Raw genomic sequence first — 72,089 nt, 5'->3', positions numbered from 1 at the left:
TTTGTTGTTGGACCACTTCATGAAGAGCAATGAAGGATTGTCTCAGATTCTTGACATATTTTTCCATAGTGGTCAAATCTAATCTTTTCATTTGGTCAATAAAGTGTTGAAACTTTGAGGTGATCTTGACCTGGGAAGGTATAATCTCATCCATCTTCTCATTTACCAGCTTTCTGAATTTGTCTTCATGAACTGTCATTTTAACTTCTAGAACTTTACCAAAAAGGTGAAAGCCTTAAGTTGAGCTTTGTAAAATTCTGTGACTACATCATAAACATCCTGTGGAGTCAAGGCTTTGGCATTGCTTCCAAGAATAGTTACATATTCATCCCTAAAACTAGCCAAGACTTGATATATCTCCAAAACAAAATCCTTGGATAGCCATGCATCTACATTCCCATCCTGTTCTGCATCATTTACAATTTTCTTCTATTTTTTAACTTCTTCATTGTATGTTAGCATGATGGCTTGATAATCCTAATTGCTCATATCTGAAGTAAGTAGATGTTGTGAAATGTTTGTTAATCCAGAAATCTGCTCAACAAGAAGATCATCCACAGATGTAGGTTGAGAGTCAGATGCTTGCAGCCATTGAGAGAGAAGATTTGGTTGTTGAGGTTGTGAGGTTGATGGTTGTTGTGAGGGATCAGAATCACCTATGACAGAAGTCACAGTTTTATTCACAGATTGCTCTGTGATTATGACAGGTTGTTGTTCCATACTAGTTGTGGGAACCTCCAATTGAATTGGAGGGGATTTGACTGGGTTACTGTCATGTGCACCAGTCTCAAACCCTTGTGTGTCTTGCACCACACTGTCACCTAAATGTGCTATTCTTACCTCCTCTATGACAGGATCATTGGTAATTGTACTCCTAGTATCAACTGCTAATGCAATTTCTGCTAGGGTTTTGAGGGGAGTTATTCCTTGAACAGGAACCTCCAATTGAATTGGAGAGAATTTAGATAGCTCCCCCTCAGGAGTACTACCCTAAAACCTAATAGCCCGTGAAGGCTGATTTGCACATGAAGGTGCATTTGTGACGTCCATAGGGTCTTTAGTAAAAACTGATGAATCCTCTATGTTTGTGTTGGTATCATCAAGGTCTACCCCAACATGTAGCCTCTCACCAAATAAATATGGTTTTTGGATGGTGAGCAAGGTTTCTTGAACCAAGTCACTTAAATGAGCTTGCACTTGAGAAATTGATTCAAGTGCTGTATGTGAAGAAGAAATTTGTGAGATTAAGAGTTGTTGTTCAATAGTGAGTATTGGCAGCTCCCCCTGAATAGATGAGGGAGTTTCAATAGATGTGCTCTCACTGTGTGTGCCATCCTTATTTCTTCTACCATACACTTGAATTTGTTCAAGTATTGCCTGTGTAGACTCTTTACAAGATGCATTGGGGAGAATGTTCTTTTCAATGGACACACCCTGTTGAGAGGATGTATCTAGAGTATGTTTAATCCCTATTTTTACAACTGCATCCTTTTGGGAGGATACAAAGGTGGTTTGAGTGGTCAGCTCAGATTTCTTAACCTTCTTTGGCTTTTTGACCAAGGGTGACTCAGTTTGTGTTTGATTCTCACCACTCTCATCTATTACCGTGAGGGTTATCTCCTTTCTCTTCTTTTGACTCACTTTTCACCCTTTTGAAAGGATGAAGTGGTTGGTTTCCTAGCTGCTAATGGTTGTAAAGAAATAGGCTCAACATGGGTAGGAACCTGTGGGTGTGCCTGTGTTTGTGCTTCCACAGGCTCAGGAACCATTGTTGCACTAGGTTAGCTTGCACTAGTTCTCATGTCTAGCATATGATAAGGGTAGGTCTTAAATCTTTCAATCATGAAAGGTGTTAACTTAAGACCCACTGGAACCTTGTTCTTATTAGTAAGTGATCCAAATAAAATTTTGGACACTTGCTTACAGTTGCCAATTAATGAACTATTTACTCCTTCAAGCATATGTATGTCATTGACTTTATGGTTTAAAGCAGACATAATGAATCTAGGAAGAAAATTTTCCTTACCTCTTGACTCCAATGACATTGTTAGCCTGGTGCTCAATTCCTCCCGTATGTAGTGTCCTACATTGAGCTGTTTGTTGTGAACCATTGAGTAAACCAGCTTTTGGATAATACTAGAGATATTGTCAAACCCTAACTTCCTGCAAGTGAAAGCCCTTATCACTGAATCAAACATGAAGGACCATTCTCTCCTCAGGTACTTCTTGTTCATGCTTGACAGATTGATCTTCTCAGTATAGTTAATGAAGTCCATAAATTCATAGAGTTCATCCTGAGTTGGAGCCTCCAACAGCTTATCAGTAGGTATTCCCAATGCCATATTGACATCATCCTCAAATATCTCCACCTGTTAGCCCTTGATCATGCAGTTTATCACAATTGATACATCCTGGTTCTCATGCATAATTGTCCTTGTCATTGCTGTGTTCCAAAATCCCCTAACACATCCAAGTAAAGCACGTGATTAGCAGTAAGAGCCCCTACAAAGTAGGTCTCATACAAGAACTTGACAAAACATTTGAAAGTTTCAGGTGCTTGGTTTGCATCTAAGATTGTAAGAAAATTAGTCTCTTTTGGGATGAAAAGTACAATATTGTTTGCTACCATTGTTATGAGTGTGTAGTTTAGTGGGTAAGAAAAATTAGTGCGAAAGGAGTGAAAATGAGAGAGAAATCGGTTTTGGATTGAAAAAGCTAGGTCACTTGAGTTCTTGAAAGTGTAAGTATGTATATGTATCGAGATGTCTTGGTATTAATAGTAAAAGCAGATGACATATCGAGAAGTCAAAAATATATGTTTGGAGTTTACTTATCGAGAAGTCATTTTGAAATAAGAAAAATATATCGATAAGTCGTTTTATTTATTCTTGTAGAGAACTGAAAAATAAGCTTATCGAGATGTCAAATAAATACCCAATTTGTCCAAAATGGACTGAATTTGATTCCAATTTTTACTTGAATAAATCAAAGTAAAATCAGAATAATTTTACCAAAAGTATTTTACCAAAATAATTTATTAAATTAAATTATTCTAGTTCTGAGTTATTCATAAGTCATAATAGACTTGTAGAGAAATCTACAATGACTTATCGATAAGTCATAATAGAGCTTATCGAGAAGTCACTCGAGAAGTCTCAAAATGACTTATCGATAAGTCAGTTAGCCTTATCGAGAACTCAGTTCTCTATATATACTTTTGATCACTATGATTATGCCTTGTGTTAATTTTACATATTAAGGATGTAAATTAACAATTGAGCAGATTACTTAGAACTTGAAAAATTCAAAACTAAATCTTGAATTTGAAAAATAAATATGCAGAGATTTCTGAAATATTTATAATTTATATTTCAGTTAATTTCCAATTAAATTAAATAAATGTTGATTTACTAGAAATTAATCTGCTACAAAACATTAGCTGAGTTTTTGCCTTAGGATGAAGAATTAAGCATTCCAATTTCACTATAAGTCTGGTGAAAGTTGCTTCATCCAAAGGTTTAGTAAAAATGTCAGCTAATTGTTTTTCAATGGGAACAAAAATGAGCCTGATGGTACCATTTGCAACATGTTCTCTAATAAAATGATACCTTACATCAATGTGCTTTGTCCTAGAATGATTAACTGGATTAACCACAATAGATATAGCACTAGTATTGTCACACATAATTGAAATTTTGTGTAACACTAGGCCATAGTCCATTAGCTAATTTCTAATCCAAAGCACTTGAGCACAACAACTTCCAGCAGCTATGTATTCAGCTTCAGTTGTGGAAGTTGACACAGATTATTATTTCTTGCTATACCAGGATACAAGTCTTTGTCCAAGAAATTGACAGCTTCCACTAGTACTCTTTCTGTCAACCCTGCATCCAGCAAAATCTGCATTTGTGTAGCCAACAGCTTCAAAACCAATTCCCTTAGGATACCATAATCCCAAGTTTGGAGTCCCCTTCAAATATCTGAAAATCCTCTTCACAGCCATCAAATGTGATTTTTTTGGATTGACTTGAAATCTTGCACACAGACATGTAGCAAACATGATATCTGGTCTACTTGCAGTTAAATAAAGCAATAATCCAATCATCCCTCTATAGCTTGAAATATCTACATTTTTGCCCTTTTTACCTTCATCCAGCTTTATTGTTATAGACATAGGTGTAGATGCAGGTGAATAATCAACCATACCAAACTTTTTTAATAAATCTTTGACATACTTAGTTTGGCTGATGAAGATTCCATCATTTCTTTGACTGACTTGAAGTCCAAGAAAATAACTTAGTTCCCCATCATACTCATTTCATATTTACTCTGCATAAGCTTGGAGAATCTTTGGCAAAGCTTTTCATTTGTAGAACCAAAGATGATATCATCCACATAAATCTGAACTAGGATCATATCATCACCATGCTTCTTGTAGAAGAGAGTTTTGTCTATAGTGCCTCTAGTAAAACCATGTTTAAGTAAGAATACTGACAATGTGTCATACCAAGCTCTAGGTGCCTGCTTTAGTCCATATAGAGCCTTGAGTAACTTGTACACAAAATCTGGAAATTTTAGATCCTCAAAGCCAGGTGGCTGTTACACATAGACCTCTTCCTCTAGCTCACCATTTAGGAAGACACTCTTGACATGCATTTGATACACTTTGAAATTTGAGTGTGCAGCAAATTTCAGGAAAATTCTTATTATTTTAAGTCTTACAACTGGAGAAAAAGTTTCATCATAATCAATTCCTTCTTCCTGTGAGTAGCCTTTTGCAACCAATCTTGCCTTGTTCTTGGTAACTATACCATTTTCATCCATATTATTTCTGAACACCCATTTTATTCCAATTACACTTCTGTTCTTTGGTGCAGGAACTAACTCCCAAACTTTGTTTCTTTCAAACTGATTCAGTTCTTCCTGCATGACAGATATCCAATCAGGATCCATTAGAGCTTCTTCAATTTTCTTGGGCTCTACTTGAGACAGAAAGCATGCATGTAGGCACTCATTAGCAGTTGCACTTCTAGTTCTCACACCAGCAGTTAGATCACTAATAATTGCTTCTCTAGTGTGACTTCTATCCCACTTTCTTGTGTGAGTTTGTTGACTTTTGCCTTCATCATTTTCTTCATTATTGGTATTACTAGTAGATTCTTCTTCTCTTTCTCCCCTTGAGTTTGAGCTATCAAATTCAGGTGTATCAGTTGAATTTCTATTTATATGATTTTCATGTTCATTAGTCTCTTCATTCATAATCTGTTGTGTATTGACTTCATCTTATTCATCAGAATCACCATTAATGTTGAGGTTTTAAAATGCAAGGGCTTCAGCTTCATTTTCATCAAGGCATTTCAAGCCTGGACACTTGTCACCATCAAAGGTCACATCTGTGTTTTCCATAATTTTCTTTTGATCAATTACATAGACCTTGTAGGCAGTTCTCTCCAATGAATATCCCATAAAATTGCTTGAAAAACCTTTGAGTCAAATTTTCCCACATATTCAGAGTTGTCTTTTAAAATGTAGCACTTGCTTCCAAACACATGAAGATGCTTTACAATAGGCTTTCTATTAGACATGATAGAGTAAGGTGATTTTCCATGAATCTTGTTAATGAGATATCTGTTTTGAGTATAACATGCAGTTTTAACAACTTCTTCCTAAAAACTTGTTGGCAAATTGGCATCTTGTAGCATTGTTCTTGCAGCTTCAACTAATGTTCAGTTCTTTCTTTCAACTACTCTGTTAGATATATTTGATAATGTCATGGCTAATATGATTTATGTTTAGATTTCAGATCTTACTTAACAGGACAAGTCAGTACTTAACCATTAATCAGTACTTATACTGGAAGTCAGGACTTAAGGATATCAGTACTTATATTATCAGGAGATAATCATCAGAAGTTAGATATCAAAACTTAAGTGTTGAAGGACGTTCAGATAAGGACAGTAGCTGATTAAAGGAAAGAAGATCGAGATAAACATAAGAAGAGATATGCATGAAGAAGGAGTTCCGTGAAGAATGGAATACTTGGAAGAAGTTGGTTGATAAAGAGTATGATCTTGAAGATTCAAACCTTAAATTCCTGTTAGCTCTTCCTGAATGCTGGGATTTGAAGGCAACAACAATAAGAGACAACTACAATCTTGATAAAACAACTCTTGATGAAATCTATGGAATGCTCAAGACTCATGAACTTGAGATGGAACAAAGAAGCAAGAGGAAAGGAGGAAAGTCAAGGACAGTTGCTCTTAAGGCTGAAGAAGAATTCCCCAAAGCAACTTTCTCAAGGAAAGACAAGGGTAAAGCTCTTTTCATAAAGTCTGATACTGAGTCATCAAGTTCTGAAAGTGATTATGACTCAGATTCTGAAAGCTTGCCTGAGACTGATGCTGATGAGGAGATGATGAAGCTGTGTGCTCTTATGGTGAAAGAAATCACAAAGATTGCATACAGGAAGTTCAGGAAGGGAAAGAAGTTTTCCAGGAAAGGCATAAGTTCTGATAAGAAGAATTTCAGAAGATCTGAAGGCAGAGGAGGAAAGTCTGACAGAGGAGATTATACCAATGTTAAATGCTATAACTGTGGTGAGAAAGGCCACATATCTCCCGATTGCAAGAAGGTAAAGGGTGACAAAGGCAAGGCTCTTGTCACAAAGCAGAAAAGCTGGACAGACACCTCAAACTCTGAAAGTGAGGAGAACTATGCATTGATGGCAAATGCTGATAAAGAAAGTGCTGAGAGCAGTTCTGAAGCTGCTGAAACAAAGGTACCTCAGACTACTTATGCTTTTCATACTGATGATATTAATGAGTTGAGAAGATATCTTAAAACCATGTTTGTTAGTTATAGAGATCAAACTTTAACATGTGAAAGATTAACATCTGAAAATCTTGCTTTTAAGAAAAGAAATGATTTCTTAGAAAAAGAGTTAGTCATGTTCCATCAAACTCAGAAAGATAGAGATGATGCTTTTTATGTTAGGGATGAAGTGCTAAAAATGAATGAATCTCTAAAAACTGAGTTAGAAAAGGAAAAAGAGATTATCAGGACTTGGACTAACTCTGGCAAAACAACTCAAAATTTGCTAAGTAGTGGAAACTGGAAAGAGGGCTTAGGTTATGGAGAGGATAAGAATGATAAAGGAACTGAAGAAATTAAGCCTGTTGTTAAGCAAAAGCCAAAGTTAAAACCTGTTAAGTTTGTAACTGTAAAGTCTGAAAATGAGAAATCAGAAGTTAAAGAGGAATTAACTTCTGACAAACTAAAACAGGAAAAGACAGCTGAAGTAAACATAGGCTTAATGACAAAGAAGCAGCTTAAGCATAAGCTAAAAGATGTTAAGAATGCAAACAAGGTAAAATCACCTAGGAAAAATAGGAATGGAAAGGAAGGTGTGAATAAAAGCAATGATTATAAACCTGTTCCTGATGCTCCTAGGAAAACATGTCATAACTGTGAAAGTTCTAACCATCTGGCTTCTTTTTGCAGGAAGAATAATAATATTAACTCCTTACCTTCAAAATCAGGAGTTAATAGTCAGTCTGTTAGATACAAACCACAAAATCCTTGTTTTCATTGTGGTAGTTTATGGCATTCCATTTATACTTGTAAGGAATATCATAGTTTGTACTATAATTATTATCAAATAAAACCTTCTTTGAAGAAAGTTTCCATTGTTCCTTCTAGTGTAAATTCTGATTCAAAGTCTGATAGTGTAAGTTCTGATAAGAAAAATGTTAACATAAACTCTGATGCCAAATCCGCTGCAAATGTTAACAAACTTAATAAGACCAAAGGATTCAAGCAAGTCTGGGTCCTTAAAACTAATAATTAGTGGTCTTTGTGATTGCAGGGCAACAGGAAAAATATTCTAGTTCTGGACAGTGGATGTTCAGGACATATGACTGGAAATAAGGCCCTGTTATCAGACTTTGTGGAGAAAGCTGGCCCAAGTATTTCTTATGGAGATGGCAACATTGGAAAAATATTGGGATATGGCAATATCAATCTTGGGAATGTCATAATTAAAGAAGTAGCTCTGGTCTCAGGACTTAAACACAATCTGCTGAGTATAAGTCAAATATGTGACAGAGGTTATCATGTTGATTTCTTTGAAGAACACTGTGAAATTGTGAGTAAATCTAAAGGAAAAGTTGTTCTGAAAGGATACAGGCGTGGTAACATTTATGAAGCTAAGCTTTCAACAAGTATTGGTGGTTCTGCAATTTGTCTGATGAGTAGAGCATCAATTGAAGAAAGCTGGAATTGGCACAAGAAACTCTCTCATTTAAATTTCAACAATATAAATGAACTGGTCAAGAAAGATCTTGTGAGAGGACTGCCAAAGTCAGTATTTGCTCCTGATGGCCTTTGTGATTCTTGTCAGAAAGCCAAACAAAGAAAATTTTCATTTAAGAGCAAAACTGAATCATCAATTCTTGAGCCTTATCATCTACTACATGTTGATCTATTTGGTCCAGTGAATGTCATGTCTATTGCAAAGAAGAAATATGCGTTGGTCATAGTGGATGAGTTCACCAGATACACATGGGTGTATTTCTTGCACACAAAAAGTGAAACTGCATCTATCTTGATTGATCATGTCAAACATCTGGATAAATTGGTCAAAGATTCTGTGAAAATCTTAAGGAGTGATAATGGCACTGAGTTCAAGAATTTGATAATGGAAGAGTTCTGCAAAAACCATGGAATGAAGCAGGAATTTTCTGCTCCTGGAACTCCACAGCAAAATGGAGTTGTTGAAAGGAAGAATAGAACTCTCATTGAAGCTGCACGTACAATGCTTGAAGAAGCAAAGCTTCCAACCTATTTCTGGGCTGAAGCTGTGCAGACTGCTTGTTTTACTCAAAATGCAACACTCATTAACAAGCATGGAAAAACACCATATGAGATGGTGAAGAAAAAGAAGCTAAATCTGAAATACTTTCATGTATTTGGATGCAAGTGTTTTGTTCTCAAGACTCATCCTGAACAGTTATCCAAGTTTGATCTAAAAGCTGATGAAGGAATCTTTGTTGGATATCCACTTTCCACAAAAGCCTTCAGAGTCTATAATTTGAGAACAAAAGTGGTCATGGAATCTATCAATGTCTCTTTTGATGACAAGAAGATTACTGGTCTTGAAGATTTCATTGACCATGATCAGCTGAGATTTGAAAATGAAGACTCAAATTCTGATACTGAAAATCCTGACAGTCTAAGTCCTGATACTGTAAATTCTGATGGATTAAACTCTGATGTTATTGAAACTGTGGTGACTACGTCAAAGGAAGATGCACCTATGCAGGGTGAGCATACTCAAGATCTTACCACATCTCAAGAAACATCAGAACATACATCTGGCTCTTCAAGTTCTGATTCGTCAAGTTCTGATAAGCCAAGTTCTGATAGTGCTGAAAATCTAAATTCTGAAGAATCCAACTCAGAGAGCATAGTTTCAGGGGGAGCACCAGAAAATGAAATTGAAGACAGCATGGATCATGGGGGAGCATCCAGTTCTAGAGAAAACCTTCCATCTGCACGGAAGTGGACAAAATCACATACACCTGATTTGATAATTGGAAATCCTGAGACTGAGCCAAAGAAAGTGGAAGAAGCTCTTCAAGATGCTGATTGGGTGCAAGCAATGCAGGAAGAGTTGAATGAATTTGAAAGAAACAAAGTCTGGACCCTAGTGCCAAGACCAAAGAATAGATCTGTTGTTGGTACAAAGTGGGTATTCAGAAACAAAACTGACAGTGATGGCATAATTACAAGGAATAAGGCAAGGCTGGTTGCAAAAGGATATTCTCAACATGAGGGAATTGATTATGATGAAACATTTGCACCAGTTGCTAGGTTAGAAGCCATAAGGATATTTTTGGCTTATGCTGCTCACAAAAAGTTTACAGTCTTTCAAATGGATGTGAAAAGTGCTTTTCTCAATGGAGAATTGGAGGAGGAAGTATATGTTGAACAACCTCCAGGCTTTGTAGATTCCAAACATCCAAATTATGTTTACAGGCTTGATAAAACACTTTATGGACTTAAGCAAGCTCCTAGAGCATGGTATGAGACTTTAGCTCAGTTTCTTCTGGAAAGTGGATTTAACAGAGGAACAATAGACAAAACACTGTTCTACCTCAACCATGGAAAGGACTTACTTCTGGTTCAGATTTATGTTGATGATATCATTTTTGGGTCTACAAATGACAGACTTTGCAAGAAGTTTGCCAAACTGATGCAGTCAAGATATCAGATGAGTATGATGGGGGAACTTAGCTATTTTATGGGCCTTCAAGTCAAGCAAAATGAAGAAGGCACTTTTATTTGTCAAACTAAGTACACCAGAAACTTGCTGAAGAAATTTGGAATGCAAGATTGTTCAAGTGCATCCACTCCCATGGCCACTGTAACAAAACTAGATAAGGATACTGGTAAATTAGTAGATATTACTGATTACAGAGGTATGATTGGCTCTCTACTCTATCTAACTGCTAGTAGACCTGATATCATGTATGCTACCTGTCTTTGTGCAAGATTTCAAGCAGATCCAAGAGAACCTCACTTAACAGCTGTGAAAAGAATTTTTAAGTATCTTAAAGGAACAGCTGATATGGGATTGTGGTATCCTAGAGAATCAGATTTTAAACTAATAGGTTACTCAGATGCAGATTTTACAGGTTGCAAAATTGACAGGAAAAGCACAAGTGGAAGTTGCCAATTCCTTGGAGGCAGATTGGTTTCTTGGTTCAGCAAGAAACAGAAGTCAACTTCCACATCAACTGCAGAAGCAAAGTATATTGCTGCAGGAAGCTGTTGTGCACAGATTCTTTGGATGAAGAATCAGTTACTGGATTATGGGTTAACATATTTCAAAATCCCTATTTACTGTGATAATCAAAGTGCTATTGCTATGACAAGTAATCCAGTTCAACACTCTATGACAAAGCACATCAGCATCAGGTACCACTTCATAAGGGAACATGTGGATGAAGGTATAGTGGAATTGCACTTTGTTCCAACAGATCAACAACTAGCAGATATCTTCACAAAAGCACTGTGTGAAGCCACTTTTACAAGATTGGTAAATGAACTTGGAATGGTTTCAGGTTCTTTTTCTAAATCTGCCTAGTTTTGTTCTGATGCATCAGACTTTATGATCAGTATTTACAGAATGTAATCTCTTTGTGTATTCTGTGATTAATTGAAATATGTGTTTAAGTACTGATTGTTGTCTGATATATGTTTCTAAACTCTGATAAGTGATATGTCTGTTTAAGTAAATATTCAATCCTATGAGGATAACTGTGCTAGATACTGACCTAGTAGTCTTCAATAAACAAATGATCCCATGTAAGAAGTAATTATTTCTGTGGAAATTTTATGACACAAGCAAATTCTGATAATTGAGTTTAGTTGAGTTTACTTTGTTTATCTTATTACTAAGTCACAAATTAGAATAATGCTACTCATCTGTTAAGTTCTGATACTAGTAAAACTGCTGAATGTACTAAGTGCTGATAAACCTCACTTATCAAAAGAAAAACCAAAAGGATCAAAGAATAAAATCAGGTACTCCTTTGAGATCTAGAGTAAAAATGTGGAAGGGACGACCCAAGTGCATTGCTGGTATTAAGTAAATATGCATTAGAAAAGCAAAATATTTTCTTGGTGACTTTTCACACTCTATGATTACTAGAGAAATACTTTAATAATAGCATAAATTCTGATAAGCAGTCGTGACTCACTTACACTGAGAAGCCACTGTAAAATAGAATTTAAAAAGATGCATAAAATTAGTACAAAACAGTTGAGGTGGACTCAAGCATGAACTCATTCATCAGTAGGTTTCAGGATAATGACAGCTCTTTAGCAAAATTTTAGTTATGCCTTATTTCTAAGATGTACTGAAGTAAATCAGACTTTACTCTTTGTCTGCTATTTAGCTTGATGCACACACTAATCACTCCATCTGAATGATGAAAATTACTGTGGTGGTCTATGTTATTTAAGATAAACAGTCATTGTGTCACCTTGCACTAATTCTGAGGACAAGTTCTGGTTGCATATTCTGAAGATTAAGTTCTGAAGAGTATAACTCAGAACTTGTATGAGGATTTACTCAGATAGGCATTCCTTTTTCGAGTTAAGAAATTATGTTCTGATGACTGTTAAGTTCTGATATAAGTCTAAGTTCTGATATTACAGTCTAAATTATTTACTTGACTTATCTGTGGATAAAATTTGATAACAGTCTCGGTTCAAACTAGAATATGTTGAAGTGGAAGATTAATAGTCACTATGGTTAGGGTTAATGGTAGTCGTACTTGAACAGTCCACTTTTACTTGTTTCTTGTGCGCATTAAACCATGTTTTCTCTTTCCAATGAATGTTATTCTTTTTCCAAGTCTGGGGAGACGAGGTAGAATTAATTCTACCTGTCAGCATTAAATTCCTTTGCGTCTCCTGGCATTCACTTGCCTATATAAGCAACCACTTCACATCAGCCTTCCCATCAAATTCTCTCACAAACTTACCTTCATACTTTTTCTTTCAAAAACACAATGGCCAGATACAACATGTTTTTGAATTACCAAACATTTAATATGGAGCTAAGCTGTGCTGAATGGCAGCAGGAATGACACGTCAAGGCCATTCCTGAGGAGATATGGGACTCTGTCCCACAGGAGGTACTGACCCACCTCCTGTTCTTCTATATGGATTACCATCGCCATCTGGAGCGATTGGAGGAGGAAAGGCTGGAAGCTCTCCGCCAGCAAGAGCGAATCATCCGACTCGCCATTCTGTTTGTCGAGAGTAGGAAGAAGAAATGATTTATTTTCTTCTTCCTGTTTTTCTTCATCATCAGCCTTGCCCTGCTTCTTGAGCTAGGACTAAGGCTGTTGATGTTAAGTTTAGTAGCTTAGGGAAATCTTGTATAAGTACTGATGTAATTTCAATTTCATGAATGTATTCTCTTGATATATTAATGAAATTTGTTTTTGTTTCAAGATTTTGTCTCTAAGTTATTTTGTAATGCATTGATAAATCCTGATAATTATTCATATTCTGATGACCATATAAATTCTGTTTTAATTTAAGTTCTGATTTTTCTTTATCAGCACTTACTCATCTGATTTATCTTGGTCATTTTCACTTGATTTATTTTCAGAATATTAATGATGCAGTGAAAAATAATTAAATCAGTGGGAATGGTTTCAATTTTGAATTAAAACTGTTTCACCTTGATTCATGGAATATCTGGGTAAGTGGAACGATTTTTCCTTGAAAACAGGCAAGTGGGCAAGTAATGATTACTGTTTTCTCGCACCCAGTAACTATCCGTTATTACTGCATGTCTGACAGGTGTCCAACGGTAACATTTTTTTCCAGAGTATAAGTACGACAAAGAGAGGATTTCTTTAATCTTTTATTTCCTTCATACTTTTCTCTCTACTTGCTTTTACTCTCTCTTTCTCTCTTCTTCTCACGTTGGTTTTTCATACAGACATTTTATCAAACACCTAACAGGCACTTTTAAATCTCAATTTTTCACATGGCACCTAAGGATTTAATCATTGATGGAGCTAAGTTTGTTCCAAACAACTATGTTGCAATTCTTGATCATGCTGAAGCTCCATCTGAATTGCATTTTGTGCAAGATCTTCTTGCACACAGTGAGATTGGGTATGCATTAACCCAGCCTTCAGTCTTTTCGAGCCAACAAGTTCTGACGTTTTGGCGGACTGGGCACTTTGATGATGGTGGTAGACATTGCACTCCTAATATTGTTTTCGAAGTGGGTGATTCTTCTTATGCAGTCACTCCTGGTACAATACGCAAGGCTCTACATCTCCTAGAAGGTTGTACCTTTTCAATTCCAGAAGAATCAGCTCTTCAGGAGTTAATGGCAAATTTGGGGTATGAAAAGAGTTTGGCAAAACTTGGGCAGTTGAAACGGGCTCATATCAGAAGAGAATGGAGCTTCTTCTTCAACTGCATCACTAAAGCTTTTGGGAACAAATGTTCGAATTTTGATGCTATCCCAATTCTGAGTCAGCACATCGGGTATGCTATTATAAATCAAACTCATTTTGATTTTGCAACTGGTATAATTGGTTTTATTGGGGATAGGATGACAGAGGATAGGAATGTTGTCTATTTTGCTAGATTCTGTCAACTTATTTATACTTTTTGTACTGATGAACCTCAATTAGTCAGTTCCTCAACCCCACCTTTTAAAGTTGCAAAACGCTACTTTAATGACCTGGTACATGCTGACACTAAGAAATCAGTGGTTAGACCATTACAAGTTCCTCAGTCTGTAAAACAGATCCTAGTAAATGCTGATCCTGATACTTATAGATCTGTTTACTCTGATGTCCAACCAACAACAAACACTCAAAAACCATCATCCTCAGCACCTACCATTCATTCTACTCAACCTACCCTCAGGAAATATCTCAAATTTTATCTCTCCACTTCACAGACTGTTCAACCCTCATCCTCAGCACCTACTGTGAAGCCTTCATCCTCAAAGCCAAAGAGGACAAAGACTGTTCCTCAAACACCTCAAAAGAGAAGGAGGATTGCCTTGAGAGATGCATCTGATACTGAGGACCAGGTTCCTTCTTCAGAACCTGTTGTAGGTGAAGCTGAGAAAGAGACTACTCATAAGGATTCTGGAATTGGGGGATCTAGGCTTCTCAAAAGGCTTAGAAGAATGACAGTTCCTGAAACTCCCAAGGAATCCAAATCAACAAAGAGATACAAGAAACAGAGGGCAAAAAGGCCAGTTTCAGATGATGAAGAGGAAGCAGCTAAGGAAGGGGATCAGGAATCTCTGATCTCACAAGACAAGGAATTTGCTACAGTCACTTCTTCTCCATCAACTCCATCTAAGGAAGCTGTTTCTGAAAAGGCTGCCACACCATATGTGTCTCATGTTGATCCAGGCACAAGTGCTGATATTGATGTTCAAAACTTGGTTGTGCCTGAAGTAATTCTCTTAGAAGCTCCAACATCAACTAATCCTTCAACAACACCTGTTACTGATGCTGTTCAAACTCCAGAGTTATCTACAACACCTTCTCTGCATCATGATGCTGATGATCAGACTTTAGGTGAGCATCAGGATATGGCTGTTGATCAGATTTTAGAACCAAATCAGCAATTAGAGGATGTTGAAGCCTCCATTGCTACACACACTGTTGTCTTATCAGAAGATACTGATTCTTTAAGTTCTGATGCTGCAAATGCTGGAGATACTGGTGATGCTGCTCCAACTGCAGATGCTGATGCAGCAGGTCCTTCAGGACATGCTCCTCAACAAACTATTCTTAAGTCTGAACTTATTAAGAAGTTTGTTACCCGAGAAGCACCAGTGCCTTGGAGTGAAACTCCTGCAGGACGGGAGTGGACTAAGGAATGGAACTCAGTTTCATGTGTTCCAAATGATATTCATCTTGCTGAGCACTTGACTAAAGCTGATGAAATGTTAAATTCTGATGATTTCAAAACCCAGCTTAGAGTCACTGCATTGAGTACTAAACATCTACAAGGTCTTCATTCAACTACTCGTGCAGAGCTACACAAGATTCAGGAAGAACTTATTAAGCAAGGAGAAGTTTGGAAAATTGATAAGAAAAAGTTCTTCCAACCTACCTTTGACAGGATTGCTTCTATTGAGAAGACTCAAGATCATCAACAAGCTCAGATTGGTGATATTCTGAAAAATCAAGCTTCTCAGCAATCACAACTTAATTAAATCCAATCTTCAGTGGAATTGCTTGTCTCTCTTCTATTACCTGCTGATGCCAAAAAGGGGGAGAAAGTAATTAAGTCCAAATGCAAGACTGACAAGACACTGAAAGGGATGGAAAAGATGATCGAGGAAGCTCTGGAATTGGTATAGGTCATAGTCAAGGTAGAGGATTCACATCAAGACAAGCTGAAATCACAAGTCACAGGACAAGTTCTGATACTGGGAAAAGAATAAGTTCTGCTACTGGTAAAAGGATAAGTTCTGATGAACTTTTAGATCTTGATGAGGAAATGTCAAGATAGTTATTTCTTCAGGAAAATCCAGAAATGGACTTGGAGAGTTTAATGGAAGAAGAAGCCAGACTTAAATCAGAGAAAGTTGCATCTAAATCTGAAGCTTCTGGTAAAAAGCCACTTCCAAAACTCAAAGGCATTGTGATCAAAGAAAGGACACATACTGAAGCAATATTGGCTAAATCACAACCGCAGATAGATCCAAGATCCAAGGGTAAAGAAAAGGTTGGTGAACCTATCAAGGTTTATGTGCCTCCTGGGAATGAAGAAATTACTGATGAAAAGGATGATCTTGCTCTGACTTCAAGAAAAGTTCTTAAAACAACCTCTGACATGGCTCAAGTTGTTCAGAGTCAAGAAATTGTAAGTTCTGATATTCAGAAGAAGCAAGTAACCTCTGACATAGCTCAAGTTAACTTGATATCAGAAGATAGAACAAAGACACTCCTACCAGGATTCACTAAAGCAAAACAGACTCAACCTTTGAAGACTACTGCAAGTGATTTTGAAGCTAGAGTAGTTACTGGAAAGGAAGCAAGAGATAAAACTGGATTGGGAAGTGCTAATGAAAGAAGAATACATAACACTACTAATGATCCAACTTCCTTGAGTGAACCAGGTATTGGAGCAACTCCTGAGAGATTGAATCAACTAGAATCTATACAAATAGTTTACCATACCTACTTGAAAGAAGACATCTTGTTGTATTTCATGACAGATGGTAGGGTTTATCATATAAGACAAAATGCCATTCCATTGAAGTATTTTGAAGAATTGGAGCATGTACTATTCTTACTTCAAGTGGATGACAGATTGACAGGGACTGCTGCAAACTATTTGAAGGATCAGATTCAGAGAAAGAAAAGGCTTTATTCTGTTAAGTCTGACATCACATACGTTCTAAAGTACAGAGATCACAAGGGTGATATAGTTGAAATGAAGCCCAATTCTGCTCAAATTATAACTACCTTTCTAGGGTACAGGGCTGTGGAATTCAATCTTGAGTCTGATAAAGCTTATTTGATCAGACTGGATCGGGATATAAGAAAAGCAAAAATCAATGATCTCAGAGCTGCAATCTTTCAAATTGGTGAAGATACTGCAAAGCTTAAAGATGCCAAAAGGAGAATGATTGATGAACTTAGATATGCTGAGAGATGTTTGTTGAAGAACTATCTTAGAACAACTCCTGACATCAGAGAGATCAGATAATGAAGCCAAGTCAAAGATCTACAACTTCTTAAATTCTGATATTTGTACAGACTGAAGTTGTTATCAGAAGTTAAATATTGGTAAAGCTTTAAGGACTGTAAGTTGTAGTTATCTAGTCTAATTCTCATGCTTTTGTACTTAATGTTTTTGACATCATCAAATATCTGTTAAACTTGTATATTATGCTATTTACAAGTTGGGGGAGATTGTTAGATATATTTGATAATGTCATGGCTAATATGATTTATGTTTAGATTTCAGATCTTACTTAACAGGACAAGTCAGTACTTAACCATTAATCAGTACTTAAGGATATCAGTACTTATATTATCAGGAGATAATCATCAGAAGTTAGCTATCAGAACTTAAGTGCTGAAGGACGTTCAGATAAGGATAGTAGCTGATTAAAGGAAAGAAGATCGAGATAAACATAAGAAGAGATATGCATGAAGTGAAGAATGGAATACTTGGAAGAAAAGATATCTGATTGATATATTTTAGGAAGCAAAATTATATTCTATATCAATTAGTGATTATCTTGTAACTATGTAGTATATAAACACGGACATAGGGTTTACACTATAAGTGTTGTTATATTCAAGAAGATTATTCATTGTAACCCTAGCAGCTCTCGTGATATTTGTTCATCACTGAGAGGTAACAGTTCCATACTGTAACAGAGTTTATTGTTTCAATAAAGTTTGTTTTCTGTTACTTAAGATATTAAAGTTCGATTTGATTGTATTATACACTGTATTCACCCCCTCTACAGTGTGTGTGACCTAACATACTCCATTTTGTTGAGGTGTTCTAGCAGCAGAGAATTCTTGAACAATGCCTTTATTTTTGCAGAATTCACTCAGTATTGCAATTCTGAATTCTGTTTCATTACTTCTCAATTTCTTCACACAATTTTGATCTTCAGCCTATTTCTCTATCTTCTTTATGTGCTCAATTATGATATATGGAGTTTCATCGTTAGAGTGCATGAACTCTACCCAAGTGTATCTTGAGAAATCATCCACCATCACAAGTGCATATTTGTTCCTTGAAATTGATAAAACATTTACTGGTCTAAACAGATCCATGTGAATAAGTTGCAATGGTGCACTTATGGAATCACAGTTTTTGACTTGTGACTTGATCTTTTCATTTTTCCTTTCTGACAAGCTTCACAAACTTCAATTTGAGCAAACTCTAATTTTAGCATGTCCCTTACTAACTCTTTCTTGACTAAGGTGTTTATTGCCTTGATGTTTAGATGTGAGAGTTTCTTATGCCATAAGTTGCTTTGCTCTATAGATGTCTTGGTGTAGACGCAACAAATACCATCTTCATTTTTTGAGTCCAAGTCTGCAACAAACAAGCTTTCTTTCCTTGCTCCTTTCAGAGCAACCTCGTTGGTTTTCTTGCTGATGAAAATATATTTTTCTTTGTCAAATAAAACTTTAAAACCTTTGTCTGCAAACTGGATGACACTGAGAAGATTTACTTCAAGACCAGCTACCAATGCTACATCATCAATGACAATATTTCCAGAAATAATCTTGTCATATCCCATTGTGAATCCTTTGCTGTTGTCTCCAAAGGTCACCAAAGGGCCAACCTTCTCCTCAAATTGTGATAGCAGGGCCTTATCACCTATCATATTCCTGGAGCATCCACTGTCTATGATCCATATGACCTTCTTCATTTTTCCATGCACACAATAAGTTTTAAGTGTGTTTAGCAACCCAAGCAGTGTTGGGCATTTTCTTCTTGTTAACTGATTTAGCAGAGGTAGAATGAGTTATCTCAGATAAAATAGAATTCATTGACTGTTGTGCATTTTTCCTATTTGTTGTAGACCCAATTTTTGTTCTTTGAGGTCTACTCTTAGCATGTGGCAACTTTTCATCACTTTCAAGCTGCAAGGGATGCAATCAAACTTGTCACAAAATGAGTAAGGATCATTTGCATCAGCTTCATTGTATTTACAGGCTCCTTCAACTGGCTTGCTAACAATCTTTTTACAAAGGTGAGTTAGGTGATTCACAGAGCCACATTTCTCATATTTATTTCTTGGAGCATCTACAACATAAGCAAAATTATTGCTTTTGTTTATTCTAATCTTCCCATTTCTATTTTTCTTCTTCTTACTTGCATCTTCAATTTTTGTTTCATTGACAGGTGTCTTGGAATCTTGGTTATCCATGAGCTTCTATTTATTTTTAGAAGATTGAGTTGTTTCTGCATTTTTATTTTCATATTCTTCATCAGCAATCTCTTACTTTATAATCAACTCTTCCTCACTGAAGTTTACTTCACATGCTTTAAACACAGGTGAACCAACCTTTTTCAGAATAACCGGAACATCATCATTTTCATTAGCTTTCCCTTTTTCACCAACAGCTTTCTTCTTGTTGTTCAAGGCATCATAGTCAAGACCAATAACAATATTAGCACATGGCTTATTCTTCTCATGATATTGTCCAACCAACTCAGATGCATTCCTAAAAGATTTTAACTTGACTTCATTCTTTTCCAGCTTTTCCCTTAGCACTGCTTCAATTTCACTTGCACACTTGAGCTTATTCTTCAGATATGCATTTTCTTATTTCACAGCTTCAAGCTCTACCAGCAATAATTCAGTTTCTTGTTTCTCATTTTCAAATTTTTTATTTATCTATGTCAGTCTGCTAACTTCTTCATTAGCAGCAACCATACTTGTGTGAATGTAAAACATTTCTGTGCCCATCCTTTCAACAGTTTCCTTATACTGACTCACATTTAAATCAATGATGGTAAGAGTTGGTACCTGTGTTTTTTATAAGGATGACTCTCCTTGCTCCAAAGCCATAAGTGCATAATTTCCAACTTCCTCATCTTCATCATTATCAAAATCATCCCAACTCTTTCCCTCTGCAATGTAAGCTTTGTTTTGCTGTTTCTTCAGAAGAGCTTCATACTTTGCTTCTAGTTCAAGATAAACTTTGTCTTTCTTTGATTTCTTGGGTTTCCTGCATTCTGTAGCAAAATGGCCTAGCTCATCACAATTATAGCAACTTATTTTTGATCTGTCAACAGATCCAGTTTTTTAACCATTTTTGCTATCAGATGTGTACTTCCCTTTTCATTTCCAGTTGTTGTCTTTGTTAAATGATTGTCCTTTACCCTTGAAGAATCTTGGCTTCTTTACTCTAATGTTAGAGAACTTTCTTGTCAGATAGGTCATTGACTAATCAAGCTCATTAAGTTCATCTAGGGTGTAGAACTCATCTTCTTCCAATTCCAGAATGACTTGTTCCTCTGAATCATTATTTCTTTGCTTACTTGCTGAAGCAACTGGAGTCTGGGATCTTAGCTCATCATTAGAGGTCTGGCTTTCATTGATAATTAGAGCACTTGAACCATCTACAACATGCCCTTGACTAGCTCTTAATGATTTCCTTTGAATCATTTCTAATTCATATATTTTTAAAATTCCATACAGAACTTCCAGAGTTATTCTACTCAGGTCTCTCCCTTCTCTGATTGCTGAAATTTTTTGTTCCAAATGGTCAGGGAGTGTGAGCAAAAACTTCAAATTCACTTCTTCAGCTTTATAGTATTTGTCATGCAGCTGCAAGTCATTAATCAGCTTGTTAAACCTTTCAAACACATTAGTAATACTTTCTTTTATCTTAACCATGAAACCCTCATACTGTGAAATCAATATCCTTCTTTAATTTGACCTAACTTCCTCAGTTCCTTCACACAATATCTCTATCTTTTCCCAGATCTCCTTAGCAGTGTCATGGTTGACAATATTATTGTACATTACATTGTCAAGTGACTCTATTAGGATCAACTGCAAGCCACTATCCAGGAAAACTTTTTCTTTCTCAGGCTCAGTGTACTCTGAAGGATCTTTAGGAGCATAATGAGCTGGGATGACCGTGTCTCCATCTCTAGGTTCCTCAACTCTAACCATAGGAGTGAAGGGCCCATTTTTGAGAATCTGAATGTATAGTGGATTGGCCATCCTGATAAACAACAATATTTTCTTCTTCCGAAGAGTGTAGTTAATTTTATAAAAAGTAGGGATTTTAATGCTACTAATTTTCTGTGTATTCATTCTTCCAAGATCTTGAATCTATTTACTTTCAGATTTTGCTCTGATACCACTTGTTAGATAATGAATTACACACAAAGGGGGGGGGTGAATGTGTTTTTGTGTATTTATGTTTTTCTTGAAGTGTTTATGGTTATGAATAAAGTAAATTAAATCTTGTAGTGAGATGTGTTAATACTGAGATTAAACAAGCAATATCAGTGAACAAAAATCTTTCAAAACTCACTTAATTTTATATTAAAATTAAGAATGTTTTGCTACAAAATTTCCAGGCTCTTTGTTGCTAAAGAGCTTAGTTTATTCTTTAAGAAAATACAAGATTTTTTTGATCTAAATTGTTACAACTTACAAAACATCCAATATTTACTTTATAGAATAGTATACACTGGTTATTACAAAACATGCAACAACATGTACTAAACCCTATTTATAGATAATCAAATCTTTCTATTTCTGACTTAGTGTATCTTGCTAATCTTGCACGCATGTGACTTTACTCGGCTAGTTAATCTCGGCCTTTGAGCTTGTAGTCTTCAAGCTGCTTTTGTAGACTTGTCAATCCAACTTGATTAGATTGTTTGTTGATTGTTAATCTTGGATATGAACTGGTCTGCACTTTGTACTTTGAGTTTTACCTCGAGATCTCCGCTTTGGTATATAGAGAATTTGACATCTCGATAAGTATAATGACTTATCGAGATCTCTCATTACTCTAATATTATTTTGACTTATAGAGGTCTTTAAATTCTCTACAAGAGAATTTAGCTTGTCGAGGTCTCTCATCTTCATGTCTTCACTTTGCCTTATCGATATCTCTGAGTTCTCTAGTGACTAATGGACTTGTTGATAACTCAGAGTTCTCTAGTAAAATTTGACTTGTCGATATCTCTGAGTTCTCGAGTGAAGAAATGACTTGTCGATATCTCCAATTTTCATGTCTTCAATTTGACTTGTCGATATTTCTGAGTTCTCTAATAGCTTTCGTGACTAATCTATAAGTCATCCTAGAGTTCTCGAATGACTTTTCTATAACACTAAATCTGTGACGTGTAGAAATCTTGACTTAAAATATTTTTCTCAAAACAGATTTATTCAACTCCAAACTTCTTCATAATTCTTCTGAGGCATGATCTTCTTGATTTTCTTTCAGATAGAATTTTTAGGCTTGATACTGTTTACAGAAAAAGACTCCAGTCTGTTATTTGACATTTTTACAGACTTCAAATGTTACAATACAAAATGCAAATTAAGATTACAATACAACTTATTTAAGGTTGTTAATTTGACTTAGTCTTGTTATAGTACATGCATGTCTTGCACGCCATTTATTATAAGAGATTATTATATAGTTTTACTTATGAATAATTACTTTAATAATTAACCCTATATTTTTTTAATATTATAAAAATGTCACGTTAACACAAACCACCGTCTCGGAGATTACTATTGAGTGTTATTTTAAGAGGAATTAAGGGGTTGTTTACTTACATAAAACTTTTCTAGTTTTCTTTTTTTCAATTTTTAAAATTTTCTCACTTTTTTATTTTTAAGAAAACTATTGAAAAATGAGAAATATGTTCCTAATTAACTTAAACAAAAAAGTAAAAAATATATATGAACACTTCTCAATTTAGAATATATAATTTTTTGATGTAATTAATGAACAATTGTAAATAATGTTATTGTCAATAAAAAATATATTATAAAAACTTGTTTTAAAATTATTTAATTATATTTATATAGTTTTCAATATTTGTATTATATATAATATTTTATGTATTATTATATTAACAATTTATTTATGACTATTTCATTAATATAATTTTTTTAAATTTTATGCGAGTTTTTTTGTCTTTATTTTAAAACAAATGTATTAATATTAATTGTATTACTATTAATAATATTCATGTATTCATGTATGATTCATAAAAAATATTATATTGATATATTATACATATCTTACATAATATTAGGGTTAGAATTGGGTGAGAGTTTAAGATGTTTTGTATTTTTTTAATTAGAAAACAATAAAAAAAACTGTTTTCCACAATTTTCTTATTTTTAGTTATAAATCATAAAACCTTATTTTCCATCTTTCTAATTTTCATTTTAGAAAATATGCAGTAAACAGCGAGCGACTACCATCCCAATTCTTTGTAGAAAAATCCTACTAATTGTTTAACATTCCTGGAGAATACAGAAACATAATGATGGTCCAGTGAATTCCAACCTCTCAACAAACCAATACAACAAACAACAGGCTACCAGCCTCAACCAAAATCAAACCATAAGAATTAGTTCCCATCGTATTGTCTTATGTCTCAGATATCTCCAAGAGGGGTCTGCGTGAGCCATATGCAACTAGACCTGAGGATTCCATAAGTTAAACCATTCTCCTGTCCGGCACCATACCCACTTTTGAACGCGGCGCAGAGGTAAATGTCCGTTATTGGCTGGAAAATTGTCAAAAGAATGTAAATTGAGACGAATCTAAAGTACAAGATGTAATGACACATATTTCAATTTCCTAAATTTAAATCAATTGTAAGTTTAAGGTAAGATACAACATGCCATATAATTGCAAAGTATCTCTACCCAACTCCACCTATAAATCATCTACCAAGTTCTTCACATGTGCATACATATAAAAGATAGTTTACTGTACTCTTGTATCAGATGACAGACAACAAATAGCTCTAGTTTTCTCATCAACCAGCACCAAATTAAGAGCATGGCTTAATCAAGAAACCGGGTGGTTATAACTCCTATTAGAAATCACTCCAAACTGCCCAACATATTATTATCTTGTTCTTCATAAACATTTAGGTCTTCTATTTAAGTATCAAAACTTGCACACTGAACACACACATAAAAACAAACAATGGCTGCAGAAAGTGGAGAGAAAACCGAAGTTGAGTGCAAAAGCAATGAAGAAATTGCAGTGACCAGAAAGCCAATGCGATATGTGATTCCTGTGTTAAGACTCCTTGCTTTTGCTGCCACACTCTCAGCAACTCTTGTCATGGCACTTAACAAACAAACCAATACCTTTGTAGTTGCAACTGTCGGAACCACCCCCATCAAAGCTACTTTCACTGCTAAGTTCAACCACGCTCCAGCATTCGTGTAAGTTCACTTTGTTTGTATCCTTTTCATATTTTTCAAGTAAAAATAATTGTTATGTCCTGGTAGGATGTCTGATATTGCAATAAATTTTGACATTTGCACACTTTCTCGTCCGATAGTGTATTTCCATATCATTGTTGTAAATATACTGATCCTTACTCAATGAAGATAAGGAAGGATTAATAATTAGCAATTACAAACATTACATCGTGAAGATTCACAGAAACAGTTACACGATAAAACTTTACATCAATTGGTGGTACATCAATATCAGGCTTTCAACTGAAATTTCTGTTTTGATTCGAAAAATGTATTCATTAACTCTCAAATTACCTTGATTAGCATCCAGTATTTCAGGAAGTTCAATCTGATGCTCGGCTACAAAGTTATTTAAGAATCTTGTTTCAGTCAACCGAAGTACAGTTGGTGCATATAGCTTTTTGTGATTGCTAATAAACAACTTAAGAATTTGCAGAACCAACACCTTGGAATAATTTCCTTCTCCAAGCTAAGTAACCAAGATAAAGCTGCCATATTCGACGACCTAGATGAACTCCACTGTAATCTATTTACAAAAAATTTATCGGTTCCTTGATTCTCATCTCAGTATCCCTTCTGATTCAATTCACTAATATAACATGAGCTAAATTGCTAGACCACATTGCTGGCTCCTGCTCCCTCCCAATTCATTCAAGAAAAAGAGATTCCATCCTTTCCTTAGTACTCATACGACTCCTCTGTATAGACTATGGTAGCATAAACTTTAGAAACGAAAGGAACTTACAAATTTTAAAAGAACTGCAAAATGCTCCAGTTACTACAGGAGTCTGAACTATCTGACCTGAAATATTTGAATTGGTTTTTAATATTCGATACTGCAGGTTTTTTGTGATAGCTAATGCAATAGCCAGCTGTCACAGCATCTTGATGCTGGTTGTCGAATTATTTGGGTACAAGTATGACTTGAAAGGACTGCGCTTCGCCATCATTCCTATTTTAGATATTGTAAGTGTCAAGAATTAAAAGTTTATTCATTCCTAATAGAACTAGATTGCTACATATACAATAAAATCAGGGCAACGTAGATTCATACATAAAGATAATGAATTCTTGATATTTCATAGCTACATCATTTGTCTGCGCACACATCATTTCCTTCCTTGTATTATTTGCTTAAACAGTTCACAGTAGCTTTAATATCTGGAGGAGCAAATGCAGCAGCATTCATGGGCGAAGTAGGCAGGAATGGTAACTCACACGCAAGGTGGAACAAGACATGCGACAAGTTTAAAAAATACTGTGACCATGGATCTGCCGCGATGCTTCTCTCTTTCATTGGCGTTCTTATACTCATCACTATCACCAGCATCTCCATCCTCAAGCTTCGAAAACGAAACTCTACCAATTATTCTACACTTCATTGATGTGTTTTCACTGTATATGTAGCATTTTATGTATTCTCCTTTATGTCATGTGTTTAAATTGGTCATGTCAGTGTGAGAATCAAACATTTTCGTTTCAGTATACACATATATGAAAAAGATTGAAGTACAGCTTGAGTAAACATACAATGTGTGTAATATGAAAAATCATAGTATAGGAAATGTAAATCTACAGTCATCTCATTTATAAGCATCATATCATTTTATAAATCTTACAAAAACGCATTTCTTAAATACAATTATAAAGTTGCATATAGCATTGCATGGGTACCATCTATTAACACAAGCAATGGCGCAACGCACTAGTCACATGCGATATGAACAAATGGAAAAAGTTAAAATTTATAATTGGCTTTAGGTACACAATTTTTGAAATTGAAATGTGATTCTTAAAATGAGGTGAATTTGTTAAACGTGCCATTTTCACCCAAATTATAACTTATTGGGTAAATTGGGTAAAAGAAAAGAAGTGATCCAATAAGAAGAAAAACAAAAATGGCGCGTACGAAGGAAGAAGCTGTTGGCTGATTCAGCAAGTTCAGTTAAGTCTATGTAAACGGTCTTCTACGTGGCTTAACACGCTTCTTATTTTTCTCAGCGTTTTTTTGACAAAATCTCTCTCTCTCTCTCTCTAAGTACTTTTCCTACTTTCTCCCTCCAGATCCAACTAACGTTTCAGTTATTTTAGTATACTACTTCCTGATGTCTCAGAACTTCGATCATTGTATTTTAACTTTTAAGTAAATTGATCGGTATCAAAGTACTTGCCCAATTGAAATACCCAGTTTTTTATTTAACAAAAAAAATAATTTAGTTTTTTGTTATTACCAAATAAAATGAAATTGCCTGACAAAAAGATATATAAATAAAATAAAATGAAACCCATATTCAACGTGGACTTTTTAAGCATAAGGTAAATTTCTACCTTTTTTTAATCAAGAACGTTGAATCGAATTGAAGAATAAAATAATATATTTTTAGACAGTAATAAAAATATATTATTTCAGATACTAGTTGCATCGACAATAAAGATATTCCTATAATTAATCAGGAAGAAAATCAAACTTTTTGCTAATTAATTTTCCAAAATTGTGTTTTGATGACTTGGGCCCGCCTGGTTTTTTCATAATCCAGTCTTTATTGTCCCTTAATTAATTATCCCAAAATCAAATTTTGAAGGGGTTAATTTTGTTTTTCATTCTTTCCTTAAAAAGTGATCTTTCGTGGGCATTTATGGGTTTTTACTAGCACAGATTAGGTTCAATTTGTCAGTTATAGTCATACATGAATACATAGATACATATATAAGATTCTCAAATTTACTTAATTCAGATTTTTTATTTTCTTTTTTATACTCTGGTATTTCAGGAATTGTTACATGAACCTTTTTTGAATAAGGGTTTGTTCTTGAATTGGATGGTGCAGTGAAAAAGAATTGATTTTGCAGATTATATTATATAATAATCTCTATGTTCTTCATATAAAACAGTTCAAAGTGGCAGCAGATTGTATCATGTAAAAGGTTAGATATCAATTCATTCTTTTATTCACTCTCTTATTCATTTTTGTGGTAATCAATTCTTGCATGTTTTACATGTTGTTTGTCTATCAATTTATGTTAATGTAAATGTTTATGCATTTGTTTTATGATATTGTTTGTTCTTAAGTGGCTCTGTAGATTATACTGTGTTATGTAGTAACACAAATTTGATTTATTTCTTTCTTTCTCTGCTTATGTTTAAGGCAAAGAATTGATCCATGTGAATTGGTTTTTTTAGAATGTACATGGTTTTTCTATAATAGCTTTGTGTTAAAGGAGGATAATGAATGTATAACAAATTACAATTGAATCTCCTTGTGTGTAGCTGCCTTTTTTTCTTCTTTGATGTTATTACCTTGCCTGTACAAAACAGATAATTAATATTTAGAGGAATCTTGGATACAAGTTGGTACTGTTGATAACGCGGGGTGGAATGGAAGTATGACTGCCCTAGGTAATCCTTCCAAGATAGGGGAATTCCATAATCGCATTAACCGATAAGTTACCCTGCAGATTACTTATTCCTGGTTACAGATAATATGACCATTTATTAAAATTTAATGAGGTGTTGAGAGGGGAAATGCAGATTGTTGTCTTACATGCTAGCTTAGTTTTATCTATTAAATTATTGAAATTCTTTGCATATGGTATAGATGGAGTTTGTGAACAATCTCTGTGCACCTTAACATGAGTTAAAGGCCTATACAGGTATTAAAAGATTTAATTGAAATTGCAACAACAGCTAACCAACAGAGAAGAGCGAATAGTAGCTTAAAATATTTAGAAAAACAAAATAATTAATTGATATTGTTACACTGTGATGGCCAATTTTTGCCACATAAGTTGAGCTTTTATTACCTTCTAACTTATAAGCAAGTTGTCTTTCCTCGATTTGAAACATGATCTAGGTGAGTATTATATGTTGCAATGGGGCCCAATAGCATCAAATTATGCGTTATAGCTGTATCCCTATATCGATATTCGATACCAAATATCCATATCAAAATTAATGTGGCATTTGCTCGATAAGCCAGCTGTTAGGACTTTGGCGTATCTTGAAATTCTGTTTTAAATTATTTACTATATTTTTATTTCGCATTTTTACTTCTTTTCCAAGGATGGTCTGAGGGTATATTTTAACGGTATCAGTGATGTCCTGACATGAAATGTTCAAGGTTTTTTTTGTTAATGATCAATTGATCATATACAGATTATTCGATGCGAGAACCTTAATTAAGGGTGGGTCATTAATTACTACTGAATAAAATATGTCTTAACTGAAACGATCATCAATTTGCCCCATTTTACGTGTCTCTTATTTGAAGGGAGGTCTCCGGCTTATCATTTGAAGAAATCTACATGACTTCTTTTTACGAAATGTGTGCTTTTATTTTGATGTTCTTGATTCCTCAAGCATATATTTTCAGACATTAGGCTTTTTGCTAGTTTCTCTGTATGAATTATAATTTGATAGTTAAATGTTGTTGTCTTAGTCTTTATTAAAGAGGGTAAATTCTAAGGGAAGCTCAGGTTTTTTTCTGTAGCTCTCTAGACTTGAGGTCTGTTCTTATTAATAAGGATTTTGGTTTTGCAGATTAGAACTCACAGTATTCTTTAGCTAAAAGCAATCCGTATTCTGCCGATTTCCCTCAATAAAGATGTTAGAACTCTGAATATAAATTATTTTTGTTCGTACTTACAGATTTTATTTTCTTTTTAAACCTTGATTGTCTATCAGATATATATGTCAATTCATTTGCCTGTCAAATCAGGTGATTTCTCTGTCTCTGACGTTCAGTTATAGAAATTGAATACTCGCCCGCCCCTACCACCACTGAGATTTAAACCCTCAATTCTTGTTACTAAGAGTAGAGGGGTATTGATTATCAATTAGGCTACAATGCTAGGGACGCGCTGTCTATTATATACTGCCATAAAATGCAGAAAAAAAGGATAATAAGGATGTAATGTTGATGATATTAGCTTGGTTAGAAGCTATTAAACACGAAGAATGCGCAGAAGGAACTTTTATGTAGGTGATGTTTTGCAGTCATGAACTAAAACTTTCACAGTTTTAGAATTTCTTACTTTACCATTTGACATGTGAAGAGCACCATTGTCTTAAATTAAATATTTATGTGATTATTGTTCGCTGCAACGGGTCCTAGCAGGTTTTTCGGGTTCCTAGGCTCCTCATAATATAATTCGTTACAGGCTAACAACTGCTCCCTTTCTCTGTTTTTTTAAAGTAAATTTTTTAAAATATTATTAATTTTGTAAGTAGTTGTTAGTATACTTATTCTCCAATATAAAGTAATACTATAACATTATATCACCTATCATATCATTTTTCAATGATGGCATAAGTGGTAACTTTCTTCGGTTCCCGGGGTGTCAGTAGAGTGATATCCTAATCTCATATATTATTTTAAGATTGCATCAGTTAAAAGTTACAACCTTTATTAAATATAGATCCTTTATAATAGGAAATAACGTATTTCTATCCCTGGGAAATGTGATATAAATTATACTCGATCTCCATTCCACGTGTTATATACGGGTGACGTCTCTGGCTTATCTTTTTCCACAAAACTTTATGAAGTTGGTATAGAGATATTGTCAACTACCATCCGTTTGATCTTATCTCTGATGCTAATTCTTTTTGGGAAAAAGAATTTCTCTACATTCCGGCAGAGCATCCACATGTATGTTCAAATTATATTTCTAAGCAGAATGTGTTGTGAAGTGTAATATATCTATATAGATATTATTGTTCTATGCATTTAAAGTCAGTATCTGCGACTCAATCAAAAAAATGTTCCACATAATTGCACATTGAAATTGAATTGTATGAATCAGAGACCTTGGCCATCTGATATATTTTGTGCTTCAAATAGAAAATTACAAGTCTTTTGTTTCTCATTATAATTTGTTTACTGCAGTTGCTCATGGATACAACCATCAATCAGAACCTTGAACCAGAACTTGACTGGGAAAAGAACATTAAGGTTTTATTTGCTTAACACTTTCTTTTTTTTTCTTTCTATTTTTTTTCTTTTATCATCGTAAGTGGGAAGTGCTCCAGTAATTGCTCCACTATCTCACATAGATGCTCTTTTACTTCTAATTTGTGTTTAAATGAATTTTATGTCTTCAGCATACTCTCGTTCAGAAGTTGCGTCTATAGAAAGAATGACTACATCTATTTGTGAACTATGTACAAATTACCAACAAGTGCAGAACTTTTTGTTGTACAATATATAAATATTTTGAACTGTGTGGGAAGCCCAGGAAATTTCTTAGTAGCAGATTCTTTGTGCATGTTTTTATTTGTTGTACATCTAAGTGAGATAGTGGGAAGTGCTCCGGTTATTTATAAACTGTTGCAAAGTCTATGTTTTAACAGTCAATTATTTACTCAGGAACAGACCTTTGCATATATACATCATCTGATTTTACACATTTCTGAATCTATATAAGATGCTTACATACTTCATACTTTCTCATGATAGCAGGTAACAGCTAGATGGAACCCTGCTGACTCTTGTAGGCCAACTGTAAATGATGCACCTGTATTTTTTCCATCTCATGAGGTATCATACTATAGGCCAAATCCTTTATATATGTATGTAACGAATTTGGCATAACTTAAATGTTCATTCTATCCTAATTGTTTACTCAGGAATTTCAAGATACCCTTGGTTACATAGCTAAGATACGGACGATTGCTGAAGGATTTGGTATATGTAAAATAGTACCTCCTCCTTCCTGGAAACCACCATGCCCTCTTAAAGAGAAGAAAATATGGGAAAATGCTAAATTCTCAACGCGAATTCAGCAAGTGGATTTGCTTCAAAATAGGGAGCCCATGAGGAAGAAAAGAAGTCGTAAACGTAAAAGAAGAAGAAATTTAAAGCTCGGTAACAAAAGGAAATGTCCTGGAACTGAGGATGCTGAAATAAGCATTTCGCCTGACACAGAGGAGAAATTTGGGTTTCAAACTGGACCAGATTTCACTTTTCAGGACTTTCAGAAATTTACGTGTAACTATAAAGAGTGTTATTTTGGGGTCAGGGATGCAATGATGGAAGATATATCTGGTCAGAGTGCCGACGGGCAAAAGAAAAGATGGGAACCCTCAGTTGAAGATATCGAAGGCGAATACTGGCGAATCATTGAGAAGCCAACGGATGAAGTTGAGGTATGGGTAGATAATCTTTTAGTTGTTTTTTCTCCAATTCTTCTAATAGCCTAACATGTCTCATTGTTGTGTATCTAAGGTGTACTATGGAGCTGATTTAGAAACTGCAGTATTTGGGAGTGGTTTTCCTAAAATGTCACCATCGCTACCTGAAAACAAATCAGATACATACATGTCTTCAGATTGGAACTTGAATAACTCTCCTCGCCTCCCAGGTTCAATTCTTTGCTTTGAAGAAAGTGATATCTCCGGGGTTCTGGTGCCATGGCTTTATGTAGGAATGTGCTTTTCATCATTTTGCTGGGTAAATCATATCAACTCCAAACCAGTTACTTATTAAAAGAATGAACTATGGCTGTTAGATATTAATATTTAGAAGCTACTTCTAAGTAGTGAATGCACTAGATGAATTGAAGAAGTGTAAGATAATATCCATTTTGGGAATGTGTATCAATGGTTTGAGGCGTGGGCTAGTTAGGTATCAGTTGTTTTAAACTCTCCTTCTATTTATACGGGACTCTAGATATTATGTGTATCTCTCAAACAGAAATAAATCATTACTAGTCCTTCGAAGCTTGTGTTTAACATCTGTGTCTCTCTCCTACCCCGTCCCCTCTTTCTTATTGTTAGCATGTGGAGGACCACCATCTTTATTCACTGAACTATCTGCATTGGGGAGATCCAAAAATTTGGTATGGTGTCCCAGGAACCCATGCTTCTGCTTTGGAGGCTGCAATGAGAAAGCATCTTCCAGATTTGTTTGATGAACAACCTGGTTTGCTTCACGAACTGGTATGTAATTACCATTATTATTATTATTGTTGTTGTTGTTGATGTTTGTGTTGTTGGTGTTGGTGCTGGTGCTGTTGGTTATTGTTATTACGATCATCATTAAACACTAAGTTACACTAGTGCAGTATGTATTACTGTGAGTCTGTGATATGTACATATAGTTATCTTTTTCCTCTCTTTGTTTGAGAATTGGGGAATTTTTGATATGTAAATTTTTGTTATGCCTTTGTGGTATCTGCTAGAAACAAAAGTAAAATTTTCTTGGTCACAGTTCACGATTTCATTGTCATTTCTATTGGCTATGGAATTTACGTGTATCTCTAGCCTACCTCCCTTGGTTTGTACAACATTTTTTTTTTCTTTTGACTTGTTCATAAATGACCCATGTTTGCTATATACTTTGTGGAAGACCGGCTGGATATAACTTATACTTTGAGGGACTTATAGCGGTGCTGTGTGCTCTAACTTATCATCAACGCCTTTATATATTTATATGATGAGGTCGTCTTGTGACAGGTTACTCAGATGTCTCCATCAATCCTAATGTCCGAGGGTGTGCCAGTGCATCGAGTTGTACAGCATTCTGGGGAGTTTGTTCTTACATTCCCAAGGGCGTATCATTCAGGATTTAATTGTGGCTTTAACTGTGCTGAAGCTGTGAATGTTGCTCCAATTGATTGGCTACAACATGGGCAAAATGCAGTGGAGACCTACAGCGAGCAACACCGAAGAACATCTCTGTCTCATGACAAATTGCTACTTAAATTATCCAGGGAGGCTGTCCGAGCACTACGGGAACTGTCATTTATGAATATTGAGAATCCAAAGAATATCAGGTGGAAAAGCGTATGCGGGAAAGATGGAATGCTTACCAAGGCTGTCAAGGTAACTGACATGCATATGTATACATATGTGTATACATGTGTGCTTATATATGTTAATTTACACAAACAACATTATATGCATAGATTGTTACATACATAAATTGTCAATGCATGCATATAAGCATTTATGAAAATGGCTGTACCAAGTGGCTCATATAAGGTACCACTATGCACAGTCTTTCCCTTATTTCTCATGAAGAGAATGTTTCGTACATAGTGTACATCAAGTAGACACTTGACCCTCGCGCAAAGCACTACCTAATATGTATATGGGTTGTATGCATGTTTAGAATATATTTACTTTACATGTACAGAAAATGTATGTGAACCCCCCCCCCCTTTCCTTGAGTATATCATGGAAAGAGAATTTTCACTTTTCAAAGTATAGTTAAGCCTAAATTCACTGAATTTCATTTTTCATTCAGGCAAGGGTTGAGGAAGAAAAGAAAAAGATTGAAAATCTCCCGCTCCACTTAAAGCCTCAAAAGATGGAAAAAGACTTAGATTTAACAAGTGAGAGAGAATGTTTTTCATGCTTCTATGATTTGCACATGTCTGCTGCTTGCTGCAAATGCTCACCGGATCGGTTTGCTTGTCTTAAACATGCTAGCAGTTTATGCTCTTGTGAGAATGATTATAGATTTGTCCTTGTTCGATATACAATGGAGGAATTAAGCACATTGATTGAAGCATTGGAAGTGGAATTAGGTGCCTTAGAAGCATGGGCATCAGTAGATAAAGGATTGGTTTCCACAGATTCTGCAGACAATATTTCTGGAATTGGCTGTCCCAGGCAAAATGAAGGTCCAGATTTTTTTCCTAAAACAGAAGAAACTTTGCAAGAAGAGGCTGCTAATCGATGTATGTCTCAGGTAGTAACAAATGGATACAAAAAGGATACTGTTGGCAAGAGCACTGATACTACGCCACCCGATCGATGTTTTATTGATTTAAATCTTGATTGCATGTCTGTTGCACAAGAAAACTTGCTGAAGAAAACATCGGATATCCATAATGATAATACAACGGTAAAGGAGGACAATGTGTGTAATAACGTTTTAGTACGAGAAGGTTTTCACAGGGCAGATTCAGGAAAAAAGCTAGATTATAGGCAGCTTGGTAGTTGCTCCGGTTCTTCTGTTTCATATGTTATCTCAAACAATGTTCATCCCTCCCCTTCAATGGATGTTGCAGATCGTTGTGCTTCTTATGATGATTTAAATTTTGGGTACTTGTCAAGCAATGAAGCTGTAGACCAATTGGGTATAAAGGACACTCAGTCAGTCAGAAGTGGTCCAATACAGAAGTGTAGCTTTGATGTTCATCCTATAAATATTGGATATGCAGTTTTTGGAAAGCTTTGGTGCAGTAAGCAGGTGATATATCCAAAAGGTTTGTATCTATATATGTATTCCTATTCATTGTAAATTTTCCTTCTAAACTTTGAATTTTTTTGGTCATTTCTCTGTTACTTATAATAGCTAACTTTTGCAGGATTTAAAAGTTGTGTTAAATTCTTTAGTGTGCTCGATCCAGCAAGAATAAGTAAATACACATCAGAAGTCCTAGATGGTGGCCTTATTGGTCCTTTATTTAAGGTGAGTTCTTATTCTTAGATAAAAGTGAGAAGTATAAAGTTGCCTTATAAAGAACACTGTCAAGTTCTCAGAGGTTACATACCGTATGTCTCTGGAAACACACTTTTCACTATTACTTTTACATTTCACATTCATGTCTAACATTTGTGCTTTTAATATGTTATGATATCTGTGATTTTATGATTTTCCTCATTGAAAGAACATGGCAACGTTGGTGGTTTTACTTGTTACCTTAACGATATTACTTGTTCTTTGAATAATCTAGTAAACCTAGATGTTGGAAAAAAAAATTAAGTGATTTCTTAGAACTGTCCACGTTTCATAATCTAGTTGCATTTTTTAAATTAAGAAATTGATTATACCTTTTTTGTTAAAAAACTTGTCTTATCCATGATTTGAACTTCAAGCAATGTATCATCTTTACGGAAAAAATTTAATCAACTATTTCACTTTCATATGAATATTATGTATCCCAGATTTGTTTTACATATCTATTTTAGATCCTGGAGCTTGTTTACTAGATTTTAGATTTCCTAAAGGCAGGGTTACCAAAATTATATCCGTTTCTTTCTTCTAGTGTTAACCTGACATATTTCCTGCAATGATGTATTACATTCAGGTTACAATTGATGAGTCTCCAAGTAAGAGCATTGTAGATACTTCGGCACAGAAGTGCTGGGAAACAGTGATGGACGAACTTAACCAAGAGTTTTCAAGGCGCCAAAGCCTAGGGAATGCAATATCTCCCTTTCTTGATCCAAAAAGCATCAATGGACTTGCAATGTTTGGGTTTCTATCTCCACACATCATTCAAGTAATTACATTGCTTAAATGTGTTTATTGTAGGAGAATATTTAGCAACAAAAGTTATTTGTAGATTCAGTTCCCCGGTTGTACAACTGCAGGCACAATGCGTGGTTATTGGAAAAATGGCTAAGCTTAGATAGGATTCTACAATTTAGTGTTTAGGCTAATCCGAGTTTTCAGTTTTTCATTTGATGGTAGAAATAGGACTATGCAGCTTCTGGTGAAATCCAATTTATATACCTGAAGTACTAACAACAATATTTTTCAGGCAATTGAGGCTCTTGATCCAAACCATCGCTGCTTGGAGTACTGGAACCATAAGCTTCCGATGAAAGAGAAACTTACTGATAACACTTGTGAACTGCCAGTATCATGGGACAATTGCAAAGATACTAAGAAATTCAAGTACCTTTCTGAATCAGAATTCTCTGGAGGACAAACAACAGTACTAACAAATACAGGAGTCAGCATAGGAGGGCAGGATAATTTGATACCTAACAATACTCATTCACTTAATATGGAGTGTATGACTGTGTTACAAGGATTGATGAATAAAGCGAATCCTGAAGAACTGAATATAGTGCAGAGAGTATTCTGCCAGGAGTCACATAGCGCTGAATGGGAAGCCGCACTTTCAGTATTGAACAAGGATATCTAAAGAATCTATGATTAAATATGGCCGGGTCACATCATTCTTTAAAGTTATAGCATCTTCATTTTTCCTTGGTAGCCTTCATTCTTTCATATATCGCCATAAAGGAGAGATCCTGAGCTTGAGCTGCACAGATGCTGCTCCTGATATAGATTTAGATTCAGTATCAATTATGTAATGCTGTTCATGGATCACAGATTAGACTTTCTAAATTTCAGTTTTCTTAGCCTTTATAAAATGCATGCCATTTTGGATCAAATGCTTTTCTGGTTTGTTTACTTTTTATACCGGCTTCATCCTGTTCATGTTCTCTGATTTTCTCACAGAAAAAGAAGGCAAAAAATAATGGTCCTTGAACTTTGTACGCAACTACTACCGTGGTTGTTGCCAACGGGAACTTATCTTTAGGCATGTCTTTAATGTTACAATGGTATGGCCAGCATAAATAAATAAGAAGCTAGACATTGCTTATTTTCAAATGAAGTGCTAGATCCATAAAAAAATACTGCTTGATCTGTGTATATTAAAATAATTTTGCAGAGCGCGATGAGATAGCTCAAGGCTTATCTCTTGTCGTCCCAGGTTCTGGATTCGATTCTCGCTTACCCCCGAGATCTGTTAGAACATATACTCAGTTGTAAGGCATATAAACCAAATTAGTCAAAAAAAAAATATCATCTTTGCAACTGATCGACCCCTCACAAAACTTTGCAGTTTGTTTAGCAATGTCCGGGCCAAAGTTTGGTTCTCTGTTCATGTTCTAGTTTCTTACAACTTCCTAACTAGAAAATTCATTACGACCAAACTCGAAGATGGTACCTGAACATATTTCGGAGAAAGAGAAAGTGAACAGCCGGACAGAATCAGTGAAATCAAGATCTTGAGATGAACCAACGCTAAGTTTTGTCCAAGACATATCCACGGACCAACACGCCCCTGTCACTCCATTTGCAAATCGGCCTGGATTAAATTTGTATGAATCTTCTCCCCAAATTTCAGGATCAGTGCGCAATGATGTTACCACTGCCCAAACATGTACACCCTTCTGAACATGAATGTCCCCAAATTTGATATCTTTCGAGGCTTCTCTCGACATTATTGTTGGAATAATCTTAAATTTAGTTATTAATTATTTGTTTATTCAATTATTAGATATTTAGCAATAGATTAATTATTAGAGAAAAATATTATTTTAGAATTGTTTAGTAGTGGGTAGTGGAGTTATGGAGTAAATTATGGACATGTAATTTACCCATTAATTAGTAGTGGTTAGTTTTAGTAATAGTTAGTTTTAATATGTTTGTAAAGCCTATATAATGGCTAGTTTACCTTGAGTTTTAGAAGAAGAAAAGAAATAACAAGAAATATAGCAGTACAAGTTCTCTGCAAAATGTAGGTGTCTTCTTTTTTCTCTGAAGTTTTTTCAACAATTATTACAACCTGAGCACACAAACGCGGTGATTCGTTTATCACCATCGAGAGCTGCAAGTTAACAAAAATCATAATCACAATTTATCAGTGTCTTAGAAGTTTAAACAAACAGTACAGTACAGTTGTAGCTCGTAAAAAAATTAAATAAGAAAGCAGTATATAGACTTGGTGATAAATCATTTTCATTCACGTCAATCAATCCAACCAACCCCTATATATCTACGACGTCAAAAGACTCTAAAGTCAGAAGTGTAAATATAGGATTACTTGATGGTGCAATGTTATTTTATTACTAATAGTTCTATGAAGAAGTCATTCTTGTAGCCATGTCTGGTAACTATAAAAGCTAATACTCGCATTAAGGGTATATGATCTCCACAAAATTAGCTAAAATTAATACAAATGTGCACAAGAACAACTTAGATGTTCACTTTATTAATCACACAACACACAAATTACACACTCACGGAAGGTAATACAAATATAGAATTTGGAGCTAGCTACTAATTAACTAGCTATCCACAATCTTTCAATCTTCATCATCACAAATATTATGATAAAAAACCAAATTAAATAAATTCAAGCTCTAATTTAACCCAAAATAAACGTAACAAGAACCATGCATGCATCCTTTCTTCTTCACTCTTCTTTCACTCTTTTCTTGTTTTGATTTTCATTTGGCTGATCTTCTACTTGCTAGGAGGTGGAGTAGTGCCGCCAAAGAAAGGCAAGGTGGGAAGTGGACATGGAGGAAGTCCGGGGATCTGCGGGAAGTTAGGAAGCGTCGGAAATGGAGGAAGAAACGGTATGTTTGGAAAAGATGGAGGACTTTCAGAATTCTGAGTTAAATGAGCTACATTTTCATTTGTTTTTTGATCCTCCACCTTTGCTTTATTTCCATTCTCTTCCCCAAACTTTGGTTTCTCGTTAAGTTGTCGCGCCTCGCTCATGCTTATAAATGTTGTGGCCACGAGGAAACTCAACAGGAACAAGGCTTTCAGCATTGTAGATGAACACTGAGAAGCCATTTGTGTTTGTTTATGTGTGGGAAAGAGAAAGAAGAAATAAGATAGAGATGAGGATACAATATTAGCAATATGCATGAGGTTTTTATAGAGTTAATGTTGTACATAATGTGCCACCCTGTGGAAGAATAAAATACTTGAAAAGTTTCTTTACTTTCTCATTTTTACAACTTATTTGCTGAAAAGATGCCAAGTATTCAATTTTATATGTGATGGCGTGGTGCTCACCAGATGACATGTTTGCAGCATCCCCAGTTGATGTTTGTACAGGCGCACAGATTGTAATAAGGCTTTACAAATTACAATGCCATTTCCAAGAATAAATTTCAATATTAGAAGTGTTTTTTACAGATATAGTCGCTGTAGATCAAGCCTAAAAAAAACTGTTGGTTAAACCCTTATTTTCTGTAGTGTACATCTATTGGCCATTAAGTAATATTCAAATTTTTCTATACCTTTGATATACAGTTAGTTTTAAATCAGTTTTACAATCAAATCTTAACTTCCATGCCCGAGTGAGGAGTCAATTAAGGAGCTCTAGGCTCTAGCCCCCTAGCTACTACCTATCCAGTGGTTCAAGAAATAAGAGTTCTTGTTTTTTCCTTTAACTGATTCGAGTCCCAGAACTCATATATACTTTTCTTTAATACAAGACTGCGTGGGAGCAATTCCAAGAAACTTCTTACATTTTTACTATAAATGATATTATTAAATTGCCACTTAAATATTTAGGAATTAGACTTTAACTTTATCTTCAACAATTCTCCATAAATTTACTCTTTCTTTATTTTTTAAAATTAACTACACGTAAAAGTAACTAAAATCTTTTAAATTGAATACATGAAAATGAGTGAAATAATATAATAATGATTAAGAAGAGTTCTTGGAACTAAGTTTGAATTTTATTTTCTCAAAATATGAATAAACAGCCTCATTTAAAGTAGTATAGGAGTTACTCTGAGTACCGTTACCAAGGGTTTACGTATATAATTTTATACCATGAGCCTATATTTTCTCTTTGACTCGGGGGTCACCATATTTTCTTTTATCTACCATGATGTGCAAGACAAACATGAATACACTTGGTTGATTACCTAATTTGTTGATTTTGTGAATAGAGGACCAGTCACCATATATGGCTAAGATGGGATAATCATCAGATTACAGTAAAACCTCTATAGATTAATATAGTTGGGACCGGAGAATTCTATTAATTTAGACAGGTATTAATTAATCGATAAATTAATAATTATTAATTTATAGAGAATTTTCGGTAGCAAACAAAATTAACTTTTGATTAAATTTTTATTCACATAAATTTAAATAAAATGAATTGTACAATTTATATTTTATACTTAATTCAATTAATTCAATGTATATGAATTTAGAAAGTCAATGTAATGTACAATATATTAGATTCAAAGTCCATGTAGTGTATAAGTTAAATTCATTGTATTTTACATAGAAAATATTCAATGTATATTAGGAAAATTCAAAGTACATGAATTAATTTAATTCATTGTATTTTACATAGAAAGTATTCAATGTATGTGTAGTCATAAAATATATTATATATACTCTATATACTAGATTGGGGGAAAAATTATACAAACAAAATAATGGCTTCTCATCTAAAAGGTGTCACAAAATCAACAATGACGGATGAAGCAAGAAAAACATTATGTGAATATAAAAGAGAAAATTCATCATGCACTCAAAAAGATCTCCAGTTGTGGCTCGAGAATAGGTTTCATCTAAAAATTAGTCAAGGTACAATATCAAATACACTGAAAAGGTCAGCAGACTATCTTGCAGCTAATTACTTGGAGAAAATAAAAGATATTAAGCGACATAAACCAGCAAAATATCCAGATATGGAGAAAGTTCTCTATGAATGGTTTCTCCAGTACCAAGATCGTATTAATATGACAGGAGAGCTAATTTTAGAGAAGGCAAAAGAGACCATGAAAATTTTATACCCTCAACAAGATCAGGAGCACACTTTTTCTCAAGGTTGGCTTGAGAAATTCAAGTTAAGAAATGGTATTAAGTCATTTCGTCGCTTTGGAGAAAGTGGTTCTGTTGATGTACAGGACATGGAGAAGAAACTGGAGTCCATAAGGGAAAAAATAAACCAGTTCCCTATGAAAGATGTTTTTAACATGGACGAAACTGGTTTGTTTTACAGGTTACAAGCTGATCACTCTCTTGCTACGAAACAACTTGAAGGAAGAAAACAAGACAAAGAAAGGCTCACGGTTGTTATATGTTGCAATGAAGATGGCTCTGAAAAAATTCCTTTATGGATTATTGGAAAGTATGCAAAGCCACGGTGCTTCAAGAATGTTAACATGGGCAGCTTGAATTGTCATTATCGTGCAAATAAAAGAGTTTGGATGACTAGTGTACTTTTTGATGAATACATTCGTTGGTTTGATAGCCAAATGCAAGGCAGAAGAATTTTGTTTGTGGTAGATAACTGTCCAGCACATCCAAAAAATATTGAAGGACTACAAAATGTTGAGTTGTACTTCTTGCCACCTAACATGACATCAAAAATCCAACCTTGTGATGCAGGAATTATAAGAGCTTTCAAGATGCACTATCGCAAGAGATTTTATCGTGGGTTATTAGAAGGTTATGAGTTGGGACAATCTGATCCAGGAAAGATTAATGTTTTGGATGCTATCAATTATGCAGTCGCGACGTGGACGACAAATGTAAAACAAGAGTCAATAGCAAGGTGCTTTCAACATTGCAAAATTCGTTCCATAGATGAAGTTTCGAGCAATTTAAATGAACATACAACTCCGGAAGAATACATTCATGAACTTGAGGTGATGATTAAGGATCTAGGTTATCGTAATAAAATGGATGTTAATAACTTCTTAGATTATCCGGGTGAAAATGAATCATGTTCCGAGGTCCAGAGTATAGAAGAGATTGCAAACACCATCCTTGAAAATAGTGTTGAAGATGATCTTGAAGACGATATAACACCGTTGGAGCCGGTTACACGTAAAGAAGCACTCAAGGCATCAAAAATGCTTAATAACTTTTTGATGCAACATGAAAGCACCACACCCGAGCTTTTGGATGCAATAAGGAAGATTAGGGATGAGCTTCATGTTGATTTAAATTATATGAAAAAGCAAACTACAATTGAATCATATTTTACAAAGATGTAATAGCTATATTTTTATGAATATAAGGGAATTATTAATTTATAGTTTTATTGGGACCATATTTTTATACAGGGTTTTCAAAATAATTATTATCTTATTATCTTATCGAAATTGATCATTTTTTGAACTGGACCAAGTCGGGACCAGACAAAATTATTAATTTAGAGAGATTATTAATTAATCGAGTATTAATTTACAGAGGTTTTACTGTATAACCCTTACCCCCAACCAATGATTACGACACTGGAAAACAGTATAAATACAGGTACACTAATTAATTTGGAATATATCAGTCTCTTATCTCAAAATAAATTCATAATTTCTTAAGGCAAATTGGAAAATAAAACCCCATTAGATCTCACAGTAAAAATATGAGCATAATTTAACAGATACTTATTCATTAAAATTATTGTTATAATGATTTAACTTCATGGACGTCAAAACACTTTAAATTGTGTGAAAAAATTAGTTTACATTTATTCGTGAGGTTTAACAGTTATATTATGATTATAGAATTATTCAATCTTAAATTAAAACATTTGTTAAAAATATAATTTGTAAATATGAAGGGTCTGTTTGGGATTTTAAAAAAAATATATCTTATGACTTAAAGTCGGAAAATCTCATGCAAGTGATAAATATTGTAACTTATAAGTTATTTATCGTATAAGTTTCTTATAAGTTGATAATATGTTTGGTAATCATAACTTACAAGTTATATTTTTTGAAAATAAAATAAAAATTACGAATTATAGTAACTAATAAATTTGAAACATAAATATAAAATAAAAAAATAGAAAATTTAGACATAAGAATAATTAAATTAGGATATAATCATATAATAAACTTTTTATCCTTATAAAATAAAATTACACTATTGATTCGGTCTAAAAAGAATAAACTACGTATTATTATTTAAATTTAGTTTGGTTGGTATAATGGTAGCGAATTAAAGTAAAATAATATATATTTTTTACCGTGATTAAAAAAGACAATTCACATAAATAAAAAGATAATTTAATAGGAAATTACTCCCTCCTTCCCAAAATACAAGTTTCTTTGACTTTTTACGCGCACTTTTAGCTGTATAAAAGTTACAGCTTCACGTACTTTTTTCTAAAACTTCTTTTCTTTAAATTAAGATTTAATATGTATATTTTTATTAAAAAAGGAAAATTTGAAAAAAAAATTATGAAACTATCTTTTTACTCACCTTAAAATACGCGTAAAAAATCAAAAAAAACTTGTATTTTGGGACGGACGTAGTATTTCAATAAAAATATGGCACGGTTTTAATTCACATAAATAAATATGCAAGCAAGATAAACAAGAAGAAAATTTTATGTATTAATTAGGGATGAGCAGAAAAAATCGAAACAGAAAAAATAACCGAAAAAAATCGATAAACCAAACCGAAAAAAATCAAACCGCTAAAAAACCGAATAAAACCGAACCGAAAAAAATCGAATTAGCGGTGCGGTTTTGGTTCCGGTTTTCAATCAAAACTGAACCGAAATTAACCGCACCGCTATATTATATGTATGTAATATTATGTATATATACATGTATATATTATCATAACACGATTCTAATATTTTGTTAATTAAATATCTACTTAACATTAGTATGATAAATTGTATAATATAATATCATAAATTAATTAAGATTAATATGTAAATACTCATACATCATAATTTTTTTAATATGTATATAATCAATTTTATCATATGTTTTGATATATACTATTTTCTTATTGTTATGAACATATATTTTTATCATATTTCGTATCTATTATTTAAGATAATATGAATTACACATTCAAAAAATAACTTTATGAAATATATCAATTTTATTTAACGAATTCTAAAGTGACAAATCTTTGGTGACTAATGTAATATTATCATTTAACTTGATGTTATTTTTTATCCAACACATTACCAACAAAAAATCGTATAAATAAAAAATGTATAAAAAACCGAATAAAAACTGTTATTCCCAAGGAACTAACAATGAGATTTACAAAACGGGGTTGAATGTAAATCTCAAAACTTTTTCAAGTTTTGAGCAGTTTCAAAAGTTAAGTGTATGATGAACAGATGTGTGTGAATTGCTTTAAGCAAGTGCAGACAGATGTATATTCAAAACACAAATGTAAAGAACACAAAGGCTTTAAAACTTTTCTGGTGGATTTGTTGTTCCACCAGAGATGTGTATTTCAGAAAATCTGTGATACAAAGAATTGTTCACAGCTGCTTCCTAGTACAAACTAGATGATTTTTTTCTCTGAATTTTTCTAAACAACTCTTGAAAATTCACACCTAATTACTAGCTGCAACTTGGTTTATATATCACCAAGTTTTTCAAGTAAAGACAAAGATAAAATACAATTATAAAATAGTCCTTCACATGTTTCTTCTTCATTTCTCTATCCAATGCAATCTAAGATAATCTGTGAATCTTTGAAGACTTCCTTGTTTGCACCAGAATGGAAATGCTGCTTTTTCTTGATTCCTCCAAGAGGCTACCACATTCCAATTGTCTCTGTCAACCCATGTGCCTCTGTCAGCTTATGAATTGTCACTATCAACTGCTATGGAACTGAGCATCCATTGAAGCTTTCATCCGTTGGTGGCTTTATCCGTTGATGCTCTTATCCGTTGATGCTTTAGCAGTTGAAGCTTTATCCGTTGATGCACTCATCCGTTGATGGATGTTATCCGTTGAAGCTTTAGAGATATCCGTTGAGGCTTTGTTTCTCATCCGTTGAAGGTCTTTAATTTACCAGTTGATACTACTTCATTTATACAAAATTACAAGGCATGAAATATTTACAATTAGCCCTCCTATTTGCATATCCACTAGTAGTCAACATGACTTATAATTTCCTACAACTTCTAAGAATTATAACTCATTTACAAAGACTGAAATGTACTAAACTTATTTCTAAGTAAAGCTACTCCATCAACGGATAGCCAAAGTGGTCTTATCCATTGAGGCTATAAACACTAGATTTCTACTTAAGTGTTTTGTTTAACTTATCATCAAACTAATACACATATATTCCTAACAATCTCCCCCTATTTATGTCTACTAGAATTGTAGGCATAAATTCAGGGTTATCTTGATGATAACAAAATACTTAACAAATATATGAGTTGAAACTAAGTAGAAATTCAAAAGTGCTGCAAAAGTGTATGTACTGAGATAGAGTTGAAGATTTACAGTGTTTCCAAGGGTGCTCCTTTAGCCTGAGCAAATTATTTTCTTTTCCTTTGTTCCCTTGTTTTCTTCCCTAGCCTCCTGTCATTTTCCTCTATTTGGAGTTGGAGTTGTCTGTAGAATTCAGCTTCATCTTCATCACTGATATCCAACTTAGATTGCATGTCCTTGAGAGTTTCATTACTGGAAATCTTAAGCTGGTCTTCAAGTCTGAAAAATCTTCTGACTCCTTTATTGTCTCTGAACTCCATCAACCAATGAGATGATTTATGAATTGTAGTTCCATGCTCCGGGATGAGTAATTTTCTAGGCAAGGAATTTGACTCCCACCAAGTCTTCCTTATGCTGGCAATCTTGTTGAGAATCTCAGTCTTGGCAGTCCTGTTAAAACCAGTGTCCTCTTTTCTAGCTGAGTAGACTCTAATCAAGGTAGAATAACCCTCATTTAGAATTCTTTGAAGAGGCCAAGTACTTTCCACACTTCCTTTATACTTGAACACTAGCCTTTCTGATAATTGTCCATAGGCATTTATTCCCCTTACTTCCTCCAGCTCATCCAGGTAGAGTTCAATATCTGTATATTCTTTTATATCACAAATGTGAACATAATCATCATTTGAGGCTTGTGGCTTAGGCTTAGGTTTATGTTTCTGAGTGAATTTCCTTCCTGTATTTCGAACTGCTTTGATTGGGGGAGGTATGGATTTGGATTTTCTTTTCAGTTCCTTTGGTGGTGAAGAAGTAGTTAAGAAGGTAGGCAATTTGATGGTGTCCCAATCAATAGGTTCCTCTTTAGGGATGATTGGTTCACCATGGATATTTATATTGGGATCAGCAACAAAAGGTTCAGGAATAGAAGGTTGTGGTTTGGATTTTGATTGAATTACTTCAGTGTCATCTTCACTCTTCCTTTTTGCCCTAACCTTCTTTCTGTTACCCTTCTGCCATTTCTTTCTTTCCTCACTTTCTTCTTCCACACTTTCACCAACCATATTCCCCATATCCACATTTATGCTTTCAGTCTTGTTTCCTTCATTCTTGTCTTCAATCTTCTTCTTTTCTTCAATTAGACTTGACTTTAGCTATTTTTCAAGCTTTTCTTGTGCTCTTTTGTCAGCCTTCAGCTTTTTAGTTTCTTCCTTTATTCTCATGGTCTCTTCCCTCTTGGCTATTGAGAATTTGGGATGTCCTTGAATCACACATATACTCTTTCCCTCTCTATAGATGATAGCCATATTCATTCTTTCCACTACATCCTTGGTCTCTTTGTGCTTTATGATATTACCACCCAAAACTTTGTCTTCATCAGGCTTTGGAAGAGGAAAATCCACTTCTTTTAGCTAAGCATGATTTAGAGGGTTCTTTGTAGAGACCTTGTTGAATCTAGTGGTTGGCTTGAGTACCATGGGCTTCAGGTTCCTTGAAGAGGTTTTTCCAACCTTATTCCTCCTTACTAGCTTGTGCTCCATAATGATTGGCTCAACTTTTGTGTTATGTTTCACAGATAGAGATTTTGTAGTTGTAGAACCAAACACTTGTTGCATCATTTCATCAATTTTCCTCCTTTGCTCTTTCACCTTCATCTCAGCTGCTGCTGGCTGGATTAGATCAATTCCATCAAGCTTTCCTTTGATTTGAAGTGTTGGAGAAGTAGTGATGGCTGGAACTAGCACTTTTGATATTTGAATGTGTGTAGATGGCTCCCCTTCCCCTTTATTCTCCCCCTTTTTGTTATCATCAAGGAGAGGGGTCAAGCCCTGTGCTTTAGCCAGTTGCATTAGAAGACTAGTCTGAGACTGTTGATTTTGAAGGATGGTCACCATAGAGTTTTCAATAATTTGAACTCTTTCCTCCAATTTGACCATCTTCTTTTCAGCATCTGATTCTCTTCTCAGTCTCAGTAACAGTTCCTGCATGGTACCAAAGGGCATGATTGCATCCAGCTTCTCAGTATTGTAGGACTTTAAGTCAGCTATATCCTTTTTGATTTCATCCACACTTAGATTCTGTCTTAATTGTTGTAGCTTCATGAGATGTAGAGAATCTAAGTGGGCTTGGAGAATGGCCTTGGTACCAGCATTGGAAGTTTCCTGAATTGCCTTTTGGATAGCCATGACTTGTTTGACTAAGGATACATTGAAATGCCCTGGTGTAGACTCCTTTGTCAATGCCCATTCAGGTAACTCTGGAATAGAGCTTGGGCCTTCATCTCCCCCTAAGCTCATGCTTCTATCAAAAGAACCAAAGTCATCATCATTAGAATTTACTCTAAATTCTTCAAATGGCTCTCCAGCTGTAGAAGACATCATATTGACAGCAACTTTATCCCTTTGTAGAGATTCTGAAGTATGTACTAGGTTTAAAGTCTTTTCTGCCTCCTCATTGCCCTGAGTAGCCAACAGTTGATAGGCTGACACAGGATGAGTAAAAGTGTCAGCATCCAAGGAAATGTTATCAAGTTCAGCTCTGTAATGTTGCTAAAATTGTCTTTCCTTGTCAACATCATCCACAATCAATGACTCACTAGCAATGGTTGGATCCACCCTTATATCTCTTGTACATGTTTTTCTCTCAATTTCTCTCTTTTGTTGCATCAGGGGCTCCCCCTGGCTCACACTCCTCACACCCTCACCTTCACCTACTAAGGTGGTACTCCTCTCACTTTCTTTTGCCATGCTGGAAGAAATAGCATGCATATTTATACTCTCAAGCTCTCCTTTTGCCTGGGAGCAACCCAGCCTCTCACTCAAGTTTTCACTCCCTTCCCTCAGCCCTAGAAGTGATTGTACAGTAAACATGTCTTCTACACTTGGAGTTAATTTAGTTGTTTGTGTAGAGACCATCAACGGATAAAGAATATCTGTTGAAACTGATGTTATCAACGAATAACTGCTGTTAAGCTTATCCGTTGAAGAACAACCACTTGTCAACGGATGAGGGATATCCGTAGAAGAAGGAAAAGAAGTAGAAATTGAAAGTGACATAATTGTTGAATCTGTGTGGATTGATTTTAAATTAAGTGACACAGATTCTTCAACTAGGTCTGAAAGAATTGGTTGATGATCCAACAATTCATCTAAAAGATGATGATCACCAGTACTTGAGTGGGGCTCCTCCCTGAGTTGTAAAGAGGGAGAATCAGGAATTGATGTGAAAATCCTGTCTACATCCAGAGATGGTGATGGAGAATTTGGTGGTTGGTGTGTGTCAATTCTGAGAGAATGGGGTTGTGACTCCACATTTGTTGGAGTCACATCAAGCTGAATTTGTGAAGGCATAGATAGAAGTGATTGTATCTGTGCAGTGTGTGCATCCAGTGTTGAAACTAGGATTTTGACCTTCTTTCTTCTTGTGAAGGCTTTTACAGGTGAGTGTGTGGCTTCAGTGTCCCTCCCTCTTTTGTTCTGTGTCCCTGGTCGGGGACTATTTTCAATAGCTACACCCTTTTGGGAGGGTGAAACTAGGGATAAGTTTAAATCCTTTTCAACCACCATAGTCTTTTGAGAAACTGTGGCTTGGCTAGCTTGGGTACCACTCACCTCTCCTACCTTATTCTGGGGGTTTTCTTTATGTTCACCCCTCCCCTCACCACTAACACCCTGTTCATTCCCCTCAGGGTTTATGGTAATTGTTACAACTGTTGTCTTTTGAGAGACAACAGAGGTGGCTTTCTTTGACTTGGGTTTTGAAACTTTAGGTTTGGTGGCCTTGGTAGGAATCTGTTGGGGCATTGACACAGATCCCATGGCCACACTTGAAGACAAAGAAACGTTGGGGTTGGAAGTAGTAGGAGTTGAAGAAGTATTTACCTTACTTACCTGAGGTTCAGCCATTATTGGTAAGTATACCAATGGCACCTTACTGTTGAGGTCAATCCTTAAAAGGTCTGTAAGGACCCTCTTCTCTTGTACCCAGCACTTGAGCTTATTACTCTCATTATTTATGACCAAACCTTCAGCAACATGGTTATCCAATAACATAAAGAATCTAGCATAATAGATGTTATGAGTTCTATTAGCCTTGTTACCTAACCTAGTACCCAATTCTAGCATAACATAGTTGCTAAAATTATAGTACCTATCAGAAACCAGCATATAGAGCATATTAACAAGAGCTGAAGTTATTGCATCAAAATTACTAATTTTCCCAGAGAAAACCTTGATAAAGGCATCACTGAGAAAACTCCACTCTTTCCTAAGGCCTTTTCTCTTAATACTGCCTAAACTAGTAGAATCAAGGGAATAGCCTATGGAATCTAACATGCTAGATACATCATTATCAGTATGTGATGTTATGGCATTGTTTTCAGGTAATTTAAAACATGACTGTATATCATCAGAGTTAATACAGTAATCCTTACCTTTGAGAGAGAAGGAGATGGTCATATCAGTGGAGTTGAACTCAGCAGCTGTCCAAATCTCCTCAACTACCTCACAGTAAATCATTGGGGCCTCCAGCATTGCATAGCTCAGTTTGTAGTTCTTGATGAAATCCATCATCTTATGATAATCTGAGTGGGCTTCATTCTTTTCCACCAAAGCTACGAAATTGTTTTTCTCATAGACAAACCCAGATTGGGACATTATCTTTACTACTGGTGCCATTGTTGTGGTTAGAAGTTGCAGAGAAAAGTTGAGAGTTTTGGGAGAGAAAGAGAGTAAAAGCTTTTGAAATTTCAAGAAAGCGTAAAGTGAAAATAAGAATTCAAAGGGACTTTTATACTTTCTCAAATTAAAATATAAAGAAAATGATTAAACAATATTTTTAAGTAAATTACAGCCGTTTAAGAATAAAAGAAAAACTGTATGTATTCTAAAAACTGCCTTTAATACAAATACATACAAGTTTATATATATGTGTCAACGGTTAAGAAAATAGAATCAACGGCTGTGATCCACTTGAATCGACTGATGTGACAGTTCAACGGATGAGGTAAACGGTCATCCGTTGAAGATTAACACAGTTTTATCCGTTGAAGGATAAAATTTCCAGAAATGTATTTGTATTTCAACGGATAATGAACATCCGTTGATGGAACAACTTTGGCTTTCAACGGATAGAAAATATCTATTGATAGAATAAACTTTACTTAAAGCCAACTTTGCTCTTACAATAAATTCATTTCAGGCTGCATTACAAATTACAATTTGGACATGAATTCAAGAAAAATTAAGCATACCTAGCTCACTTACCAATTTTGTGAATGTTGATTCATCAAGTGGCTTGGTAAAGATGTCTGCAATTTTTTTCACTTAGAATAAAATGAAGTTCCACTGTACCATTCATCACATGTTCCCTTATGAAGTGGTACTTGATGTCAATGTGCTTGGTTCTTGAATGTTGCACTGGATTTTCAGTAATGGCAATGGCACTTGTGTTGTCACAGAATATTGGAATTTTGTCAACATTTAGCCCATAATCAAATAGTTAATTCCCCATCCATAATATCTGTGCACAACAACTACCAGCAGCAATGTACTCAGCCTCAGTTGTTGATGTAGAAACAGAATTTTACTTCTTACTGAACCATGACACAAGCTTATTCCCCAGAAATTGACAGGTGTCAGTTGTACTTTTCCTATCTATTTTGCAACCTGCATAATCTGCATCTGAGTAGCCAATTAGATCAAAACCAGACTCTCTAGGGTACCAAATTCCTAGATCTGGAGTCCCTTTGAAATATCTGAAAATTATTTTATTAGCAACTAAGTGAGATTCTCTAGGATCAGCTTGAAATCTAGCACAAAGACATGTAAAAAACATTATATCAGGTCTACTAGCAGTTAAATATAGAATTGAACCAACCATGCCTGTATAGCTTGTAATGTTCACAGACTTTTCAGCCTTGTTTAATTCAAGCTTAGTGGCAGTAGCCATGGGAGTTTTTGCAGATGAACATTCCATTAAGTCAAACTTCTTTAAAAGATCATAAATATATTTAGTTTGACTAATGAAAATTCCACCACTAACTTGTTTAACTTGTAAACCAAGAAAATAAGTTAGCTCTCCCATCATGCTCATTTCATATTTACTTTGCATTAAATTAGCAAACTTTTTACAAAGTTTATCATCTGTAGAACCAAATATAATATCATCTACATAAATTTGAACAAGTATTGTAGAGCCATTAACATTTCTAAAGAAAAGAGTTTTGTCAACAGTACCTCTTGTAAAGTGATTATCTAGAAGAAATTTTGACAAAGTCTCATACCAGGCTCCAGGTGCTTGCTTTAGTCCATAGAGTGCTTTCAACAGATAATACATATGGTCTGGAAAATTTGGATCTTCACACCCTGGAGGTTGACTCACATAGACTTCTTCCTCCAATTCTCCATTCAGAAATGCACTCTTGACATCCATTTGATAGACTTTGAAATTGGCATGAGCTGCATAGGCTAGAAAAATTTTGATGGCTTCAAGTCTTGTAACAGGAGCAAATGTCTCATCAAAATCTATTCCCTCTTGTTGAGAGTAGCCCTTGGCAACCAATCTAGCTTTATTCCTTATGACAATGCCATTTTCATTCATCTTGTTTCTGAATACCCATTTTGTGTCAATAGAACTCTTGTTCTTTGGCTTGGGTACCAGCTTCCATAGTTTGTTCCTCTCAAATTGGTTTAGCTCCTCTTGCATAGCTACAATTCAATCTAGATCCAATAGAGCTTCGTCCACTCTCTTAGGTTCCTCCTGTGATAGAAAACTACTGTATAGACATTCATCTTGAGTAGCCCTTCTAGTTTGCACCTTAGATGTTGCATCACCAATGATTAGTTCAGAGGGATGATTCTTGGTCCATTTCCTTTGAGGTGGTAAATTAGCTCTAGATGAGGTGGCCCTGTTGTCATGATGTGAGATAGAGTATTGATTAGTTGAAACTCCCCCTGAGTTATTGGTCCTTTGCAAGAAACTGGGAGTTCTATCAACTGATGATGTAATTTGATTATCCGTTGATGAACTATGATCAACGGATGCTCTATTATGTACTTCAACGGATGATGCACTTTATCTTTCAACGGATGCTGCATTACTTCTGTCAATGGATGCTGAGTTATGACTTTCAACTGATGCAGCATTTTGTGCATTATCCAAAGGCAAATTTTGAATCTTTTTTGAAGTGTCTTCTCCCTCATTCTCATCTTCACTATCATCATAATATATCTCAATGTTGTCAAATTTGAGTCCTTCATGGTGTCCCTCATCTGTTAGTCCATCAATCTTTTTATCATCAAACACAACATGCACAAATTTCATGACAATGTTGATTCTTAGATTGTAGACCCTATATGATTTTCCAACAGAATACCCAACAAATATCCCTTCATCAGCCTTTGCATCAAACTTGCCTTTGTGATCGGGTTGGTTCCTTAGAATATAGCATTTGCAACCAAAGACATGAAGGAAGTTTAAGGTTGGTTTTCTTCTCTTGAACAATTGATAGGGAGTCATGCCTTTTGCCTGATTAATTAGAGAAATATTCTGAGTGTAACATGCATAGTTAACAGCCTCAGCCCAAAAATATGTTGGGAGTTTTGACTCTTCAAGCATTGTTCTTACAACTTGAATTAGTGATCTGTTCTTCCTTTCCACCACACCATTTTGTTGTGGAGTCCTTGGAGCTGAGAACTCATGCATGATCCCATTTTCTTCACAGAACAACCTCATGGTAGAATTCCTAAACTCAGTTCCATTATCACTCCTGATATTCCTTACTTTGAAATCTGGATGGTTGTTGACTTGCTTGATATGATTGATAATAATTTCACTAGCTTCTTCCTTTGAACCAAGAAAATAGGTCCATGAAAACTTTGAGAAATCATCTACAATCACTAGGCAATACCTTTTTCTTGAAATTGACAATACATTGACTGGTCCAAAAAGATCCATGTGTAGCAGTTGTAATGGTTCATCAATTGCTGATTCAAGTTTCTTACTGAATGATGCTCTCTTTTGCTTTCCTTTCTGACAAGCATCACACAATCCATCCCTTGAGAATTCCACTAGAGACATTCCTCTAACTAAGTCCTTTTTTACTAGATCATTCATTGTCTTGAAATTCAAATGGGACAACTTCTTGTGCCATAGCCAACTTTCATCTTGACTTGCTTTGCTGAAAAGACAAGTGATTGATTCTACATCTGTAGAGTTGAAGTCAGCCAAGTACACATTTCCTTTTCTAACTCCAGTTAGAACCACTTTGTTGTCCTTCTTACTGGTAACAACACAGGCTTCAGAATTGAAGGAAACAGTATTCCCTCTGTCACATAGTTGACTGATGCTCAATAGATTGTGTTTGAGACCATCAACTAGTACAACTTCATCAATGATGACATTTTCCTTTGAAATCAAGCCATATCCCATAGTGAACCCTTTGCTGTCATCTCCAAAGGTTATGTTAGGGCCAGCTCTCTCCTTGAACTCTGTGAGCAGGGTGAAATCTCCTGTCATGTGCCTTTAACAACCACTGTCCAAGTACCATAGATTCTTTCTTTTTCCCTGCACACAATAAAATCATATCAAGTTGATTTTGGTACCCAAGTTTCCTTGGGTCCATCCTTGTTAGTCTTTTTCCTAGACTTCAAACTTCCTGCACCTTTTGACTTAGGTAACTTTGAGTCAACCTTGGTCTCAGATGTAGTTGGTTGAAGTGTAGGGTTAGTCACATAATCATTTAGCACATTTGGTTGAATTTGATAAGGCATAGATTGTGCAAATATGTTATTCCACATAGGCATATTGTATGGCATATGAGGCATACTAAATGCAGCAAAATAAGGATTATTAACATATGGCATGTTTGCAAAATGTGCATGAGGATTCCGTTGAGACAGAACAGGCATGGCATGTAATGGTGACATAGACATATTAGGCATGTAAGGAGTTAAAGGCATGGGAGCTTTCTTAACAGATTTGCAGTTATCAGATAGATGATTAACAATACTACAATGCACACAACTTTTCCTAGGGGCATACTTATCAGGTGTGTAATTGTTATGTTTGTTAATCCCTACCTTCCCATTTCTATTGGATTTTCTTTTGGTTTCCTTTTTATCCTCAACCAACTTAAGCCTATTATTCAACTGATCTAAAGTCATGTGTCCTATATTCACCTTACAAGCATCTTTGGATGTGCTAGCTTCTTCTGTTAGGAGTTATCCCACATCGTTTGTGGGAGGGGCAGTTTGCTAGAATATAAGCAGCCAGATAACTCCAATTAGAATGAGACCTTTTGGGAGGTGCCCAAAAACAAACTCGTGCGGGCTCGGCCCAAAGCGGACAATATCATACCAATGTGGAGTTAGGCCTGCTCAGCAAGCCCAACAAGTGGTATCAGAGCTTCAGGTTGAGACGATCCATAACAATCTCATGTGGGCTCCAGAATGGACCTAGGAAGAGGCAGATGGGCTTGCCCCAGAATGGGCTTGCCCCAGAATGGGCTTGCCCCAGAATGGGCTCAAGTAAAAGGCAGGTGGATCTTCCAATTTGGGCCTAGGGAGAGCAGATAGTCAGATGGACTTCCAGTATGGGTCAAGGGGGAGCCAGATCACACAATCAGGAGGCAGAATCGACAGGTGTCGGGCCCGATGTGTGAAGGGGGAGATTGTTAGGAGTTGTCCCACATCGTTTGTGGGAGGGGCAGTTTGCTAGAATATAAGCAGTCAAATATCTCCAATTAGAATGAGGCATTTTGGGAGGTGCCCAAAAACAAACCCGTGCGGGCTCGGCCCAAAGCGGACAATATCATACTAATGTGGAGTTAGGCCTGCTCAGCAAGCCCAACATCTTCTTTGACAAAGTTCTTAGAAGTTGAACCAAACTTCTTATTGAGATTTTTCAAATTATCCTTTTTAGAATCATTTGCCTGTTTCAACTGATGAGCCTTCAATGGATGCTCTTTTTCTTCCTTCAACAGATGACTTTCATCATCCGTTGATTCCACATCCGTTGACAGTCCATCAACCAATTCCATTTCCTTTTTTATTTTTCTTCCAGGATTTCTTACAGAATGATTCAATTCCTTGAACTTTGACAATTTGAGCACTAACATCCCTAGATGTTTTCCAGGCCTTAATTACCTCTTGCTCACGTTCTAGTTGTTTAGAAAGAATTTCTACTTTCTTAATAGACTCTTCTAGTTCACTCTCAACAGATAAGCATTTGATTTTAATCTTTTCAAGCTCAATTACCTTACCCTCTAACATAGCATTCCTATCACTTAAGAACAGATTATTCTCTTTAATTCTCATGTTTTTTTTAGTCAGTGATTTAAGGGAAACACGTAAATGATACAATTCAGTAGACATATCATTTATAGCTTCATTGCATTCATCTTTAGAAAGCTGAGAGAGGTCAGTAGTGATTACCTGGTTGCTTGATGAACTAGTTTCATTCTCATCAGAATTAGCCATCAGGGCTAAGTTGACATACTCCATATCATCATCTTCATTGGCTCCATCAGCTGCCCAGACATTTTTCTGAGTCAGAAAAGCCCTTTCCTTTTGTTTGAGCAATTCGAAATATTTCTTTTTGTAATACTTGCTCAAATTTCTTCTTTTCAGAAGTTGGCTTTCTGCACTCACTTGCAAAGTGTCCACTTGTGCCACAGTTATAACACTTGAACTTAGACTTGTCCACTATGTTCTTGTTTGGCTTAGTGGCTCTAGTGTTTTTCTTAAATTTCATCTTTGCAAATCTTCTGGACAGAAAGGCCAGATGTTCATCAACATCATTAGAGTCATCTTGACTGGAATTGTCTTCAACCTCAACTGCTTGCTCCTTTCCCTTGCTTGATTCTGATTTGCTTGACATTGTCTTTTCTTCATTCCTGGCTTCAATTCTCTCATTTTCAGCTACAAGTGCAACTGATCCACCTTTTCTCTTTCCCTTTTCCAACAGCTCATCTTGCTCCATCTCAAGTTCATAGGTCTTCAAAATTCCATATAATCTTTCAAGTGTGAAGTCCTTATAATCTTGAGAATTCCTTAGTGAAACATTCATAGGCTTCCACTCCTTTGGTAGAGACCTTAGAAATTTTAAGTTGGAATCCTTGACTTGGTACACTCTGCCATACAACTTCAATCCATTCAACAGTTTCTGAAATCTATTGAAAGTATCATTCAATGATTCTCATTCTTCATAATGAAAATATTCATATTGTTGAATGAGAAGCTGCATTTCGTTTTCTCCAACTTGCTCAGTACCTTCACAGATAAGTTGTACAGTATCCCAAATTTCCTTAGCAGAGAGGCTATTAATGACATTATCAAACATATATTTGTCTAGGCCATTAAACAGAATGTTCATGGCCTTCTTGTCCTTATGAACCTCTTCAATATCTTCAGGAGTCCATTCTGCTCTTGGCTTGGGAATAGACTGTCCAACAACAACTGTGGCAGCAGCAGCTGTGGCCACTTTATTAGGGATGTGAGGACCATTCTCAAAGCAGTTTATGTAGCTTTCATCTTGAGAGAGAAGATGTAGATGCATCTTCACTTTCCAGTGATGATAATTATCTCTTTCCAGGATTGGAATCTTCACTCAAATATCCTTCTTACTCATGATGTTAGTAGAATAGATCTTTAAACTCTTTGTATGTCAAGAGCTTGCTCTGATACCAATTATTATTCCAAAGGAACTAACAATGAGATTTACAGAAGGGGGGTTGAATGTAAATCTCAAAACTTTTTCAAGTTTTGAGCAGTTTCAAAAGCTAAGTGTCTGATGAACAGATGTGTGTGAATTGCTTTAAGCAAGTGCAGACAAATGAATATTTAAAACACAAATGTAAAGAACACAAAGGCTTTAAAACTTTTCTGGTGGATTTGTTGTTCCACCAGAGATGTGTATTTCAGAAAATCTGTGATACAAAGAATTGTTCACAGTTGCTTCCTAGTACAAACTAGATGATTTTCTCTCTGAATTTTTCTAAACAGCTCTTGAAAATTCACACCTAATTACTAGCTGCAACTTGGTTTATATATCACCAAGTTTTTCAAGTGAAGACAAAGATAAAATACAATTATAAAATAGTCCTTCACATGTTTCTTCTTCATTTCTCTATCCAATGCAATCTAAGATAATCTGTGAATCTTTGAATACTTCCTTATTTACACCAGAATGGAAATGCTGCTTTTTCTTGATTCCTCCAAGAGGCTACCACATTCCAATTGTCTCTGTCAACCCATGTGCCTCTGTCAGCTTATGAATTGTCACTATCAACTGCTATGGAACTGAGCATTCATTGAAGCTTTCATCCGTTGGTGGCTTTATCCGTTGATGCTCTTATCCGTTGATGCACTCATCCGTTGATGGATGTTATCCGTTGAAGCTTTAGAGACATCCGTTGAGGCTTTGTTTCTCATCCGTTGAAGGTCTTTAATTTACCAGTTGATACTACTTCATTTATACAAAATTACAAGGCATGAAATATTTACAATTAGCCCTCCTATTTGCATATCCACTAGTAGTCAACATGACTTATAATTTCCTACAACTTCTAAGAATTATAACTCATTTACAAAGTCTGAAATGTGCTACAATACTAAACTTATGTCTAAGTAAAGCTATTCCATCAACGGATAGCCAAAGTGGTCTTATCCGTTGAGGCTACAAACACTAGATTTCTACTTAAGTGTTTTGTTTAACTTATCATCAAACTAATACACATATATTCCTAACAAAAACCGAAACCGATGAATGGTTAACCGAAATCGAAAAACCGTTCTATGCGGTTTGGTGACGGTTAATAGCAATTAACCGAACCGAACCGCATGTATTGGTTTGGCTACGGTTAATTCTAAAAACCGTACCAAACCGCACCATACACACCCCTAACGTATTTAATGGAGGTATGATTGTGAAAATGGTTAACAGGATTGGGAAAGCAGGAAAGTACCTTCAACCTACTTTCCATTTTTTACCATATATGATGAAATTAGTCCGTTCAATTTACTTCGCCAAACAGTCTCTCTAAGTTGAGAAAGACCATTCAGCCCATTTAAGCTAATATATGAGATTTCCAAACATGCACGAAAAATGAGTAAATATCATTGTGGCTATACTTTTTTAAAAAGGTAGCCAAAATTATGAATTCTCGATAAAGATTATAGTTTTTATATTTGTATCGTACAATAGTGGCTCTCATCAACTCCGTTAACTTCAGACCTATTAATTTTATAAGAATAAATAGTATAGGTGTGTCGTACTCTACACATCTATTTTCAAAAATCTGACCCATTTTTCCGATAATGGGAAAGTTTGGCCATATTTTTTCAAATGAGTGTAAATACGGCCATATATATGGTATTTACTGTTAGAAAATATGGGTTTTACACCCCAACATTGTCGAGTCATTTTGAGTCGCGCTTGAGTGGTGAGTTGTCGCGTGTGTGCAACGAGTGACGCTTGGAACGTATTCTCCTTTACAAGAGCTTTCCGAGACACTTTGAATGACTCAAAATGATTAAGGAATGAGTGAGACATGATTAACCAAAAATGGTCCCTTAAGAATAGAAAATAAGTTATAAATCATTAAATCCTACATTGAAAAGGAAAAGAGTTTTCCTTAGTTTTATATAGCAACACACATATGAATTGTTCACTTGTATTGTCCATGTGTTGCTCCATCTCCTACGCGGGCGCGCATGGGTGTAAATTGTGGGCTTTTGAGGGGCAATCTGAGGCTTGCGAAGCCTTCGAGCTTGCCCGCGTGTGCGACGTGACTTACAGTTTTGTTTTTTTATGTCGGTCGAATTAATTAATAATAATTAATTGACCCCCGACCTAATTACACTGACCTAATTAATTGACGTGGTTTACTAATTACACCGACCTAATTAATTGACGCAGTTTAATTAATTATGGTAATTGTACAGCGCACAAGTTTTTCCTCCCCCCTAGGGCGTTAGGGTTAAACACACAAATTTTTATGTCGGTCGAATTAATTAATAATAATTAATTGACCCCCGACCTAATTAATTGACGTGGTTTACTAATTACACCGACCTAATTAATTAACGCGGTTTACTAATTACACCGACCTAATTAATTGACGCGGTTTAATTAATTATGGTAATTGTGCAGCACACAAATTTTTCCTCCCTCCCTATTAAAATATCTCTAGGGTATTAGGGTTAAACACACAAATACACAGTCATTCCTAAACACCTACCCTCTAACCCGTGATAGTTTCTTGCTCGCTTTCAAGCTCGCTGAGAATGCCGACCTTCGGGATTGCCACTGTAATCCGTTTTATCCTGGGAGGCTTTTCTCCCGCACAATACGGTGAGGGCTAATAAGCTGTAAGGAGACAGTTCCACACTGGACTCAGATTTTTCTATCCTTCGTTATACGCTTCCTATCTCCGTTCTTTTGTCTGTTATTCGATTATTGTTTTTGCACGCACACACCTATACTTATATTTATTTTTTACACAGATTATTGATAATATTTACTTTTGTATAATTCGTAGTTAACGATAAACAATTGAGGGGTGTTGACGAGAAGCATTTTTTTAAAAGGCGAAGACAAAAATTTGCAATTTTTTTAAGAATCCAAAAATTTGACCACTTTTATAAAATGGGTGTAAAATACGGTCACAACTCACATCTATGATTTATGGAAGATTATAAGTTAGAAAGTATTAAAATGATAGCAGATAAAAACTTTACTTTTAATAAAAATATAAATCAACATATTGAAAGTTGTAAAATAAGTATGCAAATAATAAATGAAAAATTAGATATGATAGCTAGGTTACGAACAATGTTGGAAGAAAGAGATGAAAAAATTAGAAGACTGGAAGAAGAAAACCCAGATTTGGGGATCGTTTAGCTATATCTGATAACCCTAAAGAGGGAAGGCACACAGATATATAAATCATAAAATTATGTTTATAATTTCTCTACAATCCATAACAATTTAAACATGACAGTTACTTCTATATATTTAAGCATCCTAACATATTAATCGTATACCAAATAAACAAAAATCATTTAAACAATTATAAAGTTGATGAATCAAGAACAGCTCACCGGAGTCCCTGGTGAATGCTATGCCCCTATTTCGACTTCCCCGTCATCTTGGGCTTTGCAACTTCAGGCGTCTCAACGGACTATCTACCGTTCCTTGCTTCTCCATCTTTATAATTATTATAACAGTAGATGTTTATTGGGTACTTGATCTATATGAAATTTTGTTTAAATATATATATAAACTGTATGTTATCTTGTTATAGATTGCAGAGGTGAGGTTTTTAGCTTGCCATAAATGTATATAGAAAAGAAATTTTTATAAGAAAACTTCAGAGAGAAAATAACTAAGCAAGTGATGGATTTTTTAAACTGATAAAAACACTGATACCTCTTTAATTACAATTCTCCTCTTTTATAGAGGTAGAGATTTATATTACATGATATGCTTTTCCGACATAATATTCTTTCTCTTTTCTTCTTTTTCTTTCATCCCTTCCTTTTTCTTTTCCTCTGTCTTCTTTTTCCACTTTTCTAACTTTTTCTTCTGTCAACTTTTTCAACTTTTGCAACTTTTTCTTCTGTCGTCTTTTTCAACTTTGCAATTTTTTCTTCTGTCCTGCTTTCTCTTTTCCTTGTGTCCATTTCTTCTGAATTATTCTGTCTTCTTTTTCAACTTTGCAACTTTTCTTCTGTGCTTTTATTCTTCCTGCTTTCTCTTTTTATTTCGTCCACTCCTTTTGATGCCTTCTGTCTTTTGTCTTTTGTCTGGAATTCCATAATTTTTTGGTTGTTTTTACAGTCACCAATTTTCATTGGGCCGTAGAATCATATATTACAGTCACCAATTTTCATTGGGTCGTAGAATCATATATTACAGTCACCAATTTTCATTGGGTCGTAGAATCATATATTACAGTCACCGATTTTCATTGGGCCGTAGAATCATATATTACAGTCACCAATTTTCATTGGGCCGTAGAATCATATATTACAGTCACCAATTTTTATTGGGCCGTAAAAACATTTTCTAATATGTTATGGTCACCAGACTTTGTTTGGGCCATAAAATTACTTTAATATTACATGTTGAAATAACAGGAATTATTACAATTTTACTCGAAAGGATTAGAACATGCTCCTTCCTTTACTAAGGGTTTTAAAAATACTATAGTCTTCTTTCTTTGTCCTGTAATAATATCCTTGAAAAACTCCTTGGTTTTTGGTGCATGATTGTAAAATCCACCTATTATCCTGTTATGCATACCTGCTAAATCACTTGTATCTGTTTTCAAAACATCATTATTATAATATAATGTTAGTATTTCTTCTACGTCTCCCTTCATACTTGTTCCTAATACACATGCCTTCCTCCCTTTTATAAGATCTTCAAGTTTGGATTTTAGAACTGATAATCCAATTGCTCTTTTATTTGACATCCATTCTTGGAATCCTTCTATTGTGCATGGCATATGATACTTGAGACTAGTATTATCGCCTTCTACGGTAGTATTCCTACCATACTTGAATATATGACATATTATTATTGGTTTTCCTACAAAGTCGGTACAAGCATCAAATACCTGTACTGCATATATTCCTTCCGGTCCATATGATTGCATCATTGCACTAACGCTTTCAACTATTAGTGGTGGAAGTTTTGATATGCTTCTTAATGTTTCATCAACCATGATTTTATCAATAAATCCCAACATTAATAAGCTTTCTACCACTTTAGGATCAGCGTCTTCTTTGCAGATATACCTTGGATATTTACTAAACTTTTCAATTCTGAGGATGGTATTATTGGACTTGTAGTCATAAAATTTTGTTATCTTTTCAAAGGCTTCTATATACTCTTTTGGATATTTAATTTTGACTGATATAGAAACTTGAGATTTTGGTTGTTCTGGTTTGGATATTTCTGTTTGGGTAAGGGTTGATATTGTAGGAGTTGTAGCTAGTCTTGATACAAAAGTTTGGGGTGTAATATTTTTGGTAAGCTTTATAGCTCCTTCAAGAGTTTTTATAAGGTTATTAACTTCTTGGGTCAAGGTTGCAATTTGTTCATTCTTCCTCTTGATTTCTTCTAGTATCGTTTCCATCGGTTGAATATTTTTATTATCCCTGTCCATTTTCTCGGCTAAGAAAATCTGCAAGAGTATTTTTAGTACCTGATATATTTTTAATAATAAAATCATAACAACTAAAGAATGCTTGCCAATTTCTTCTCTTATTTAATTATGGTAAAGGGTCAATTTTATTGAATATAAATGATCTTACTTGAGTGTTATCTGTTCTTACAATAAATTTTACAGGTAGTAAATGATAATGAAATCTTTTAATTCCTAATTTTACCGCTAATAATTCCTTTTCATTAATATGATAATTCTTTTCATTGGGTTTCCAAGTTCTAGCTGCATATCCACATATTAAAGGGTTTTCTTTATCAATATCATCTTTTTCAAAAGCTACTAATACTGCTCCTCATCCTATATCACTAGCATCTGTAAATAATTCTAATTGATCAGTATCTTTGGGTAATCACAGTTTAGGTAAATTTTCTACCTTTGTTTTTAGTACTCTTATTGCATTTGTATAATCTTCTTTCCACTCAAAAGTTTTATTTTTCTTTATTAAATCTTTTAGTAGTTTTCTTAATTTTGGTAAGTCTTTTATATAATCTGAAACGTAATTTACTATTCCTAAGAATTGTTGTACTTCTTTTTTATTTTCTAAAGTTTCTTTAAAATTCTTTATTTTTGTTGATATATGTTCTTCTAATTGAATTCCTTCAGAATCTGCAATATATCCTATATATTCTATTTTGTGTTTAAATATTTCTGATTTCTTTTCTGATAATAGGATTCCATGTTTTCTAATAGTCTGAATAAATATATCAAGATGTTTTGAATGACCTGTTAAATTGTCACTAAATATTAATATATTATCTATATATACTAAAATAAAATCATTCATTTCTCTAAATATTTTATCCATTCTTCTTTGGAATATTTGTGGGGCTGTTCTTAATCCAAATGGTAGTACTATCCATTCATAATGTCCTTGTGGTACACTAAATGATGTTAAACATCTAGATTCCTTAGTTAATTTTATTTGTCAGTATCCGCTTTTACAATCAAATTTACTAAACCATTTTTTATTACTTGTTTGGTTTATTAAATTTCTTTTATATGGTAGGAAATATCCGTCAAATATAGTCTTTTTATTTAGTTCTCGATAATCTATTACCATTCTAGTTTTTCCTCTTTTTACTTCATTATGATTTCTTACTAAAAATGTTGGGCTACTATGCGGACTTTTACTTTCTTGTATTAGTCCTAAATTTAGTAATTCTTTTATTTGAACTTCTAACTCCTTTTGATCTGTTGGACTATATCTTATTGGTCTGTTCTAATTATATCATTAGGATTTATTAGGATTTATCAATTTTATTTCAGCGTATATTTTTTCTTTTTCCCATAGCTTCATTGGATGTTCTCCAAAATTTATTTTTAAGGGTTTTAAATATTTTTGTTTTAATAGTTCTAAATTAGTTTTTCTTTCTGCTTTAATATTACTTATTTCTATTGATTTTACAGGTACTATTCTTTTTAATACTATCCATTTTTCGCAAGGTGTTAACAGACTTATCCTATTTTGTTTTATTATTTGAGTTTTAAAATAATCTAAAAAGTTATTTCCCAGTAATATGTTTTGTTTTATATATTTAGTATGTTTATATTCTACATGTGCTTCAATATATATAGCTACCATTTTATTCTATTCAGTAGTTAAACTTTCATTATTACTATCATTTTTATTTATATAATTTATTTCTTCTGGTTCTGTTTCACTTATATAGAATACTTCTTCATCATACCAATTATTATTATCTTCTCTTATGTATTCTAATTTCATTATTAATTCGGTAGTATCTATGTATTTTACTCCTTTTTGTTGTAATTTAGGACACTTATTTGCATAATGTCCTTTTTCGTTACAATTCCAACATTTACAATCTGCTATTTTTGTTTTATTTTTTTTCCTAAACTTTCTCTTATATCTAAATCTCTTTCTATTTTTAGGAGTATTTCTATATTTTTTAAATTTTCTTCTTTTAAATCTTCGATTAAATGGTTTATAAGGTCTATAGGTTTTATTTTGTTTTTTATAATATTCTTTTTGATTATTATAATCTGTTTTTTTATATTTCCTATATTTCTTTCTAGTTTTATAATTTTGATTATCACATCCAAATATTAATTTTTTCTCTGTGAAATTACAGATTTCTCTTAATCCTTGTTTTTTATCCTTTTTAATTCTCTGTTCAATTCTATATTCCTCACATTTCGAGTAAAATATGCTCTTAATAATCTAATTCTTTCTCCTAATGTATTTTCCTTAGGTTCTAGATTATTATATTCTTTAGTTATTTCGGTATTATAAGGTGAAGGTAAATGATCATAATACAGTTGTTGATATACTAAGTTTTCATTAGGTAAAAACTTAGCTTCATAAAAGAATTTAGTAAAACTTATAGTATATTCTGGTAATTTACTAATCCTACAACATTTCATATTATTTAGATACATTGTTATCTCTAATTTTCTTTCTACTTTTATATTTTCTTGAGCTACAAACCATCTTTCTCCTAGAAATTCTCTTTTTAATAATATGTCAAATGCGTTTAACGTATCTTTCCAACTTCTAGCATACGTTCTTACTTGTCCCTTTAATTCATAAATAATATTTTCTAACCAAAATGCTGCTTTTCCTACAATTGTTTTTGATATTAATTCAAAAACATAATTCAGATCTTCTATATTTTTTGAATTCATTAAGGCTATATACATCCCTAAATTCCAATCTTTTATTCTTCTACTTATTTCTTGATCATCGTAGACATTGTCTAAATCTAGAAAATATCCATTTATATTTATTCCTTGGTTTATTGATCCTATGAAATCTTGTACTTCATTTTGTTGTCCTATAGGTATATTTCCTGGCATTTTAATATTATTTTTAGTTATTATATGATCTTCTATTTCTTCTTCTGGGTATGCATCTTCATCCATTATATTATCTGATTCGGTTTCATAATTTATTTGTTTATGCGAAGTTTCTCTTTCTTCTATATCACTTTCATCGCTTTTTTTCTTCATTTGTTATAATTGCATTTACGGTTTTTCCAAGTGCTTCTAATATTTCTTTATTTTCTTTTATTATTATTTTCTTTTCCTCATTATCTGATTCTTCTAAGTAATTTAATCCTTCTTCTCCTAGATTACTATCTAATTCACTTGTATTACTACTCTCACCTTGTTCTTTATTCGTTTCTGGATCACTATCGTCAGACTTAATAATTTCCTTTCCTTTTAATTCTATCTTTAATTGATTTATCTCATTTTTTAAATTATCTATTTCTTTTAATACATTTATTACTTCTAACTTTGTTTCTTTTAATTCTTTCTTTTAGGTTTTATATTTTCTTTTATAAAATTTATATTTATTTAACCATTCTATATTGGTTTTAGTTTTTAATTTAGCATTTTCTTTCCTTAATTCTTCTAATTCATCTTTTCTCATTTCTTGTTTTATAGGTTCATATTTTTGTCTTTCTTTTTCCATTAACTCCTTTCCATATTTTTTAAGAAATGTTATAGCACTATGTTCTGTTATAGACATTCTTCTAGAATTTTCATGATTTATGAAGTTCTGCTAAATCATTTATTGCTCTTTTAACCCCTATAGTCATTTTAGGTTTCGATTTGCTTATATCCATTAATATAGGTTCTTTAGTTCTTCCTAATACCATTATAGGTACTATTTCTGGTTCTTCTGTATCGTCTTTAATTATTTTCTTTTCTTTATTTTGTTCTAAACTATTTTGTATTAAAGTTAACTTATCTAATATTTGTTTAAAGATTGGGATTTCTGACATATTCCATAACGCTGTTATTTCTTCCTTAATTATTTTTCTATTAATTTCTTGATTTTCTTCCATCTTTTTCAATATAGCGTTTAAACTTTCTTTTATAAATATTTCGTCCAAATATCTTTTATTTGGTTTTCAGTATTATTCATATTTATAAACTCGTTTTATTCATTCTCCTTCAATTATCCATGTTTTTCTTTTCTTACCTTTTATTTTCTCTAATTCTTTTACTTCCTCCTCTAGTTTTTCTTTTTCTTTTAAGTATTGTAATTCTTTTTCTTGAGACATAATTAATGTTTCTTTTATTATCTTATTAATAGTTTCTATTTCATCTTTCTTGTTGTTTATCTCCTGTTCAGGGTTCATATTCTTTCTATAAATCTTAATTTATTCTGATCATTTATTTCTATTCCTTCATTTGTTATATTATATTTTATTTCATTTAAGAAATCCATTCCTAATAATAGTTGATAACTAACGTCATTTTCTATCACTCCTAGACTTATATTATATTCAAAGTCTAAAATTTTTAATCTTAATTTTATACCTTTTGTTATTATTGTTTCTCTCGAACTATTTGGTTCAGTTATTATTTGAGGTTCTATTTCCTCACATTTGTTTGAGTCAACTTCAGTTATATGTATTTGACTTTTTGTTGCTCCAGTATTTATTTCTGCTATGACTTCTTTGGCAAATATTCCATTAAATATTATTGTTTTTATTCTTAATTTATCTGATTCATAACACATTAATTTTATTAAATCTAATTTTCTACTGGTCATACTCATTGATCTAATTAATTTTATAGGGTTTTGTTCTCTTCTAAAACTTAATCTTGATCCTTCTAATATTGGTTTAATTCTTTATATTGGAATTATTTGTCTATTACTAAAGTGTATTGTAAATTCTTCTGAGATTGTTATTTGAGATTCTTCTTTATGTTCAATTTTTTCTAATATATCATTATATAATTTTGGTACTATTAAACCTAATTCCGTTTGTTTCTTTACATGATGGTTTCCAGTCATAGCATAAACTATTTTAGTTTCTATACTAATTACTTTACTTACCTTTTACATTTTTATTCCATCTAATTTATAATATAATGTTAAAGATCTTTCTTTATTTTCATCTCTTAATGATATGCTAAAATCAGGTTGTATTATAAATTTTAATTTCTGATATATTAAGTTTCATTTTACTACTGCTATTAATGAATCTTGTATATTTCCTATTATTCTATCGTCTAGTACATATATGTGTATAGGAGTATCAATATTATCCTGAAAATATGCTTTTATTGTAAATTTATTGCTCCAAAATAAATATTTTATTTAGTTTGCTTGCTTCCTTTTGTTTTAATTTAGATAGTTCTCTTTTTATCAAACCATCTGTTATTAGTTTTATTTTTGCTTTTCCATTTATCGTATCTATATCTATTATATTTCATGTTTTTGAGCTTTATATCTAACTTCTTTATTTCTTTCAAAATATGATGTTTTGAATATTTTTTTTATTGTTAGTTCTTCTGTTTCACTTTGGATTTGATTATATATATCCGGTTTAAAACTTAGAGTTTGTGATGTTCCTTCTTCGTATTCATCCATTTGATAATATACATCTTGTTTTTCACTTGATTTTTTTAATGACATTTTTTCAAACTGTATTATTATCCAGTTATATTACTTGATAAAATTATTCTCTTAAATCCTAGTATTCGTAGTTTATTATTTCTAAATGTTATTATCATATTTCCAAGTTGTTGATAACATCTTATTATTTCATCCCTATTTTCTCTTGTCCATTCAATTTTACTTTTTCTTTCGTGCAATTTATCTAGTTCGATTTCTATTTTTTCTTGATTTTTTATTAAAAGTTTTATTTTTCTATTATTTCTAGTTATTGCATTTGGATCTATCCAATTCATTTTTTAATTTTTTGTCTTAAATCATTTATTAATTTTTATTGTTCAGTTAATACTTCTTTTAAGTCTTTTATTTGAATTTCTAAATTAGTTTCTTTAATAAATTTTTCTCGTTTTATTAAAAGATTTTCTTCTTCCAGTCTTCTAATTTTTTCATCTCTTTCTTCCAACATTGTCTATCATATCTAATTTTTCATTTATTATTTGCATACTTATTTTACAACTTGGAATATGTTGATTTATATTTTTATTAAAAGTAAAGTTTTTATCTGCTATCATTTTAATACTTTCTAACTTATAATCTTCCATAAATCAAATATTTATTTATTTTATTTATATAAATATATTAACTCTCTATATAGAATTTTCTTATAGTATTTAGTTTTTAAAAAAATAATCTAACTTCAATCATTCAATCATACAAGTCACAACTGTATAATACCAGAAAGGGGTCTTGTCTAACTGTCTAAACGAGGAAGTTCTGCCTCATCTCTCATTCTCTCTGTTAACGAAACCTTATTCAACTGCGGTGTGCAGCCCACCACTGAAATATGCATATTTATCGTACGGATTTCATGAATAATGCAGCTTATTTTTGTTTGGAATTACATCTTGCCGTCTTACAGGCAGTTATCCTTATTCCTGAGCATGTGAACAATCAATTTTCAATATTTTTTAGCCTTCAGGGCCCATTATTTTTTGTTCTTCTGATATTGTTTAACTAGGTTATGTAAAATGCTTTATACATGCATGTGACAAATGTTTAATCTCGTTTTTGCATGCTAGCATTGGAATAACATGCTTAACACAAATTTTGCATACTAGTAAACTTAATTGCTTAGCCATATATAATAATAAATCCTGTCAAAACTAGATGATTAAAAACTTTATTGCCTAATTAACTAACCAGTATACATCTATAATTCATATATATAGTTGATTGATTTAGTAGTACTTTAGATTTAAGACAGATCATGATTAATGATTATTAGTACCGAGTGGTACAGTTTTAAAATTCATACAAGTAGCAAGTATTCTATATTGTTAATCTACATATTTCTGATGAAGCTTAGAACAATGCAGAATCTAGTTAGGATTAAATATAATTGAGTTTGACTGTGTACTCATTTCCACCCCCTCTCAAACAATCTTATTTTATCCACTCGTTTCAACAATTCAAAACCTTATTTAAGTGACTGTTTTACGAGACTTATAATTCTTATAATTTTCAAACAAACTCGCCTGACAAACTCTATCCGTTTAAATTTGAGAAATTCTAGCCGTTAGCCTTGTATATAATTACACATTTTGTTTTGGGATTGAAATTAATGCTCTCATAACTTTCTATCATAGATCTGAAAAGCATTTTCTTATTCTTCTCATTTCTTCCGGTCGAATAAGAAATATAGATTGAGTTGTAATTCACGTTATTCTTGCTATACTATTGTCCGAATGTGTCGAGTAAACTAGATTATAAATTGTTTAGGTCAAGGTAGTCAATGAACTAGCGTAATAGGTTTGGTAGGTGATATTAGTGTCAAGAAAATGGTTTTTTAAGATATATTTGTAATCTCAATATTTGTAAGTTTTTTATTATTGGATTATAATAGACTCTCTATACTAGTTATAGACTCTATATACTAGTTGATACGAGGACTTTATAGGTAATAGATGAAGTTTAGGGGCCGAATCAAGTTAAATTCTTGGTGATATGTATTTTGATTTATTTTTTTATAATGCTTTACATTATTTCCCAATTTATATCTTCTGCAATATATTTAGATTGTTCCATTTGCATTACAGTCCGTCTCTTATGATAACTGAGCCGACTCATTTAGTCTGATTACGCGTATCGAGTTTCATACATGTATTTGTGTTTGCGCATATATATCGAGTTCCTACGATTGGTTTCAATTTGATTATTCTGATATTGAGAAGGTGCATGGGTTGTGTTCTCTCAAAATTACCGGTTTGTTGGTTTTAAGACCATGCAGTTGAGCTGTGTGGTGTTGGCACAAACTCCATCCAGCAAGATTGGTAGTATGGAATGGTGGAACTGCCGTGGGACGACTAGTTTGACGCCAAGGTGGGGAAACATTTAGAGCGTCAGAATTAAGTTTTGGTGAAAAACAATTAATCGCAAATTCTGTCATAAAATATCATACATTTCTGCATGTAAGAGTCTGGCATAAATTTTAAGATGTGGACTGGTGGGTGTTTGTTGAAAATCAAACCAAACTATATGCTATGTAAAACAATCCACCAGTTAAATGTGGAGCAGTACACCGGTAAAATGTGGAGCTTGAGATCAGCTTGGATTTTAAACTGTTTATCGTTGTTCATTGAGACCCCGATCTTATAATATAAGAGCATCTTAACGGGAGTACCTATATTTATTAGCTATATTAGTAGAAAATAGATATTATGTAAAAATTAATGAATGTGTAAGGAATTCTGCTTCAGTGGTATTATCTATAATGATTAGTTATATTCAAAAAACAGTTTTTATTGTTATTTTCAAAATTTAACAGGTATATTTTATCAAAAAGGGTTGGTAAGAAATTATTAATAAAAAATATTTTTTTTAACTTAAATATAAGTGGAAATAATATATATATATATATATGTATAAAATAAAAATATTTACTGATGTTATTATAATATTTAAATCATGAAAAAAATTAGTTAACAAACATTATTTTTATATATTATAAAATATTTAACTAATTTTTTTATCCAAGTAATTTTAATAGTTTTTTATATAAAAATGTACAATAAAAAATTATATAAGTAATTAATAAAATTGGTTAACATGATTTTTTTACACTTTGTGATATTAAATTTTTACAATTAATATTACATAAAGTTAAATTAATAATTATATATATATATTAAATGTAATTATTATATATATATATATAAATGTAATTTTTTGTAAAACTCTACTAAATTCTAAAATCCCAAACCTTAATTATATATATTTGATGAAGCCAGATGTTCTAGCGGGAAGGCATCCAGTGGAGAGAAAATAAGCCGTTGGAGAAATATTGTAGAGGGAAATGACGTGGCTCAAATATAGATGACAGTCATTGATTCAACAAATGTAACGTGCCTTTTTCTCGGCATCTAAAATTTTACCTAACAGGTGTCTTCTTGGAGTACTGTTTTTTTTACATATTATCTATATTTTTAAAATTAGGATTGCCAGGTAGATATTATTGCTAAAAGTGCTCTGTCTTAGAGATGCTCTAAAGATAAAGATAAAAGGAAATTGCAATTTCTGCACAAGTTGGGTTTACACAACAAACCGCTTGCTTTATTTATGAGACAGTACAACAAAAACAAGAGTTATGCAGACTACGTGCGTACATCTAGATAGTAGATACAAAGCTGAAACTGAAGCTTCTCTTCATTACACGAACTTCAAATTAAAAAAGAAAAACAAACCAAACACAATAAAAACAGGAAAGCATAGGATCAGTCAGTTCATTTTAACACACGCACACATTACACATATATAGATTTGTTGAAGGTTACTTAATTTTTACTAGGAGTAGGTGTCAAGAAAGGAATAGGAGGGAATGGGAAGGGAGGCAAGTTGGAAATATCAGGGATTGGAGAAAATGGAAACTGTGGAATTGGAGGGGGCAATGGGAGCTGAGGAATATCAGGGAGAGGGGGCACAAATGGAATTTGTGGAAGTGGAGGGACTAACATTGGAATATTTGGAAATGGTAACAGATTCTTAGCATCACCTAAATCCATCTTTTCATTAGTACCACTTTCATCCCCAGATTTTTTTATATCTCCAGTTCCTTCCCCAAATGTTGGTTTTTCGACAAGTTGACGACTCTGTCCAGCCATCACCATGCTCAACAACAACATCACGTATATGATCATCTTTAGAGAACCCATTCCTGAGTGTCTGAAGAACTTAGATATCTGATATCTGTGGTTGTTTTATTTGAGAGAGTAAGATTGAT

At 33.8% G+C, this 72,089-nt stretch overlaps 4 protein-coding genes across 7 annotated transcripts; 3 read left to right on the top strand and 1 right to left on the bottom strand.

The window, feature by feature from the left end:
• The first annotated feature begins 24,138 nt into the window (after window positions 1-24,138).
• Window positions 24,139-25,996, top strand: LOC141664162 (CASP-like protein 1B1). The gene is made up of 3 exons (XM_074470053.1): window positions 24,139-24,502; window positions 25,384-25,507; window positions 25,684-25,996. Exons 1-3 carry the CDS (start codon window positions 24,258-24,260, stop codon window positions 25,924-25,926), a joined length of 612 nt encoding a protein of 203 aa, XP_074326154.1. The 5' UTR covers window positions 24,139-24,257; the 3' UTR covers window positions 25,927-25,996.
• A 1,098-nt stretch (window positions 25,997-27,094) lies between these two features.
• LOC141667770 (lysine-specific demethylase JMJ18-like) lies at window positions 27,095-36,677 on the top strand. 4 transcript variants are annotated; one of them, XM_074474386.1, is made up of 12 exons: window positions 27,095-27,202; window positions 27,313-27,466; window positions 30,427-30,492; window positions 30,997-31,077; window positions 31,167-31,685; window positions 31,765-31,989; window positions 32,316-32,477; window positions 32,994-33,362; window positions 33,787-34,753; window positions 34,856-34,959; window positions 35,579-35,773; window positions 36,035-36,677. In XM_074474386.1, exons 3-12 carry the CDS (start codon window positions 30,433-30,435, stop codon window positions 36,422-36,424), a joined length of 3,072 nt encoding a protein of 1,023 aa, XP_074330487.1. In that variant the 5' UTR covers window positions 27,095-27,202; window positions 27,313-27,466; window positions 30,427-30,432; the 3' UTR covers window positions 36,425-36,677. The 4 variants fall into 4 exon arrangements, with proteins under 4 accessions (XP_074330487.1, XP_074330486.1, XP_074330488.1 ...); XM_074474385.1 differs by having other exon boundaries at window positions 27,102-27,466; XM_074474387.1 differs by having other exon boundaries at window positions 27,103-27,466; window positions 31,000-31,077.
• Window positions 36,678-36,792: 115 nt separating this feature from the next.
• Window positions 36,793-37,764, bottom strand: LOC141667771 (cytochrome P450 714A2-like). Its single transcript, XM_074474389.1, has 2 exons — window positions 37,238-37,764; window positions 36,793-37,033 (listed from the first exon to the last, which is right to left on the bottom strand). The coding sequence occupies exons 1-2, from the start codon at window positions 37,512-37,514 to the stop codon at window positions 36,975-36,977; spliced, it is 336 nt and encodes a 111-aa protein (XP_074330490.1). The 5' UTR covers window positions 37,515-37,764; the 3' UTR covers window positions 36,793-36,974.
• Window positions 37,765-40,529: 2,765 nt separating this feature from the next.
• Window positions 40,530-71,347, top strand: LOC141665081 (CENP-B homolog protein 2-like). The gene is made up of 2 exons (XM_074471064.1): window positions 40,530-42,002; window positions 71,306-71,347. Exons 1-2 carry the CDS (start codon window positions 40,530-40,532, stop codon window positions 71,345-71,347), a joined length of 1,515 nt encoding a protein of 504 aa, XP_074327165.1.
• The last annotated feature ends 742 nt before the right edge of the window (window positions 71,348-72,089 follow it).

This window comes from Apium graveolens, chromosome 6, assembly GCF_009905375.1.
Source record: "Apium graveolens cultivar Ventura chromosome 6, ASM990537v1, whole genome shotgun sequence".
NCBI lineage: Eukaryota > Viridiplantae > Streptophyta > Magnoliopsida > Apiales > Apiaceae > Apium > Apium graveolens.
Note: the sequence above shows the minus strand (reverse complement) of the source record. Positions and strands in the feature narration are given on the sequence as shown.

Coding starts and splice junctions, on each gene's coding strand:
- LOC141664162 (XM_074470053.1), top strand. CDS start 24,258: ATGGCTGCAGAAAGTGGAGAGAAAACCGAAGTTGAGTGCAAAAGCAAT. Junction 24,503..25,383: donor AACCACGCTCCAGCATTCGT/GTAAGTTCACTT, acceptor TCGATACTGCAG/GTTTTTTGTGATAGCTAATG. Junction 25,508..25,683: donor TCATTCCTATTTTAGATATT/GTAAGTGTCAAG, acceptor TTGCTTAAACAG/TTCACAGTAGCTTTAATATC.
- LOC141667770 (XM_074474386.1), top strand. CDS start 30,433: ATGGATACAACCATCAATCAGAACCTTGAACCAGAACTTGACTGGGAA. Junction 30,493..30,996: donor ACTGGGAAAAGAACATTAAG/GTTTTATTTGCT, acceptor TTCTCATGATAG/CAGGTAACAGCTAGATGGAA. Junction 34,754..34,855: donor GCAGGTGATATATCCAAAAG/GTTTGTATCTAT, acceptor TAACTTTTGCAG/GATTTAAAAGTTGTGTTAAA.
- LOC141667771 (XM_074474389.1), bottom strand. CDS start 37,514: ATGTCGAGAGAAGCCTCGAAAGATATCAAATTTGGGGACATTCATGTT. Junction 37,034..37,237: donor TTTCTCCGAAATATGTTCAG/GTACCATCTTCG, acceptor ATGTTCTAACAG/ATCTCGGGGGTAAGCGAGAA.
- LOC141665081 (XM_074471064.1), top strand. CDS start 40,530: ATGACGGATGAAGCAAGAAAAACATTATGTGAATATAAAAGAGAAAAT. Junction 42,003..71,305: donor AGATTAGGGATGAGCTTCAT/GTTGATTTAAAT, acceptor TTTTAAAATTAG/GATTGCCAGGTAGATATTAT.